The 72,089-nt window shown below is 44.1% G+C and overlaps 1 protein-coding gene and 2 long non-coding RNA genes across 5 annotated transcripts; 2 read left to right on the top strand and 1 right to left on the bottom strand.

Annotated features, from left to right (window-relative positions):
- The first annotated feature begins 11,585 nt into the window (after positions 1-11,585).
- LOC120644239 lies at positions 11,586-14,211 on the top strand. The gene is made up of 4 exons (XR_005663535.1): positions 11,586-11,600; positions 11,681-12,821; positions 12,918-13,001; positions 13,751-14,211. It is a non-coding gene; the product is annotated as an uncharacterized LOC120644239 (long non-coding RNA).
- A 9,865-nt stretch (positions 14,212-24,076) lies between these two features.
- On the bottom strand, positions 24,077-25,404 carry LOC120644240. Its single transcript, XR_005663536.1, has 4 exons — positions 25,272-25,404; positions 24,941-25,203; positions 24,433-24,867; positions 24,077-24,342 (listed from the first exon to the last, which is right to left on the bottom strand). It is a non-coding gene; the product is annotated as an uncharacterized LOC120644240 (long non-coding RNA).
- Positions 25,405-26,554: 1,150 nt separating this feature from the next.
- On the top strand, positions 26,555-43,026 carry LOC120644241 (achilleol B synthase-like). 3 transcript variants are annotated; one of them, XM_039920820.1, is made up of 19 exons: positions 29,634-29,675; positions 30,947-31,051; positions 31,730-31,915; positions 32,194-32,283; positions 32,397-32,585; positions 33,277-33,361; positions 34,922-35,088; positions 35,748-35,936; positions 36,389-36,502; positions 37,011-37,133; positions 37,222-37,341; positions 38,031-38,129; positions 39,577-39,633; positions 40,011-40,057; positions 40,156-40,299; positions 40,388-40,565; positions 41,565-41,639; positions 41,736-41,819; positions 42,555-43,026. In XM_039920820.1, exons 1-19 carry the CDS (start codon positions 29,649-29,651, stop codon positions 42,693-42,695), a joined length of 2,220 nt encoding a protein of 739 aa, XP_039776754.1. In that variant the 5' UTR covers positions 29,634-29,648; the 3' UTR covers positions 42,696-43,026. The 3 variants fall into 3 exon arrangements, with proteins under 3 accessions (XP_039776753.1, XP_039776755.1, XP_039776754.1); XM_039920819.1 differs by lacking the exons at positions 29,634-29,675; positions 30,947-31,051 and adding an exon at positions 26,555-26,851; XM_039920821.1 differs by lacking the exon at positions 30,947-31,051 and having other exon boundaries at positions 29,462-29,675.
- Positions 43,027-72,089: the final 29,063 nt, after the last annotated feature.

Consider the following 72,089-nt stretch of genomic DNA (forward strand, 5'->3'; position numbering starts at 1 on the left):
AACCTGAGCACCTGAGTCACTATATAAGGAGTGCCATGCCCCTCATCCATCCTGCACCAGAGCACTGAGGCAACTCGGCTCCTCTCTTCTCCCTCTCCAGTTGCAACAACTGAGTTCCCCAACGCTAATCTCTGCGCGCACAGAATTAGCGTGAGCAGGCCTCCGAAACCTTGCTCGCCTTGAGATCCTGCACGGGATAGGCGGGCAATCAGGTTTTTGGGTAACGCTTTAGCGTGACTGCTCAAAAATACTAAGGCTTTGCCCGATTGTACGACTACTTCCTGGTGGACGAGCCGAACGACTACGTCGACATTCTGGTGGCCGAACGACTACGTCGACTACATCTTGGTGACCGTTCGTGGGACTGCACTGCGAACTTCTTCCTGCACCGATTTAGTTCGACTACTTCGACTGAGGCCAACCGAGTAGATGTCTACTCCAGTTGGTAACAGCGCAGCCAATGCCTCCGGCAACGGCCCCGCTTTAGGGTACTCCCTGAAACTTTGGTTATTTATATTGTTTATGCTTATATGTGTGATAAGTATAAACATGTTCACATGTTTTCTTTTACTCCTTAAAGTCATAGAAATATTGCTAGTTTATACATTTAATTTTGGAATTAAAATATACCGAAAATTGCCTAGATTTCTAACAATCCAAAAACCTGATTGTGTTAATAGGCTTTCGGTATCTAGCTTTGCTGCATCAATCAAACCATCACCTTTTGATGGTTCAAATTACAAACGTTGGCAAGAGCGGCTTATACTGTGGTTAACACTATCGAGAGTGATCCATGTGAAAGAGGGTAAGCCTGAACAATTCTCTCCAGAGGAAGGGAGTGCGTTCGATGAGGCTGATATCCTCTTTCGAGGCTTGATCATTAGTGTTCTCGGTGATAACCTGGTGGATTCTTATATCCGGCTGCCAACTGGCAAAGCTTTGTGGGATGCTCTTGAGGCTCAATATGGAGTATCTGACGCCGGGAGTGAGTTGTATATCATGGAGCAGTTCCTTGAGTACAGGATGGTCGAAGACCGTTCTGTAGTGGAACAGGCTCATGAAATACATACTCTGGCAAAAGATCTCAAAAATTGCAGCAAAGAGTCCCCATGTGTGTTACCCAATAAGTTTGTGGCTGGAGGTATAATCTCTAAGCTGCCACCTTCTTGGAGGGACTTTGCTACTTCTCTAAAACATAAGAGACAGGAGTTCACAATAGATGGACTCATAGGGACTCTTGATGTTGAGGAGAAGGCGAGAGCAAAGGACATACGTGGGAAAGGAGTTGTTGGTGCTTCAAGTGCCAATCTTGTTCAGAAGAACAACTCAAACAAGAACAAGAAAAAGCCACCGCAGAACCAACCAAAGACTAAGAAGACAACCACTTTTAAGAAGAAGAAGAAGACGGGAGCTTGCTATGTGTGCGCTAGTACGGATCACTTTGCTGCAAAGTGTCCGAACCGCAAAGGCAACAACTCCGCTAACATGGTTATTAGCGAGCCTGGAGGAACTTCGGGGTACGGTAATTTATTACCTACTGTTCTTTCAGTCTTTGGTTCACCCGAGTGGTGGGTTGACACTGGTGCTAATATTCATGTTTGTGCTGATGCTTCTTTGTTCTCTTCTTACCAGACCGGCGGGACTTCCTCCTTGCTGATGGGGAACGGATCACATGCGCGTGTTCTTGGTGTTGGTACGGTAAATCTGAAGTTTACTTCGGGGAAGACCGTGCAGCTGAAGAACGTGCAGCATGTCCCCACCATCAAAAAGAATTTAGTCAGCGGCTCTCTACTGTGTAGAGATGGTTTCAAATTAGTCTTTGAGTCCAATAAATGTATCTTGTCTAAGTTTGGTACTTTTGTTGGAAAAGGTTATGAAAGCGGAGGTTTGTTCCGTCTTTCTTTGTCAGATGTTTGTAATAAAATTGCATACAATGTTACTAACGTTGATGAAACAAATGTTTGGCATTCGAGGCTTTGTCACGTTAATTTTGGTTGTATGATGCGCTTAGCTAATTTGAGCTTAATTCCAAAGTTCACTTTTGTCAAAAATTCTAAGTGTCATGTATGTGTTGAATCAAAACAAACTCGTAAGCCTCATAAGACCGCGGAGGCAAGGAGCTTGGCACCCTTAGAATTAATTCATTCCGATTTGTGCGAAATGAATGGAGTGTTGACAAAAGGTGGTAAAAAATATTTCATGACTTTGATTGATGATAGTACTAGATTTTGTTACATCTATTTGTTGAAGTCAAAAGATGAAGCTTTACACTACTTTAAAATCTATAAAGCTGAAGTAGAAAACCAACTTGAGAGAAAGATCAAAAGAGTTAGGTCAGATCGTGGTGGCGAGTATTTCTCAAATTTATTCACTTTATTTTGCGAGGAACATGGTATTATTCATGAGAGGACGCCTCCCTATTCACCTCAGTCAAATGGGGTTGCCGAAAGAAAGAACCGCACTCTAACGGATTTGGTTAACACCATGTTAGATACAGCGGGACTTTCCAAGGAATGGTGGGGTGAGGCTATATTGACTGCATGTCATGTCCTAAACCGTGTTCCTACAAAGAATAAAGAGATAACTCCTTTCGAGGAATGGGAGAAGAAAAGGCCAACACTGTCATACTTACGTACATGGGGTTGTTTGGCAAAAGTGAGTGTGCCAATAACCAAGAAACGTAAGCTTGGACCTAAAACTGTGGATTGTATCTTTCTAGGTTATGCTATTCACAGCGTTGGATATAGATTTTTAATAGTGAAATCTGGAGTACCTGACATGCATGTTGGTACTATAATGGAGTCCAGAGATGCTACATTTTTTGAAAACATTTTTCCCATGAGAGATGAAACAAGTTCATCTAGGCAAGAGTTCATCAAGGATGATGGCTCTGCTGAGCCGATAGAACACAATGAACATACACTTGTAGAAAATCCTGAGGAGGATAACAATGATGCTCCGAGAAAGAGCAAGAGACAAAGGACTGTAAAGTCTTTTGGTGATGATTTCATTGTATACCTCATAGATGATACACCCAGAACCATTGAAGAGGCATATTCATCTCCTGATGCTGACTATTGGAAGGAAGCAGTAAGGAGTGAGATGGATTCTATTATGTCTAATGGAACCTGGGAGGTCGTTGAACATCCTTATGGATGTAAACCGGTTGGATGCAAGTGGGTGTTCAAGAAAAAGCTTAGGCCAGATGGTACTATTGAAAAGTACAAGGCTAGGCTTGTGGCCAAGGGTTATACTCAAAAAGAAGGAGAAGATTTCTTTGACACTTATTCACCAGTTGCCCGATTGACCACAATTCGAGTGTTACTTTCCTTGGCAGCCTCTTATGGTCTTCTCGTTCATCAGATGGACGTTAAGACGGCTTTCCTCAATGGAGAGTTAGAAGAGGAGATCTATATGGATCAGCCGGATGGGTTTGTATCAAAGGGTCAAGAAGGAATGGTTTGTAAGTTGTTAAAATCTTTATATGGTCTCAAGCAAGCGCCTAAGCAGTGGCATGAAAAGTTTGATAGAACTTTGACCTCTGCCGGCTTTGTTGTGAACGAAGCTGACAGATGTGTGTACTATCGCTATGGTGGGGCTGAAGGAGTGATTTTGTGCTTGTATGTGGATGACATACTGATCTTTGGCACTAGCCTTAATGTGATTAAGGAAGTCAAAGAGTTTTTATCTCAAAATTTTGAGATGAAGGATCTGGGAGAAGCTGATGTTATCCTTAATATAAAGCTGGTAAAAGAGATCAATGGTGGGGTGATTCTTACACAGTCTCACTATGTGGAGAAGGTGTTAAGTCGCTTTGGTTATAGCGACTATAAACCTGTCTCAACACCATATGATGCCAGTTTAATTCTTAGAAAGAACAAAAGGATAATGCGAGATCAGCTGAGATATTCTCAGATCATTGGTTCATTAATGTATTTAGCGAGCGCTACAAGACCTGACATCTCGTTTGCTGTAAGCAAACTGAGCCGGTTTGTTTCAAACCCGGGAGATGATCATTGGAAGGGTCTTGAAAGAGTAATGCGCTATCTGAAGGGGACAATGAACTATGGAATTCACTACACCGGGTACCCAAGGGTACTAGAAGGGTATAGTGATTCAAATTGGATTTCTGATGCTGATGAGATAAAGGCCACAAGTGGATATGTGTTTACACTTGGTGGTGGAGCTGTTTCCTGGAAGTCTTGCAAGCAGACCATCTTAACGAGGTCAACTATGGAAGCAGAACTCACAGCATTAGATACCGCCACTGTTGAGGCTGAGTGGCTTCGTGAGCTCCTTATGGACTTGCCGATAGTTGAAAAACCGTTACCGGCAATCCTAATGAACTGTGACAATCAAACGGTAATTGTCAAGGTGAATAGTTCAAAGGATAACATGAAGTCATCTAGACATGTGAAAAGGCGGTTGAAATCTGTCAGAAAATTGAGAAACTCCGGAGTTATAGCCCTGGACTATGTTCAGACGGCTAAAAATCTGGCAGATCAGTTTACAAAGGGTCTTTCACGAAATGTGATAGACAATGCATCTATGGAATTGGGCTTGAGACCCACGTGAGTCATTCTATAGTGGAAACCTGTCCTATGTGATCGGAGATCCCGTGAATTAGGATGGTGAAACAAACTAAAGTCTGACTGTGAGAAGAGAACCTTTGTGAAAAGGGCTCATTCCGTGTATAAGGTGCATTTCTCTTCTAATCTGTATGGCAGGTTGGTCTATACCTTAATGTGTGCCAGGTGGTTTCTTTTAAACAAATGAGTTGTTTTCTTGAAACAAAGATGTTGTCCTACAGAACATCTGAAAGGAACACACCTATATGAGTTTGACCACTGGTCATGGTCTATGAGAATTGGGTATTCTCTAGAAACTCATGAAGGGCCTGGAGTATGACTCATAAGCTCCAAACCGCGGGGATGCTTTTGCAGCCTAGTACCAGTGTAGGGCTCTGGTCAAACTTGTTTGCACAAAACTGGCAATTCAAGGCATAGTCCATTACACAGTTGTGAATAAGTGTAGCCTTTGTCCTAGATGGAAGTTCAACTTAACAGTCTCTGTCGAATACTGGTATATCAAAGAGAGAATGAGGGTATTTCTAGTGTGGCTTGAATTTCTTGGTGGGGATTGTTGGAGTAATGGGCTTGGCCCATTTATTCTAAAGCAATAAAAGAATTTAAAGCCCACTATTAATGCTAGGGAATCAATGTTTAATTCCGTACCGGGAATTGAGGAGGATCTCAACCGACTTAAAAGGTGGACTTCTTGTACACCACTTGTGAAGCCGGTAAGAGGAGGACGGTGAACCACACGCGCGCGCGCGCTCGCTCGCCTCGCCGAGCCGGGCCGGGCCGGGCCGGGCCGGGCCGGGCCGTGGCCGTGGCCGTGGCCGTGGCCGTGGCCGTGGCCCGGCGCGGCGCGGCACGGCCGGCCGGACGGGCGGTGCGGTGCGGCGCGGCGCGGCGCGGCGCGGCGCGGCGCGGCGTGGCGCGGTGTGATGTGATGGCTATTTTGCCGTTGACAGCAATTAATCGTGCGATTAAACGTGCAATTAAATCTGTAATTAATGGCCATAACCGCATCACCTAAATGACTCTGATGGTGTCCAGGTTCAACGAACCTGAGCACCTGAGTCACTATATAAGGAGTGCCATGCCCCTCATCCATCCTGCACCAGAGCACTGAGGCAACTCGGCTCCTCTCTTCTCCCTCTCCAGTTGCAACAACTGAGTTCCCCAACGCTAATCTCTGCGCGCACAGAATTAGCGTGAGCAGGCCTCCGAAACCTTGCTCGCCTTGAGATCCTGCACGGGATAGGCGGGCAATCAGGTTTTTGGGTAACGCTTTAGCGTGACTGCTCAAAAATACTAAGGCTTTGCCCGATTGTACGACTACTTCCTGGTGGACGAGCCGAACGACTACGTCGACATTCTGGTGGCCGAACGACTACGTCGACTACATCTTGGTGACCGTTCGTGGGACTGCACTGCGAACTTCTTCCTGCACCGATTTAGTTCGACTACTTCGACTGAGGCCAACCGAGTAGATGTCTACTCCAGTTGGTAACAGCGCAGCCAATGCCTCCGGCAACGGCCCCGCTTTAGGGTACTCCCTGAAACTTTGGTTATTTATATTGTTTATGCTTATATGTGTGATAAGTATAAACATGTTCACATGTTTTCTTTTACTCCTTAAAGTCATAGAAATATTGCTAGTTTATACATTTAATTTTGGAATTAAAATATACCGAAAATTGCCTAGATTTCTAACAAAAACTAGTTGGAATAGAAGGAAACTAATGAGGACATCCCAACTGTGCATGCTAATTCAAGTGTCAATAATTCACCATCCAACATCAAAGATACAAATCAAGAGCCACTTACATGAAGTCGTGAGAAGAAACTACAAGAACAGGTATATTCATTCCTAACCGATTTTATTTTCATGGCTTCTAAGGATCTTATACTATCTAAATGTTCTACATTGGTTGTACTTAGGTCTACACATGAAGAAAATAGCACCAGATCGGACCGCTAGATCCGACCACCAGTTCGGACAACCAAAAGAAACAGCCATAACTCTTGATTCCCAAAAGATAGGAAGACCTATGAGTACTCGTTGGAAAGCGTATCAAGTCTACTTTCCAACCCAGCAAACCTCACGTCTATTGGTCTTTCCAATAAGGAGTTATTAACAAAACATTGAAAACTGGTCAGAATGTCAAGAACCTTCTCGGGAATTTATCTGAGTCCAACTTCCCGTGCAAAACTGTACCATTATATAGAGTTTCATGGTACATGCTGCACATGCCTGAAAAGATTATCAAGTCTAGTTTCACACCCAGTAAACGGCTTGTCATTTTGACTTTCGAGCAGGGAGTAATGGTCGTTTTACTAAGAATTGTACAGAAGACTAGGAGACGCGCGGGAATTGAAGACCATCTTGTGAATGCTTCACTAGTTGGCCTTCCACCTTCCAACATGGAGATTTCAGTTCATACCTATCTAGTAGGGTTATTCCTAGTATAAATATCCACTATGTGTACTCTAAAAATAACTTTTGATGATTTGATAAACTGATATGGTATTGCAGCCACGTTGCTGAGTGTCTTACACACCTTTATTCTTGCGAGTTCTTATTGGACTTGTGAGGAAGATATCTCTAATGTCTCCCACTTCATGCTCAATGGTTGTCAGTTCGGCTGCACCATTTTGTGTGGATTAGTCCTAGATTATTGTTCTGTGGTCGTTCGGAGATTGAGTCGAAGTCCACAAGATTTCAGTGCCTCTCTCCCCATCACTTGGTCGCATCCAGCCTTGGCAATTATAAAGCTATTTACCCACTGTTCGCAGTAAAGTCATCCTTGTTCTTGAACCTACTGTCATGAAGATCGGGCCATCCTTGTGTCGATCCATATCAGAACCTATCAGAAACCGCCCGAGTAGTACTCGGGATGGACTCCTAGGCTAGTACTGATCTAGGGTTTTGTGTAACTTTGCTCCTCCGGCCTATATAAGGGCGAGTAGGGACCCCTCCAAATCATTATGCTCCCATATTCAAATCTCAGGCAATACAAACCATCCAACAGGACGTAGGTATTACGCAATCTGTGACCCGAATGTGTCTAAACCCTCATGTTGCTTGCACCATCGTGTTCTTGATCTCGGTGACTTCCTACGATCAATCCTCTACCTCGGGGTATACCCGGGTAGACTTGCTGGTAAAACACTGACAGCGTCATCTGTCGCGCTCATTTGCTCTGCTGTCATCATGCATCTGAACCGGTCAGAGGCGTGTTTGACGAATCCGCAGGCCTCCAAGGGTCTACCCCGCGCCCGACCCCGTGCCAGATGCTTTTCCCCTGTCGATTCTTGTCGTGGCCAGGTTCACTCGAGTGGGATTCTGCTGACGCGAGCTGGCGTGGGACGACGTGGCGGTCATCCCCTATCAGAGGGCCATCCTATCCGCTTTGATGCTTCGTGTGCTGCACGCTGTGTGGCCTTGACCCCACTGGCGCCCGTTCGTGGCATCATGTCCTGTGCCACCCTGTGCCTTCCCATTGATCAGGCATGGTAGAGGAGTGGAGTGTGCGGACCTGTGCCCGGGTGCCTTCTCGGGTGGCCTTTGCCATTTTGGCGAGCCACTTGGTGCGTCTATAAATTGAGGGGTACAATCGTCGGCTCTCCAACAATGATTATAAATTGAGGGGTACAATCGTCGGCTCTCCAACAATGATTTGGAGAACTCGCATCCAAGAGCTCGAGTTCATTCTGCTGGGGCCGACCATTTGTCCCTTGCCAGCTGCTGCTAGAGGATTGACCACGAGTGTAGGAGGATGAAGAGGAATCTTCTTGTTCCCATGGTTGATGGTGATGCTGCGATGGGCGAGGGGTCGGGGGTCCAATCCCTGAATGTTGCCGTCGTGTTGTGGCTCTTCCGTGGGCGCCTGGAGGGGTGGCGGCTGTGCGGCAGTAGCCGTTTCTCTAGCATTCATGTGTTCCTTCTTGCTTGGAAGGTGCACATGAGCTCTACCGCACCCGGGCCGCTTCCGTGCTGTCAGCACCGTGCTGTTTTTCCCCGGGCACTTGTTCCCTGGCGGCCGTGGGCATCGTCATGCATCACCACTGCCTTCTTCTTTGTCCCTACGTCCTTGATGGCGGTGCGGTCATCTTCATTGTTAAACCGTGCTGTCAGCACCGTGCTGTTTTTCCCCGGGCAGCTTGTTCCCTGGCGGCCGTGGCCATCGTCATGCATCACCACAGCCTTCTTCTTTGTCCCTACGTCCTTGATGGCGGTGTGGTCATCTTCATTGTTAAAGGATCAACCATGACACGGTTGTCCGTGCTGGTCTCCCTTCACCAGGAAGACACTCTTCCTCGTCTTCCGGTGTTGCCCGTGCAGGCGACGCTTAAGTAGTGACTTCTTGTACACGGCCGCAGGCCGACCACCATGTAATTGTTTTCGCTTATAATGGATCGATGCTACTTTCTTTATGCTTGCCCCGTGGTTTGTGAGGCCGCGCGTTGGCCTCTTTGCAAGTTCTCTTTCCGAGCCTCCACACGTAGGGAAGGACTAGTTGGGTGGCGTGTTGTCTTTGTTTCGTCTCCCTCAAGCGTCTCATTCACTCGAGACAAAGGGGTTGAGCCGTGCCGCGCTTTCCCTCACTGGGCGCGCTTTCCCTCGCTGGCGAAGTGCAGTGCTTGTTGCTAATGGGTAAGTTCGAGTGAAACCCCGGTTCCCGTTCGCAGGATTCCGGTGTAGATCATCTTGTGATCGACTCCAGATTCTCGGGGCCCAATCCATATAGTTACTAGGTTCGTTCGGCCGGACCCGATAGCTCGTTGCTTTTCTTTGAGGAAAAACCATATACCGTATACAAACCGATACTCAAATGCGGGTCGGTGAAAGTGATCGGGTGCTCTAGCCTAAGAGGGGGAGGGGGTGAATTAGGCACTAATAAAAACTTAGACCTATGGCTCCAACTAGTTTGCACAAAACTTAAACTAAAACATGCTATCAATATGTGCAACTAGGTTGTTCTAGTGTAAAACCCCTATCCCAAAAGAGTTTAGCAACCTATAGCCTTTCCTATCAAGAAACTATTCTATGAAAGTAAAGGCATACAAATTACTAGAATGAAATGCGGAAGCTTAAAGAGCGGGATAGGAGATAGCAAACTCTTGACGCGGGTGTTTATCCCGTGGTTCGGTTAGCCACAAAGGCACACCTACATCCACGTTGTTGTAGCACTCACTAAGAGTATTGCTACTCGGCCACCAAGTCTCTTCCGTGAACACAATCACGGTCACCTTGGCCCCGGGTTCCACTAAGGAGCTTCTCCACAAAGGATGGGGGTCTCCACGTCCCCCGCACAAAGGTGTCGTCGCCGCTCCACACCAAGTCGGAGGGTCGATGACGTTGCCGGCGAGCTCCACGCTCCAAGGTGCCGGCGCACCAAGCTCTTGTTTTGGTTCACTAATGAACCACAGCACAAAGGCTCTAAGCCTTGCAAACTCACTCACTAAGAGCTAATCCTTTACACAACACTCTCAAAGTGTGCTAAGGGCTAAGGATATGATCTTGATGCTTTTGTATGGCTTGGAGATGTTCTTGGGTGTGTGTGGGATGTCCAGCAACTCCAGCAATCTTCAAATGGCCGGGGTGAGGCGTATATATAGGCCACCAAGTCTTGTAGCCGTTGCTCCAACGGTTAGCTGAAAATCTGCGTACCACCGGAAGAACCGATGCCTCTTGGCAGGGTAGCGTCGGTTCATCCGGTCACTCATAACACGAAGTAGCCGTTGGACTCCTGATGGCTGACGCAGAGACCACCGGTTGAACCGATGCTTTGCACCGATGCCTTACCGGTTCAACCGGTGCTGAAGGAATCTTCTCCTGGACGCTGACGTCATTACACCGGTGGTATGCACCGATGCACCGTCGGTTGAACCGGTGCTGAAGAAACTTCTTCTGGGCACTTGACATCGTCTCTGGTACAAAGGACGGCCATTGCACCGATGCCCTATTTTAGACCGTCGGTTCAACCGGTGCCTATAGGCTGACTTGGCTTCGATTCCCTTCTGCACCAAAGTATCAAGGCGTCGGTTCTTCCGACTACCATCGGATGCTCCGATGCCCTGGCGTCGGTTCTTCCGGTGCTCCTGAATCGAAGAGCTTTCAGGGCGCTGCCCTGAGACCCGCGAGGGGCGGCTCCCCCTCGACCCCCGTCCGCTAACCGGGTAGCGGAACCCCCGTAGGGGCTGCCCTTCGGGCCTTGCTACGCCTATTTTCTCTTTCTCTTTGTCATCACATGAACCTAAAAGCCTGAGAATGATCATCTTAACAATCATATTAGTCCGAGTGTTGTGTTGTCATTCGATCACCAAAATCACTCGAAATGGCATAAATGGTGCCATGTTCGTTACAGTCGGGATGCCCATGGAGCCCGTGCGCAAGGGTATTGGCCGCTAGCGGGCCCATGCGTTCTAGCCCCTCACTCTCATGGGTCGGCTCGGGGTGACTATCGAACCTATTGTCGAGCTAGCCTTTGAACCCTTTGTCTTAATGGACCGTGGGGGCGTATACAGCCCCATATCCAATTGGGCCCTTACCTGTCGTCTTGGCCCCAGAAGGCGGAGCATCATCGCGGTGGTGGGGTTGCATCGCGGGCGGGAGTTTTTCCTCTGTCTGCCATGGTGTTGTGTTCCCGCGATCTCTGCCATTGGCTCCTGGCTGTGGCGGTCCACCTTCCCTACCATAGCATGTTGCGAACGGGGAGGTCGGGCATTCGTATCTTTGGTAATAATTGTCACACATTTCCTATGAGCTCTAGCGAGGAGTGGAGAGAGGTTGTGTGGCATAGGAATCATGGGGCCACGAGTGGTGAAGCTATGAGAGGCTGAGCGGCTATAAATGTCCCTTCTCCTGGCCGGGCGTTCACGCGCGGTTCGTCCACCTGCGTTTGGGGAGGAGAAAAGAGGAGAAGGTTTTCCCGTCTATCGTTCTTCGTTCCCATGGCCAGCGAAAAGCATCCTACCAACAATGAGGCTTCCAGCGCTACGCCTCCGCGGTGTTCTTGGCTACCAGGGGTAGGTATTGCCGCCTACCCTCCTGGCTTCATTGCCATTGCTGCCATGGCTGAGGTCATGCTGCTTGTTCTCTTCGGTAGGGCCGTCACCGCGGGGTCTCCTGAGGCACTGGCGGTCCTGTCGGAATACCCTCCATCAACGGGATCAGACCAAGCCTAGTGTGAGAAGATGAGCAGGCTGGTGCGAGAAACATTCACAGCCAAGGGCTGGTACTCCGCTGTGATGCAGGAGGTGGAGCACCTGAAGTTCAACCTCGCTGTGATTCAGGCCACACTGTAGGCCGCCGAGGGGCAGACATCCACAGCCCACACGGTGGTTGGGGACACTCATGCCCGTGCTGCAAGTAAGTTGAGGCCCCGAAATCTCATTCCGTCCTCCTCCTACCCTAGCTTTTGGCGAGCGCATGCCTTCTCAATTTTAGGCCTGGAGAAGGAGTTGGCTGTGTCCCATGGTGAGACGGAGATGCTACGTCAGCACCTCAATGACTTGGAGGATTGCCATGATGTCCTGCCCTGGGCCGCGCTCGACGAGGTGGGGACTCTGGGCACTAGGGGAATGCTGCTGCCCGACCGTCTTCAGGGCCCCCACGCGTAGGTATAGCGTGCGGTGGAGCTCGGCATCCCTCGGGGTGCCATGCTAGCATTGGTTGCCACTCAGCTCCATTCTAGCCGCGACCTACGCCTGCCGGAACCCACACTTCTGGAGCGGGAGCAGCCAGCTGATGACTTCGCCGGGGATGCGGGCCTCATTGCTGCCGAATTTAGCATCACTAACTGGCAGAGGTAGACCTAGACTACTCTGCTCAGACTACCCAGCGAGCAGGCACTCGGCTGGACGACGGAAGGGTCCTCAGCGGATCAGGATGAAGGTTTAACATAGATGCCCGGATATCTAGGGATTTTAGCCAACCTGCGTCCTTGTAAACTACCAGAGTAGATCTTTTCTTACTTGTAACCCACAGCTCCTAGGCTATATAAAGGGGTCGTGGGGGGATCCATAGGCAAGATATCTCTCAAACCCTAATACATCAACCAACAGGATGCAATATTTGATGCTCGGAGCTGTACTATATCTCAACTATGCTTTGTTTGAAGGAAATATTGATTACTCCAAATCTTAATGAATTTTATCTCATTTATTTGGCAGTCATACGTGGGGACCAGAGGTCCTCATGCAGTAAACACTGCTTGGGCAATGTTAGCTTTAATTTACGGTGGTCAGGTACATATCTTGCACATTACAATCACCACAAATACATTACTTGTAAAACCGCCGTGATGGCTGCTTATTATTTCATATTATGGGCATACTATACAGGTGGAACGAGATCCAACACCTCTATATCAAGCTGCAAAAGAATTGATCAACATGCAACTAGAGTCAGGCGACTTTCCCCAACAAGTAATTTCTATTTATCTTTGGCTTATAGAAGAGCTATAAGTTTAGCATCATGATTTGGTTGTTTCTTTCTCCTTCCGCTAAATATTTCTTTATCATTACTGTTTTTATAAGGTCTCGAAGCTATAGAAACTGGACTATTACCTTTTTTACTTTAAAATCTTCTAATGAATTTATAAAATTATATATATATATACTTAAAGAGATAAAGCTAATATATAATCTTTGATATATCCGTTGTAGACAGTTCCAAACATATCTATGGTAAGCCCTTGTATGTTCGCTCATATTTTATAGTGTGAAACTAATGAACATCAATGTAACTATGTAACAACAGTTGAGGTACAAACCCAATAATTAGACTGGCGCAAAACCCAGTTTGGCCAGAACAAGACATATCCAGGCTCAGTGCAGTAAGGCCTATGCTCGGCTGCCCAGGCGCAGCCTGAAATTGCAAGCTGCCCAACTATTGTACCAATAATCCCACTCTACCATCTGTTTGCTATATACTTACAAGTTGTATATTCCATTTTCTATACAATCATGGATAGGTGAGTTTATGCATTCACGGAGTTGCGTTCGGGCCATACTGACTTGTGCATGCAAATAATGAACCCAGAATGTATACACCAATAATTTATTTTTTATGCGATTGACACATGCCATCCTGCCACATCTCAACACATATAGGTTCTAGTTAGACCTGATGGTTCAACTCCACTTACTTCCTGGTACCTGTCCTTTGATCGCAGGAACATGTTGGGAGCTTCAACAGCTCCCTATACTTCAATTACGGCAACTACCGCAACCTGTTCCCGATCTGGGCTCTTGGGGAGTTCCGCCGTCGGCTTCTTGCAAAAAAAGAACTTAGACCAACGTACTTGATGTCTTGATGATTCGCAATTAAGGGTAACGGAATCTGCAAAACAACACTTGACGGAATCTGCAAAACAACACTTGAAGCAATGTATAGAGGTTGGCATTTATGCTGAAGACAAGCTACTATGAAACAAAATCAGATCCTTAGTAAATGAAGTCTAGGATCTGCATACTTAACAAAAGAATAACAAAACGTTTGGAATTACAGTTAAATATATGTTAGTGTGCTCTGTATGGTTATTTTATGATAGCAAAAAATTGATGTACGTCCTGCGGCATGTGTCCTTCTGTATCCCCAAATAAAGCTGCGCCCTCTCATTTTTATGATTTCTAATCAATATTTCCTATGACTGAAACGGTTCTGGAAAAAAAATGGCGAACAATACGATGGCGCACAAACAGGTATGATGCATGCGCTCTTTTGTTTTCGAAAATGGAAGTTTTATTAATTTTAATTAAACTTACGTCGAAGCGATGTAACCGATCATGAAAGGCTTCCCACCTATGTCTGACATAAGAAAGAAAACATACTAATGACTATCAATCCACATATTAAATCGCCACCTTTGGGTAAAACATTTCTTGGCCATTTTGATGCTACTACAACTAAAATCCTAATGTAATAGGTTTTGGCGGATGGCCCATGTACGAAATCAATGTGAAATTTTGTAGTGCAAAAACACAATTATATGTTTTAAATATCAATGACCTAGAAGTAGCTGCTGCTCTCGGTAACACTAGGGATTTTAATTCATTGGTAAGCCCCGAAACCATTTGCCAAATATTCTTTTTCGAGATTACACAGTACAACACAGACACTTATAATGCACGCACTCACACCCCTATGAACATATTTGGATACTTGCTAGCTCAAAATAACCCTACCGCTATAACGCCATTTTGGCGGGAGTCAAGGGATATCAATAGACATCTACGTGTTACTAAAGACTCTCGACTCGTTATTGGATGGGTTGAACATGATCATAGTGGGTATGAAGCTACGGCCGAACTAATTTCCGTTAACATATGTCACAGACTGATGTCTTTGTGGTAGAGCTCTCACGAATTGGTCATAGAGTCTAATGATTATTCCACATAAACATTGGCAAATCTAACATATGCATGATTTCATTGAAGGATCATTCCGAAATCTAACATAAGATAAGGTTACTTGTATTGCTTGGATGCAAAAAGGTTATTTGGAAGCAATATTATACTATTGCTCACAAAATAGTTTATTTTCTTGTATTACAATACAGTCAAGAAATAAACATCTAGTAAATTAAATATGTGATTACTTTGCAAATCTATTCACAAAAATCTCTACTATATTTCACACTTACAAAGTGTTCATCGGATTATGTGCTAACTTTGAGGCCTGCAAAGTTCATGGGAATCTCATCGTGATTCTAACCTGTTAAGTATCATATTGTACTATTTTCTTTTTTGAGTTTCTTGTTAGTTTATTGGATCGAGTAGGGCATAGATCGAGAGGTTACTTTCTTTTCAGAGCCACCGTAGGTTCGTCGGTGAAGTTCTGCGCTAGGCAGCGACGCGCAGCGCAGTGGCATCGTGGTGGCGGTGCCGGAGTCGGAGAGGACGACGGTGGCTTGATGCAGAGGCGGCAAAGGCGCGGTGCAGTGACGGTGGCGTGGTCGGTGGCTGTGCAGTGGCGACGCCGAGCCGGTGGCGCTTCCCGTCGCTCTCAGCCCCTCTCTCTGATCGGTCTAGGTTTTGGACGGTGGGAACTCTGGCTGCAGCGGCGAACCTCGTGCCTTGTGCCGCTGGTCCTCACCTCCTTTTATGGGGCTGCACGACGGGGGCCCACCAGCCTTCCATGGGCTGAGCGCCCCCGATCAGGGCGCGAGTCAGGGTCCATTTGGTCCGTTGGGCCCAAATGGTGGAGATCAATACTAACATTCTCCCCCTTGATCTCATCTTGTCTTTTAACTTATCTCAATCTTTACTTTCAATATTCTTTATTCTTTGTTTACCTACTCCATCACGGATTAGTGCATATGAGCATGCCTCATCGTCACGGTCAATAACCGATAGACTTAACAGCTACAACACACCTCTCGGTTCTGAAATAGGTACTTTAACTTTGGGCCCTTTATCGTCCGGAAAACATAGGCTATACCATGAACCCATGTCGACTGTGTGTTCTCTGTACACACTGGGCGGCAAGCCTTTAGCAAGCGGATCCGCAGACGCTTTCTGTCACTTATACTCACAATGCATTTCATCATGATTCCGGACTTTCTCCTTTACAACGTATAACTTTGTGTCAATGTGTTTGGCACCACACTTGACACGTTGTCATAGGAGCAAACCACTTTAATGGTTATTGCTGTTGTCAACCATTATCAACTCCGGGTACAGGTTCACTTAAGCATTTTGCCTGTCCCTTGGCCTCGTATCATGCTATACTATATCATTGCATCACATTAATCATAATTGCTTTGTTTTGGAGCTTTTCCACACAAAACCTCCAAATGTGAAAGTTAGCGACAATTGTGGATTTCGCTACATATTTCACAAGTTCTACTTTTGTACTCACAACCTTTTGAGAGTACTTGATCTTTCCAACTTAGCATGAGGCCAATTTTCTCAATTTCAATTCCAGTGATCTATCTCTGGATTGTACTTTTGCCAAAATAACCCGGATACACAAAACTATGTCAGGGTAAGTTCTTTACTTGCGCGCTTATAAAGCTTCCAACAGCTGAAGCATATGGGACTATTTCTGTTTCACATTGATTCCTGTAACATTAAGGTTCCCAAAACCATTACCCTTGACGATAGGAACAGGCGTAGGTTTACTCATATGCATACTTTATTTCTTTAAAATCTTTTCCAAGTATGCCTTTGTTGTAACCAAAATACCCCTTCCTTTTATCTCGATGAGTTTCAATTCGTAGAATGAAAAAAACCCATCACTGATATCAAAATTTGAGGACAAGAGTTCTTTATTTATAATAACATATTAACACCACCACTAGAAAGTAGGATGTTATCTTTATTTAAGATGTGGAAATCAAATTCCCCATTCTTTAACTTTTCTTAAAAGCTATTGTCCTCCTCAATCTGTTGGAAACCCAAAATTTCATACTGTTTCATTTAAGCTTTAGATACCACCATCTCGTGGCTTTCTTCAATCCATAAATGAATTTACTATTGTGGTATCCCGTATGTTCTTTCTTCTCTTTGACTAAAACTTTTGTCACAAATTTTGCTTTATATCTTTCAACATTCCTTCTGGAAACACATTGCGTTTTATAGGTCCATCATAACATACTGTGATGGCTCTTTTAGGAATCATTTTTTTTTCCATGTTCTTAACCCATGGAATTCTTGTGACTTCCTCAAATGAGGTGAACAACCTCCATTTGATTTTCTTTACTTTGTATAGGGTTGATGTTACTCCTTTTGCCAAATGGCAACAGAACATCAGTAGGCATGAGAAAATTTTTGTTCTTGAATCATCGAAGTGGGCATGCATTCCCGCTTCTCTTCAAGTCTTAGGTATCTACATACCATGCTCCCCCAGATTTTGCCATCTTTTGTAAATATGGCATATCAGTAAATCTCTTTATTTGGGTTCCATCTGTTAAAAATTATATATATGCTCTGTAAGCACCATCTTACTATCTTTGAGGGTCGTCCAGCATAAATACTGGAATTTAGCCATTTCTTTACATAGGGGTATTAGTATAGTGACCGTTGTACTCCCCCTGACGGTCACATTCATTATTTAATAGATCATCTCTTGCTTTCAATACACATTACAAGGGAGTATCTTTCTTGACTGTCTCATATTTCTCCCCCTCGAAATGTGGCTTGAACTTTTCTGCCACAATTTCGAAAAACTTTTCACAACTTTTGTGGATGAGGAAATTTTTATTACTTCATCCACATGGTTGCATCATGCAGAACAAAGTAATTTTAATTCGTATGGGAGTACCTTTTACTCATTTCACTTTAAGAACTCAACAAAGTCCTTTATTTCATATGACAGTTCTTGTTCCTCATTTCACTTTAAGGACTCAACATAGTCCTTTATTTAAGACCTTTTGCAAGTCACGCTCGCATATCATTCTTATCTTGAGGTTCGTATGTAATTTTTCATTCTTTTTAAACTCATTGAGTGCTTAATCATTGTGACACAATATAAGTGCCCGATAAATTGAATAGCAAAACTACTTCAAACTTTTCATGCAGTGTGGGATAAACCAGCACATGAGTCATCACAACTTTCTCCCGCCATGCAGGATTAGTACTATGCCAACTTTACCCCGTCATGTGGGTTATTTCATACTTTTCCAAACAAAAATGTCAGGATCGGTTCATATCAAATTCAGAAATAAATCTGAATATTCCATGACACACATGCTTAATCCGACGTTGGTCAAATTAAACATGTATTGACTTATCACAACTTTGACTGAACTCAAAATGAATTCTTCTTGATAGAGAGTACATAAGAGACATTTCTCAAAATGAACTCTTATTGCTTTATCTACTCTTCTTGGATAAATATCCTGAGTACTTTTCCTGTCAAGCCGTTCTTTACAGAGAATATATTCTCTTATGTAATGACCTTCTTTCTTTCTGAGTCACAAGTACCCAGTTCATTGTCTTTCGTTCTTCAAGGACAACATAGGACTCTTTGTCTGAAAAGTCAATAATCAATACTTTAAGTTCTATTCTATATCACCGTTGGACAGAAATAGAATAATCTTTTACATTAATTCTGTATCACCGTTGGGCAGAAAAGAATTAATGTATGGAAAACTCAATAAACTTTAAAACCATATATTTGCTCCTCAAAATTAAATTCTCCCGTTGGTTCGAATTTAATTAGAGGATAATCAACTTTATTGCAGCGCAAACTAGAAAAATACATTTCTCTAGTTTGAGAGCAGTTCTTTAGCTATTCTCTGAAATGGTCACTTTGATGCAACATTTTCTAGAGACCTTAAACTTCAAGGTATGGTTCATGAAAAAAAAATTATAATAATGCTATCATCAACGTTGGTCAGAAAATAACAATACCATAATTAACTTTAAATTTCTCTTCCATGAGAAATATCTTTGTGATTCCAGTAATGCTCAACTTTGAGACTTCAAATGACAGAATAATGCCAAAACTCAACTTTTACTTTAAACAGCGGAAGCTTTTCTGTCTTTTACCCACAGACAAAACATTTAAGACTTTTCGACTATTCTTCCAATTAAATCTTTTCGTTGGTTCCAACTTAATTGAAAGATAGCAATAGTATAACAGCGGAAATCTTTTCCAATCTTTTATGACAGCAGAAATTTTTTCTTTCTTTTCAGAAACAATACTTTGTACTCATTTTCTCTCTAAACAATTTATCTCGTTGGTTCAAAATTGAATAGAGATAAAACTGTACAAACTTACTCAAACTAAGTTCTTTAATCATGCTCTTAAAAATAATTCTCCCGTTGGTGAATTAAAACTAAGAGCAACAACTTTGAAACTTTACAGCGGAAACATGAAATTTCTATATTCAGAAGCATTACTGTACACTTTAATTCTTTAAACAATATATATATGTTGGTGCAATATTGAATAGAGAACAAATTCTAATCAACATATCTGTCAACGTTCTTTACTGTGCAAGAGGCCCAGCCGCCAAACCGGCCCATGGCCCGCTCGCGCGCCTGCGAGTGCGCTACCGCGACCCAGCAGCCTAGCGGCGGCGGCCCAGCTCGGCGCTCCCTACCCATGCGTGCGCCCGCTGGTGGAAACGGTCCGCGGCCCACTTCAGCACCCACCTGGGCCGGCCACGGCCCGATTAGCGCCGATCGCCCTTGGCCGTCGGATCGAATCCGACGGCCGAGCGCCCTTCTCGCGGATCAAAACCACCTGCCGACCGCATCCCCTGGAAACCCTAACATCCAGTCTTTCTCTTCCCTTTCTCTCTCATGCCGAGCGGCGGCGGCCACTGGCGGCTCACCGGAGGAGCGTGGCGGCGCCGCCGCGTGCCTTCTTTGCCGCGCGTGCGCGCCCACTGCTCGGGAAGCTCGGAGCTGTGCCGCTCCACCGAACTTCTTTCCCTTTTCCTCCATTTCCCTTTCCCGAAACAAAAAGGGCGGCCGTCCATGGCAACTCGCCGAAGGAGGTGGCTGGCGCCGCCGTCGGCCCCTTCGCCGGCGTGCGCGTTCTCCCTTGCGGGGTTGCGCCGCCGTCGAACGGCCTGTCGTCGGTGCCCTTTGCCCCGAGTGCGCCCACGCAGAGGCGGTGCCCCATTGTCAGACCGGTGACTCGTGGTGACGATTCCGCGCGGTGGTGGCACTGCAGGTGAGACCCGCGGCCCTTTCTTTCTAGGGTTAGGGTTTGTATTTTTTTTTTTTTGTTCGATTCGAGATCGAATTTCCTCCTTTCTTTTGTGTCTGTCTCTTTCGATTCGTGACCGAATCCAACCCATCTCTATCTACACACTAGATCAAGGCTCTGGTACCATTGTTAGTTTATTGGATCGAGTAGGGCATAGATCGAGAGGTTACTTTCTTTTCAGAGCCACCGTAGGTTCGTCGGTGAAGTTCTGCGCTAGGCAGCGACGCGCAGCGCAGTGGCATCGTGGTGGCGGTGCCGGAGTCGGAGAGGACGACGGTGGCTTGATGCAGAGGCGGCAAAGGCGCGGTGCAGTGACGGTGGCGTGGTCGGTGGCTGTGCAGTGGCGACGCCGAGCCGGTGGCGCTTCCCGTCGCTCTCAGCCCCTCTCTCTGATCGGTCTAGGTTTTGGACGGTGGGAACTCTGGCTGCAGCGGCGAACCTCGTGCCTTGTGCCGCTGGTCCTCACCTCCTTTTATGGGGCTGCACGACGGGGGCCCACCAGCCTTCCATGGGCTGAGCGCCCCCGATCAGGGCGCGAGTCAGGGTCCATTTGGTCCGTTGGGCCCAAATGGTGGAGATCAATACTAACATTTCTACCTTGGAGCTTCTTGTATAAAAACTTTTAATGAGGCATATCGAGACAAGGATATAGTGGTATCTTCTATTTTCACGGTAGGTGTTTTTAAGGGAGATATCTAAGACATATCATATCATATCATATCTTATCAAATCATATCATATCATATCTTATGGCCGCAGAACGGTACAGACAGGAGGCGGTTTTGGAAAATATGATTGCAGCACCATAGCAAAAATGTTGGCCACCCAGGGAGGATTAAAATCGACCTTTAGCCTCCTCTGAAGGAAGCCCATGAAGCTGGAAGGTTGTTACCTGAGTGGAAGGTCGTCCACAAGGGAAGAGAGCCACTGTCCACAAGCAAATTATTGCTCACGAATGTAGCGAACTTTCTGAGTAATAAAATTTTTCTCTTCCCCTCGCAAAAAAAAAACTTCTTTAGGCATCAATTGAGCTGTATGGGAGCATCATAATTTTTTCTAATAAAAATTTCTGTACCTAGTGGAACTTTTGCTGTCCACTGAAGGATGTTCCATTATTAACACACTACTTGTATGTTTGAAGTGAGGTTAGATGTTTGTTTCGATACCCGCAATAAAAAAAGACGTTTGTTTCAATACTAGCTAGATCTTTATTCATTGAGCAGCGCCAAGCTATTGTGTACTTAGAGCACGGCCAATAATAGAGCCAAGCTCTTGTCTACGAGATAAGACATCTCAACAACAAGTGCTATTACTATATAGACAAGCCATACAATAAATAGTCTTTTACCTTATCTACTTAAAATTTTCATCAATATTAATTTGATATGTAAACTCTACCTCCGCATGCTGTTAAGGCCAGTCCCAATGAGAGTGTTATAAAAGTTTCATGGATATTAAATTTGCTGACATGGCAGCTTCGTTATGAAGAGAGAGGAGAGTAAGTGTCAGTGAGAGGAGTGTTATCACCATCACCATTACACTCCTCCGACTCGGTTACCTAATTTACAGTCTTGATAACTGTGTCGATGACATTCCCACTATAACTAGCCTAGATGCTGCTGTTCTTAGCTCCTGTGTTCAGCTGGTAGCCACGTCTAGCGCCAAGCTAAGCTCCTTTTCGTTTCCTCTCTCCTCCACGGCAGTGTGCTGGATGAGCTGGCAATCCATTTGACCATTACTGCTCTTAAATTTTGCACTGTTTTTTATTTATTGGGACTTGAAATGGGGGATATAGACAGCTAAGATGGATCCTATGGATACGGCAAGGTAGACTAGATGGCTCCCATGTTCGGCATTTATGTTTTGTGGTAGTGAGTATTTTTTGAATATTTGCTTTTATGGCACGCGCAAAGAAAAAATTGTCTGGAAAGCCATGCCTCGATAACCTTTGGGCATAATCATGGTGTGCGGGCATCCACTCCACCTCGCGTCCTCTTCTCCATATTTTGGGAGCATTAATAGTAGGCGTGACTATGTCTTCAACAGTATAGATAGGGAAGCCCGGTAGCATGGGACCGCGGATTTTGATGACTATATTTTTCTTGCCACTTGATTATAATTCCTTCTCTCCTTACCATCAATAACGAGAATAGATTTCTGAAAAAAAAACAGTTTTTGTGATCTAGAAACCAACAGAAGTTCAGTTTCAAAAGCTGAACATGGAATTACATATTAAAATTAAAGATAGTCTCCGTTTAACTTCCCAAAAAGGGTGATGTTCTGGTTAGTATGATAAGATCACACAACATAATGGAGATAAAGACATATACAAAAATTAAAACAAAATAAAAGTAGTCAACCTAGTTCGTTGCAACTTATGTATCATTTCATCCAATTCCAATAATGGGACAGGAACAAAGCAACACAGTTATTAAACAAAAATAAAAGCAGTCAACCACGTTTGGTTGTACGTACGTATCATGCAGCATATTTCTACATCAATCGTTTTCAACTAGCTAGTGTAGGTCTTTCTTTATTGCTATATATATATATATATATATATATATATATATATATATATATATATATATATATATATATATATATATATATATATATATATATATATACACACACACACGGTAGTATGGTAGTGTGCCTCCAATTTGAAGTTGCTTCAGAAGCAATCTATATACATTAAGCCAAATATTGAACTGGTCGACCATGTGGAGGCTAAAAAAACGTCTTTAGGCATCAATTGAGCTGTATGGGAGCATCATAATTTTTTCTAATAAAAATTTCTGTACCTAGTGGAACTTTTGCTGTCCACTAAAGGATGTTCTATTATTAACACACTACTTGTATGTTTGAAGTGAGGTTAGATGTTTGTTTCAATACCCGCAAAGAAAAAGAGAGGAGGGGAAGTGTCAGTGAGAGGAGTGCATCACCATCACTATAACACCCCACCAGTTTGGCTACCTAATTTACAGTCTTAATAACTGTGTTGATAACACTCCCACTGAGACTGACCTAAATATGTTGTTCTTAGCTCCTGTGTTCAGCTGGTAGCCAGGTCTAGCACCAAGCGGAGCTCCTTTTCGTTTCATCTCTACTCCACGGCAGCGTGCTGGATGAGCTGGCAGTCCATTCGACCATTCCTGCTCTTATATTTTGCACTGTTTTTCGTTTATTAGGACTTGAAATGGGGGATCTAGACAGCTGAGATGGATCCTATGCATACGGCAAGGTAGATTAGATGGCTCCCATGTTCAATATTTATGTTTTGTTGTAGTGATTATTTCTTGAATATTTGCTTTCATGGCACGCGCAAAAAAATATTGTCGGGAAACACTACAGGATTCCTAGAAACTTTTGGCGGCCAAAAACCACCGAAAATAAAGGATTGCCGGCGACAATTAGCTATTTTCGACGGCTTTAACCTAATTTTGGGTGGCAATGAGCAGCCGAAAGAACTTAGCCGAGGATTAGGCTAATTTTTGGCGGCCGCCGCCGAAAGTACGTAATTTTTGGCGGCCAGGGCAAAGCCGCCGAAAATTGCCCAGCGCCTCTTAACGTTCGGTGGTTTATGTAACCACCGAAAATTATTCGTTAATTTTCGGCGGCTAAAATGTAGCCGCCAAAAAGGCCGCCAAATTATTCAGGTTAATTTTCGGCGGCCTCATTTAGGCCGCCGAAAATTAGCGGTTTCCAGGTTAAATGTGAGCCTAGTTTTGTTAATATTATCAGCACATAACAATCCATATTACATTCACATCAACACGTTAATATTATCAGCACATAACAATCCATATTACATTCACATCAACACATAAACAGTCCAATAACAGTGGAAGACAATAATCAAATCTCAGCACACATCATTCATATATAGCAAATACAGGCTCCAAAGCGTGTTCCAAATCTCAGTACAAGCTCCATACCACATTCACATGACTTGGAGAAAATCTCAATACAAGAAAGTTTTAGCAAAAGGAAGTCCAGCAAAGAAAGCATATCTCACAGCATCTGAGGGTCGTTCGAGTTGTGTCCACTACCTCCGGAAGCGAATATGTTTCTGGCCCAGATGGTAGCCCGGTCATCCTGTTAATAGGTGTAAAGTCTGGCATTAGAGAAAAATTAGGAGTTATCCATTATAACTAACCAATAGTTATTGAGAACTAACAAACTAACCTCCTCTCTAGGTGCATTTGCTGGCTGTGCTAGAGGGGTTTGGCAGGTGTCTATCACATTTACTCCTGATCCCTGGTGTATAGAAGATGAAATAGATTTACTGATTTAGACAAGAAGTATAGATTTACTACTGATCCCTAGTGTATAGATTTACTGAAATAGAACAAGTGTACAGAATCTACTAAATTTGGATAAGTGAAGCTACAATTTACTGATTCAACTATACTGACTGCATGTGTTTAGAATCTACTAAGTTCAACAGCATTGGATAAATTGAACTGAATTTAAGCCAGTTAATCGAACCCCGGCTGCAGGAGGTCTCAGAGGATAGAACTGAGGCAACATTGGCGGTGGTGGCGGTGGAGGTGGCATTGGTGGTGGCGGCCGCCACGGTGGCAAGATATATTTATGGCCATGCTGCTGCTGCAACACTGACTGTAAATGCAACCTATTAGTAACACAAAGTGAGAAATAGTCGAGATGCTAACTGTGCAAGAATCATACTTACGGCAAAACCAATCTTGTTGTTGTACGGTGTAGTTAGCAAAGTACTCTTGCTGTTTTCTGTAGTACTCTTGTTGCTGTAAGTTGTACTCTTGCTGCTGTAAGTTGTACTCGTTTTGCGCCCTTAGCGCCTCTTGCAGATTCTCGATTACAAGATCTTGCTCCGTGCGGCGATATCAGCTAGAAGTACAACCCAAACTCTAAGAGGAAGATCCCCTGCGTGATCGAACATCTCTCGAGTCGACCACCCCGGTAAACATGGAGTACCTTCAAAATTCAAAGTATGAAAATTTTAATTGCAGGTAACAACATAATTTAAGAAATATTGATCTCACCATCCATGCTCCTTTCCACCACCGCTAGCATGCAACGCCTCCGGATCAATAGGTCCCTTCCGCCATTCGAAGTTTTCACCATGGCGTCTAACCATCTCTTGCCCATATTGCTCCTGCAATTAGAAAATAAATTTCTTTAACTTAGAGTTTGAATGTTTCACAACTAATTGCAAATTGTGAACAACTGATCAATCGGTCTGACGCTTGCTGACTACATAGGACCTCCAGATGTGCCGGGTCCAGTCCCCTATGCCCCCGGAGATACACATCGATGGGTGACGGCTCAACACCAGTTTGAGCTTCCTGCTTGTAGCAATTAATTAGTAGCATATAACTATATATATGTTTATGAAAGAACTCCATGATATCTTACCATTCGTTTAGCCGTACGAATGTATCCATCGCCTCCATTCGTACATTAATAGATCTCATGTTTATAACTATTTCAGAATACATAAATGCATGAACCACTCCTATAAAGTTATTTTTTAGGGGCGGCTGAGGGAGCGAGCCGCCGCTAAAAATACAGCCCATTTATAGGGGCGGCTGAGACGGTGAGCCGTCCCAACAAATAGATTTTCAGAGGCGGCTCTATTACAACAGTATCCGAGCCCCATTTTTAAAAACGGTTGACATTTTGGTCCACTCCTAAAAAATTAGGGTATTGCTATAAATTATTTTTTAATAGTGTGGCTCTTCGCACATCCGAGGGTCCTCGCCCCCTCGATGGTCGGCCTTCGGCTCTGAGGGCCTTTGGTGTGAAACCGAAGCTGGCATCCCCGCCCAGGTCTTCGTCCAGTGAGTCAACGATCCCCGGGAGCGAGGGTCTTCGGCCAGGGTGCAAAGGGGGTGTCCTTTCAACAAAACTCCTCCCACCCGAGGCAAAAATAGTGAGAACAAAGAAGTTGAATGGCACGGATAGGAGGAAGAGGGGATAAAGGACCAGAGGTATTTAGCCCCGGTTGGAGTCCGGTTAGTGGAAACAACCAAGACAAATGTGCAGGATGCAGACAAGTTCTGTATTAGTGTTAATCCGGTAGTACTAGGTCGATGATACATTGTTTCGTCTGATGGTCGAAATCTCAAATTTGGTTGACCAATTTGGTTTGGCCAAAGCGTGAAACTACGTACTGCTAGTCCACAGTGGAGCGAGACGCACAAATAAATGCGGGCATGCAGGTCTCTTAACGCTGGTCAAGAATACCGTTAGTTGGCCAGTAGTGTATCCCCCATCAGTGCATGTGGATGGACCTGCCCCTCTATAAGAGAAGCGTCGCGGGAGCCAAGCTTTCCTACTGATCTCTCTCACCTACATAGTCTGTGTAGTCATCACTTAGCTTACGGCAGGCCAGGTGCTCTCTATTTTGTTGTTGTTGGCCAGCATGTGGAGGCTCAAGGTTGCCGAGGGGGCCAGCCCACCGCTGAAGACGTCCAACAACTTCCTCGGCAGGGCGGTGTGGGAGTTCGACCCCGACCTTGGCACGCCGGAGGAGCGCGCCGAGGTGGGGAGGCTCCGCCGGGAGTTCACCGACCGCCGCTTCGAGAAGAGAGAGGCCTCTGACCTCCTCTTACGCATGCAGGTACATACTAACCATGAACCTCCGATCCTGCCATGCTATATATATAGTTCATGGAGCAAGTTGTTCGTCGAGCATATATATTCCTGGGTTTTTGATCGGAAACCCGCACGCTGGCCATGCGCTTTGCTTCTGCACGACTCACGTGTTTGGATTGGTGCCCATGATTGCCAGGCCAAATTTTGGGCTTTGACCAGCAGCGACGAGCGTGCAGTGTTTAGATAGCAGCCAAAATTTGGCTCGCCCATGCCCAGACACGCGCCTGCAGTTCATTTTCGAGCCCGCGCGCGGCCAATTCTTGGGCGGCCGTTTTGTCCGCCAAGATTTGGCCGGCCAACGGTATGGCGGGGCTTGGCAGGGTCATCATCCAAACGCACCCTAACCAATGTCCAATGGTGAACTTATAACCTTTTTTTTAGATTGGTGAACTTATAACCTTGATAAAAGAGGGACAGGTGGGGCCATGTTAGCTCTCTCCACTAACAAAATAAATACGGGCAACGCCTTTTCGAAAAATATAGAGGAAACAATAACGTCAATGTATCAGCTGCAAACCAATCTCTCTATGCGCAGAGGGAGTGGGAAGGGAGATTTGCAAAAGTGTGATTAGAGGCTGGCAGTTAAGTCTAAAATTACTCAATCTCCCATGCCCTTTGGATGTTGATCCTGTGACCTAGATTATAAATTTGCACGGTTGCACGAAGAAGTTGGTTTGCACCTGACACGTTGCCAACAATAAGTTACCCTATATAAGCCAACTTTTCAAACTTCGGTTGCATATTACTTTTAATGTGTCGAGTATTGAGACATATGAAGATGCTACGAGAAGATATATACATACGTCTAAAAATATAGTTTCATAAAGGCACGTTTAGCTATATATATGTTATTTGAATAATTTTGTAATAAAAAGTAGTGGGTAAACACAAGTGTCCTTGCAAGGCCACTTTATTACAAAACATATGTTTCATTGTTCTAACGGTATCTCACTCCTATGTTTTGCTTCAAGGCCACTCTTCCTTTGGGGAATTTCGACATTAGAACAATGCAAGGATATCCGGCCGTGCTACGGAGTACTAATAATGAAGGGGGAAGAGAGATGAATTTATGGGCATAATAAATAGCTATGACCCATTTGTTAGCTTGCGTACATGCTTTGTGCATTTCTATATGGCCACCATCATCATGTACTTGCATCCACACCACACGTATGCACCGTTGGCCGCCTAAGCTACCGTACGGCAACATCACATCCAGAACACGCCGCTAACAACACACGTACAGCCAACATGCACGCCCAAGCACCTTCTTCGCGGAGCGGAGAGCATTTACAAGCAAAGTGCCAAAAAAATAAAGTCCAAAATTATGGTTATGGAACCTTAACAAAAGTTATTGGGAGTAAAAAAAACACCTCTTTCAAATTCCTAGAAGTACTTTTAGAGGGAGCTCCTGGAGCGTATATGCACACCGAAGGGTCATACACTCGTACAAATAAGTTGACGCTCTCTCTATACATGAGTTGCCGCAAATTTAAGATATAGTAAGTTACAAAAAATAAAATTAATTATACACTCATACACATAAGTTGACATAAAATAAAAGTTGTTATATTCATAAGTTGTCACCACAATAAGCCGGTATACATATAAGTTGCTATGGAAAAGAGCAAGTCGTCCATAAGTTGTTACTAGTGCAAACATATGCAAATGAGATCTAGTTTTATTGGTCTTGTTGAGTAGAATCGGTTCACGAAATGCTGGTAATAATTAGAAAATAAAATATTTTTTATAAACAAACTTAATGCTAAAAAGAGCAACGCAAGAGAGATAGAAACAGCAGAATGTGTGCAGGGATGGAGGAGAGCAGGAGAGATTTTATGAGAGAGAGCGCGGTCCTTGACTTTCGAAAACAACTTGATTGTGGTCCTTTTGTGATTAGAAAACAACTTGATTGTGGTCCTTTTGTGATTAGAAAAATAAAAGAGACAGAGGATGAAAGGTGTAGCGCGATTGCTTTAACCTGCCACCTGTCCCGAGTTATCTCAGTCCTATTAGAAACCACACCTCCACATATAAAGTATACTGCAAAGTATAGCAGGGACGGCGTCGATGTAGTGAAAATAGTTCGTCAGCAGTTACGACAGGGGATTGTTTCACTTACATGTGGGGGCGTTTACAAGTGGGGCTACATATCAGCCACGTCGGGACGGAACATGAGATGCACGTTCATTTAACCATACAACTATACAGTGCATGGATACACAGCGGAAATGGCAAGTGTCGCTACAGTGCTCCATCTGTTGTACTCGCCGGTACTTCCTCCGTCGCAGAAAAAATATAACTCTCAGTTTCATGAGATACCCAACAATTTTAATTTTTTATTAAATATATACAAAAAATTACTAATATTTATATCTTTAAATAAATTTACTATAAAATATATTATATAATTAATTTAAAAATATTTATTTTATAATATAAATATTAATACTATTTTATATAAATTTGATCAAACTTAAAAGTATTTAACTTCTAGAAAAACAAGAGTTGAATTTTTTGGAATGGAGGGAGCACTCGATGGAAAATGGAGTCTGATTGGCCACGCTCCCTAGGCATGGAGAAGTTAACGGATTAACTGGTCCAGCGCCGTACCAAATTAATATCATGGTCCCACACTGTAGCAATATTCGTGACATCGATAGTTGTTGACGTGTCCTGCTACTTCTGGTCCGTTTTAATTTCTTCAAGAATCAACAACGACGACCTTCAGTGTTTGGACATTTTTGGCTCTGTTCTTCCTGATGAAGCCGAAGCGTATATGGAAAAAGGTAATTTGTAAGTATTATTTCCAAAATCAATCCTAGTGTATAAGGAAAGGGTGTACGGCTACTAGCACCTAATTACATAGTATTCAAATAATAGCTATAAAACAGTCCATCTCAAAACTAGCCCTCCAAATGGACTATATACCTCTACCGCAGAAAGTCTTGCACCGCCGCCACCATCGAAGACTAGAGGACAGTGCCACCGCCGACGTCCCGGCACACCGAAGAAGTACCTCTTATTCGCTAGAGAAAGGGCGCCAACGCAGCCACCCCACCCGGACACAGAAGCTCTGCCGCCAAACTTGATGCCGAGCAAAACCTAAGCTTAGATCTAAACAAACCTAGCCAATACATGCCCGCACGTCAATCCCCCAGTTCTCCTTCCTCGCCGGCGCCGGACTGGCTGCCGGAGAGGAAGGAACCAGTGGAATCTCCGCCAGGTTTTCCGATCGCCCTTGGCTCACCCTTTTGCCCTGTGTCGACTGTAGCAAGGGGAAAAGGAGACCAACTCTTTTTTAATTGTACGTAAGAATTTAGATTTTTCTCAAGGTTAGCTATTTGTTTGAGTTCCTTTTGCATCTTAACCCGATTTTGGGTCTTTTTAAGAAAATTTAGAGGCTTCTTGGCATTTTCATAAGTTGTTTAAATTATTTCTCCAATAAAAATCTATTTCCAGAAATAAATAAAACCCTAAACTTCTTTATTGAGCCAAGCGCGGATTCTGCGGTAGCACGAGCGTATATGCACTTGAGGCCGATATGAAAGGGTATGGATCTATAGGTTCGTAGCGGAAAATTCAAGATAACTTTCCATAGTTTACGGAGCTTGATGAGAATACGTAATAAGTTTAGAGAACACAGATTAAATTCTCTCCAAACACAAAGAAATCGATGACTGAGGCTAGATCATTACTATTCGAACTCTAGATCAAGCATTTGCAAGCTAAAATTCACTATCTACAAGTTAAAATGAGCGGTGCAAAATCATATATAAACTTAATACTCTGATAGAAAACCCTAGAGTTTGTATCCGAAATAGCCACATTTGAGAATGAGTTTTTGTTTAAAAGTGGACTTAACCCAAAACATTTTTTAAAAAAAGACCGTGGCAAAATAAAAAGAGAGGCCCAAATACGAATCATGAGTAGTGACCAAACAAACAGTGTCGTGGACTCGTGGTAGCCACTGGCCCAATTGGCCAATCTCTTCCTTTCATTTCCTCGATGCCGCCGCCGTCGTTTGACTCGTGTTCCCTGCCGCGCACTCTAACGCCAGCGCTCGTGCCGGTGGGGTCCTCATGGTTGCCATCCGCGGCATGGAGTATTCAGGTTGGACACGCCTTTCCGATGCGGAGAAGACGCCGCCACTTGCTGTGATTCCGTGAGTTGGTCCTAGACCCCTTCTCTCTCCTGCCCCCTTTGCTCCTAGTGTGAGAGAAGTTAGGACCCTGGCATGAACTAGTGAATATGAGCGAATAATTGCTCAATTTTACCTGAGTTTCGATACCGGATCTTCAGATATGGTTTGTTGTTTCCTGTACATTCCTGCTGCATCTTGTTGAGCAGTAATCTGTATCAGTCAAGAGAGGCTAATCGTGCACATGCAGAAATCAATGCTGGTGTTTAGTGGGCACTCCTGATTTCTCACGGGCAAGGAGCAGGAAGGCGAACTGAAAGTGTGAAACTAGTATTAGGTGCTGTTGTGAACGATAGAAAATTTCTCAATGCAACCCTTTCAATCATGCTCTGATATCAGGAGTTTGCTGGGTTCAGAGATTAATTAAAGCCTAAAGGAACTCACTCACTTAGCATTGTTTTGAATCGTATAAATTTCAGATGAAATCCTTAACTGAAATTCTTATGGCGGAAATGCTGCTTCCTTTCAAATAGCAAGCACCATTACTAAATAAATGATTGTCAATGTGGCATAATAGTCGCTAAAGGTTCTAAAGATACTAGTTTGCTTTCCTATGTTTATGTTGTATAGTGTGTGCACTTCATTTAAATATTTCTTGAATTAACCATAAAATTCTTTGCACTGTACTATACTCTATTGCAGTATGCAAAACAAAAACATCTTCAGTTGGATCCTCTACCAGCAAAGCTTGCAGAGAATGTACAAGTCACAGAAGAGAACATACTAACATCATTGAGGCGAGCCCTTGCTCAACATTCTAGTCTGCAAGCAGATGACGGGCACTGGCCTGTAGATTTCAGTGGCATTTTGTTCATCATGCCTCTCTTGGTATGCATTTTATTTTGAATTGACACCATCAGTTGACCTTCTTGCCCAACGTAATATATATCATAGACAACATTTGTTTCAAATTATTCATGTTTTATGGCATGTCTACCAGTTTAGCATTATAGATTAACTTATGTCAAATGCCATCTAGAGCCACCATGAAATCTGATAAATAAATTGTTATTGTTCGTGTCATAGTTTGCAAGCTTCAATAAACAGTGACAGTAGTATTTTAGTTGAACTGCGCACAGCATTATGAGCTTTCTATATTCTTGCAGGTATTTGCTCTATACATCACTGGATCACTCAATACTGTCCTATCGGAAGAACATCGACGTGAGATATGTCGCTATATTTATAACCAACAGGCATGTAGATGGCATTCCAGCTACTTTCTAGTAATATCATCTGTTCAGCTGTCAGTTACTTTTCTGAAGGTGGCATATTATAAGAAAGTTTGTATGTAATGGGATCCTTGTAGAATGAAGATGGTGGTTGGGGTAAACAAATGCTGGGACCAAGCACCATGTTTGGCTCATGCTTAAACTATGTTACCTTAAGACTTCTTGGTGAGGAGAAGACACATGATGCGTTGAGCAAAGGACGTGAGTGGATTTTGTCTCATGGAAGCGCAGCTGCAATACCACAATGGGGAAAGATATGGCTCTCGGTATGCTATCTAAGTTTTAAAAAAATGAAATATTTGTTATATGTGCATGTAGAAGCCACTGGGGTTCCATGTTGCCTGGGTTCCATATATAAAATTTTCCCATATGTATTATGCACTATTTTCTTTAAGAAAAATTCAGACAGGTTTGATGAAATAGTAGATAAAGTTCAAATTATGAAATGCTCGTTAAGATACACAGATGTATGAGTGTTCTAGCTTGTGACTTTATATCAGTAAACAATCCTAAAGTTTTTATTAAATTGATATTGGATATTAACTTACCTCATTGCTGTCAATTTCAATTATCATGCAAGAGTACTTCAAACTTCCATTTTGTAGAAAAAGGTAACTTGAGTTAGAACTTAATGTGTCCATTTTGACATGATGGGGCTTGTGCTCCCTGATCCCCAAATTTTGTATTACCTAAGGTATTCTGAATTAATACAAATGGAATTCTACAGCTATTTAGTTACTATTGGAGTACACATATTTATTTAAATTATCATAAACATTAAACTTTTACCATTTACTGCTTCCTTGTGTGTGTGTGTGTGTGTGTTTGGGGGGGGGGGGGGGGGGTTCTTGTTTGTGACAAGTTCTTACAATGCCAACTATAGTTATGTTTCTATGTAAATTATAATTTATTGACTTAGAAGTGACTAATTCGTGGTCCTCATCTTTTCTAATGAAGATGATAGGTCTGTATGATTGGTCTGGAAATAATCCTATAATTCCTGAATTATGGCTTGTCCCTCATTTTCTTCCAATACATCCAGGTACGTATCTCGTCTCATGATAACTATTGTTGGTGCTTTGTTATATGTATTGTCCAGCATAACACTGAATCCTGCAAGGAAGAATTATGGCTCTAATTTAATTGACAGGAACCCTAGCTATAGGCTCTATGTCCTGGTCCAATAGTTTCCACTCCACTCCTGGGCTTATAGGGGTCACTGACCATAAGAAACTCAAAAATGCATGTTGAATGCCTGTTTTTTTTTGTATTATTATTGCTCTTGTGGCTGCTATCACCAATATGGTGTTATTCGATGTGCTGTTTGGAATTGATATGGTTTAGTAGATGGAAAGGTAGCAAAGAGGTGAAGGCGAATTTATCCTCTCAAAGAGGCTATGAGCTGCCAAATATGTGGTTTAGGGATTATTCTTTGCTTGATCTCAAATGAACGTGGTCTCCATAAATAGATCTGACCCTAATAAACATGGTTAACAATCTCAAGCTAGGCAGCTAGCAACCTGCTATCAGCTGAATCCTATCTCAAGTTCTCAACCAAATAAATAAAAATTAAAAGAACTCGAGTAATTCATCTCAGGCTGTGGAGTTGGTTGCATCTGTAGCCAAGGTCACAACCTTATTCCTCCTTTGTCCTATACTTCCTGAAGTATTTCTTATGTTTTTGCATCATGATGCTTCGGTACTAAGAAACTATTGGTCAAGTTTTAAGGCAGAACTTCTTTTGGCTGTTGCGGCATTTCACTTACTTAGGATATACTTACTAAATTAATCAGATAATGGGTCAATACATTGTTTTTCATTCTAAGAGAGAGATTTGTTAATTGTTTTCTTATTGGTTTCAGTCCATCTTTCACTGCGAACCCAAATACAGAAATTAATCGAATAGAGAGATCTGATATGATAACATTCTATCTTTCACCTTCACCCCTGTTTGAGTGCTGCAATACACCTCTCATGGAGCTTGTCACCTGTGCACTATGAGCTGGTTGAAGTCGTCCACTAGCTCGATTCAACCTCCTAGCACATAGGATGCTTGTGCTTGAATGTTGCTGGCCACCTGTTAGCTTTGAAGCTTTCTGTGAGTGAAGGGTGAACTATGCCAGCTAGACTGCTAGAGCCGCAGTATCTAGTGCTTTGCCGCATCGTGCTAACCTTATGGCCATCCTGAGCTGTGTTGTGGCCTCTCCATCCTGCTCGGCATACCTTGTTGGAGCTCAAGGATGATTGTGTTCTGCTGCTATTGGGATTTTAACTTGACTTCTAGAAGGGATTTTTGACACATTGAGATTTAGGAGGAACAAGAAAGTGGACATGTCTATGTATGTCTTTTAGTGTCTCAGTTGTCAGCTATTTTAAAGTAGTGATGAGGAGGGAAATGAATTTGAACTGTTTGCATTGCATTGGTGGAAACACCAAAATTTTTTTGTTGCAAATGCGGGAAAACAGATACCTAATTGCTCACAGAATAAAATGTGTCACTTTAAATAATCTTGCTCAACTCGGACATTGTGAACCTCTATTTATTTCTTGCTCTCAGAATCCTCTATTTTTCTGATTAAAAAGTAAATTTTTGCTACCACAGGACGATTTTGGGTGTATACCCGTATGGTTTATCTGCCTATGGCTTATCTCTTTGGTAAGAAGTTTGTTGGACCAATTACACCAACTATATTGGCATTGAGAGATGAGCTCTATAGTGTACCATACAATGAGATTGATTGGAACAAAGCTCGTGATACTTGTGCCAAGGTTCGTTTTTATTGTGTTTTTGTTACATCCACATACAACTTTTTAGTTATTGAAACAGAACATATTGGATAAGCTGTTCGATCTTAAATCACTGAAAGCAATCTATCCTATTGGAAATGGTTCAACAGTATAGTAATCATTGATAGATGGTTCAAAACTTCTCCAAACACAATCTCAGCTATAGGTTGGTATGCAAAACTTTTTTGAGTAATATGTTCAAATAAATTTCATATATGGTACTGAAGAAAACAATACATTGGGGCAGTAAAAATAAGAAAAAATTAGAAATTTCAGCCTATTTGGTTTAGTTTATTTGGTAGGCTGCTGTTGTTAATTGGTTCGGATCATATGAACACTCAAAAATGTTAATCCGAAGATATTTGCTGCAGCGTATCAACACTTGAAAATGATGTTCATATCTTAGCTTCGGTTCTATATTCCGCCATAAAATGTTGATCATTTTGATAAAAAAAAGTTATGTTCATTTCCTTCTTTTTTCGAGTGATTATGTTCATGCCTTAGCTTCAGTATCTTGACTATATATAGGAAGCTAGAATGCTTGATATATTGTGTGCTGTCTAGTATGCTTAACGATAAAAATTTTTATTCATACAGTTTCAACTGCCTGATTCTCTGTTATTTCCTTTTTGTACATGCAGGTGGACCTTATCTATCCACGGACAATGGCACAAAATCTTGTATGGACTTGCCTTAATAAAGTTGTGGAGCCAATGCTGAATTGCTGGCCAGTAAACAAGTTAAGAGATATAGCATTGAAAAATATAATGAAGCATATCCACTATGAAGATGAAATTAGTAAATACATCTGTGTATGTCCGATAAACAAGGTATATTCATAAAATATTGGAGTGTTCTGAGTGGCTGATCTTACAAAAAAAGGGGCACCCTTTTGCTGCTATATGACAAGACCTTCATTTCGGCAAATGCAAAACTTTTTGTTTGGACCTGGACATATGCTGAATTTGCCAGAATTGGTAAATAGTATAATATCAACCATAATCTTTGAGGCTCAGCCTATTGCCCTGACCGTAGATTATCTTCTTGATTTTCTTTGACTAGATAACAGAATGATGCATTGGTTCTTAAAATTTTGGAGTTCTACAAAATATATCTGTAATGGCCAAATGCAATTTGGTTAGCATAATATTACACACGCTCAACTGGACTTCTTTCAAAGTTTAAACGGTCAAAAGAGAACCAATTCTTGCCCATGACTGAAATGATTTGAACAAAAATATTCATTTTAATTTGTAGCTACTTCTCAACTCTTTGCTTGTAGGCACTAGATATGATTTGTTGTTGGGCAGAAAATCCAAATTCAGATGCATTTAAGCAGCATCTTCCAAGGATATATGATTTTTTATGGATTGCGGAGGATGGTATGAAAGCACAGGTACTACCTTGTCATGCTTCGTGCAGCAGTTGTACTATTCGCCATTTTCTCATTGTTGACAATCACTTATAATTACTATTGAAAATTTTTTGTTACCAAAATTAGATACCTTTCTGGTTAAGAATTTATCAATATAAACGTAGCTAATTGACTAATTTACTACTTAAGAATTCATAATGTTGATCATACAATGACTAATTGACTACTACCATAGGACCACAAATTTGAACATTACCATTCTTAATAGAATATTACCAAAACATTCACAGCAAAAGTCATGTTCAAGTCTATGGAATGTTTGGACAGTAGTCACCTTTTTTTACACAAAATCCTAACTAGGCAGTCTAATTTGTTAAATCATTAAATTACCATGGCTATTTCCAATCACAATGATTTATAGGAAAGATTATGTCCGATGGCCACTTACATGTTCGTTCTATTTCTGCAGAGCAACATGTTCTGTTTAAGACTTAATAATCATTGTACAAACTTTTTATCTCTATAATAGGTGTATGATGGTTGTTCAGCATGGGAGACCGCTTTCATTGTCCAAGCCTATTGCTCGACAGATCTTGTTAATGAGTTTGGTCCAACACTCCGTAAAGCTCATGAATTCATTAAAAGTTCACAGGTTCAAGTTACTCCATCAAATACTTTTATATTAATGTAAATTAAGCAATGTTTGCAAAGAAAATCTTGATGTGCATATCTTTATACAGATCCGTGAAAACCATCCTGACTACGAAGCTTACTACCGACATAGATCGAAAGGTTCATGGACGCTTTCGACAGCAGATAATGGGTGGAGTGTATCTGATTGTACTGCAGAAGCACTCAAGGTCAAGACAAGTTACTTATGATATTCTCATTTGCTAAAAACCTTGACTACGTTCTTTCCTGGTAAAAGTATCTACTATGACATAGTAACATAGTACTTTTTCAGCCATTATCAGAAAAAAAGTAGTTTTGTTACTGTTTGCATACTCTAGTGATTCTAAAGCACTACCTCTATCCCGGAATATAGCTTTTTTAGGTTTTCTCCTAGTCAAACCTTTTAAATTTTGACCATAGATGGTAAAAAAAAATATAAAGATTGTCAACATAAAAGTGATATTGGTTTATCCTAATGAAATCAACTATCGTATCATGTAACCTTTTCTATTTAAAAGTAATTATTTTTTTAAATATTATTGGTCAAAGATGAAAATGTTTGACTTTGACCAAGTCTAAAAGTTGTTATATTTTTGGACGGAGATAGTAGTAAACTACTGTTGGATAAATAAGACGCCTGCACTAGAGATACACACACGCATAACAAACACTGTTGGTCTTGATTTTCTTCTTCATACAGTATATACTGTCATTGCTTTTTTCAATCAAATTTACGGATGCACACACATATGCAGGTTTATAATTATTCATGATCACATGGAATCTTTTTAAGTGCCCTTGTGCAAGTATTTGCGTCATGTCACTCAGTACTCATTTAAATTTTCTTCCATTAACACTCAGGTTTTCGTTTCTTTAGGCTCTTTTGTTGTTGTCAAAGATCTCTCCAGGTCTCGTGGGGGATCCCATAAAAGGAGAAAGTTTGTATGATGCTGTGGATTGCATTCTTTCTTATGTGGTATGACTCTGCTTTAGATCATTTATCGTGTTATAGAATTTGTGTAAGCAAAAATATGGCACGGGAAAATAGTAGATTGATTATAGGGTGCAGCATACACACATATATATGCAAGGATGTCGTGGATTTTGGTTTATGAGGCAGAACCAATCAATGGAGACCCTTTTATAAAACCACGCACGGCCACAAGGCTTGGTGCCGCAGGTCAACCACGCCTGAAAAGGCCAACCGAACAGGACCCAAATATCCTTCTAACATTTTGACTGTCACGTCTAAAACTGACATAGTCTGGCTTGCTACTAGCTCCATATTTGCATCCTCTTCTCCCATCTGAACTCGTTGAAACAGTTTTAATTGTTTCAGTATCACTATTTCTACATTTTAAAATTGAGAAGATTTCATCCACAAATGCCACCCCACTGTGGGCGGGGTCTGCACTCATTGAAACAGTTTGAATTGAGTCAGTATCACTATTTCTACTTTTTAAAATTGACAAAATTTCATCCACAAATACCAACCCACCGTGTACGGGGACTCGATCCCATTTGGTGTAATCCCTGAGCATGGATTAAATCATCCTGCCATCTGAAAAGAAAAATAAAAATAAAAAACAAACAAAAAAAGCGAGCTATGGCGCATTCAAGATAAATTTACACATAACTTGGCAATTTTCTGAAAGGTGCACGAATTTGGTGGTGAATGTTATGATGTGTGCTGATTTAGAAGTTCTAAAATCTTTCGTCCGAACCGGATCATATTCTTCCATGTATATTATTGGTTTCCTGCTGAACATCTTGTGGACTAAAAGGTGGCGGTGTCAGCATAATATCAGCTTCTTTTAAATTTAGCATTATATTTTAATAACTTGTGTATTAAAGAGATAACTGAGACTATAATTTAAGCCTGTCCACAAGGTAATTTGAGCATTGGAAAGGCTTACTGTGCTGTATCATGGCAGGGGATAATTTTCGGTCTGAGTGGAGACTAACATGTCATTCTTGCTTGATTGATTATGAAGATTCCCCTTTCATTAGTTCAACATGATAAAACTCACGAGAAAGCATAGACAAGTAACACAGGTTATCTCCAACAATGGAAAACATCAATACTGAAACAATCCCAAGGAATAAGTCCATGGATGATTCTTCGATATTGAAACAACCCAAGGAATAAGTACATGGATAATTCTTACATCTGACTCACAAGTAATACTGCACTAACTGATTTCTCGTGAAGAGCGTGTGGCTGCTTCATTATCACTCATACAGTAAAAGAAAAATGCTGCTGCGTTGTCTGCTACACAACACAATTTCTTGTTTTTTATATATTCTAAGATTTAATGAAATTGTTGTTTTCTCATTGCATAATTCTTTGACCCAGTTTATGAACAATTTAGTGTTGTACTTGACACCGAAAGTAATTGAGCATGCTTTTTTGTCTATTGAAGAATGATGATGGTACCTTTTCTACATATGAGCGTAAAAGAACCACACCTTTGTTGGAGGTGAGTATTTTAAACTGCTCTTTTGTTTCCTGGACAAACAAGTTGTGTAACTTCCATGTTCGAGTTGAGTCAAATATAGAATTCAAACCATTCTTAATTAACTCACTGAAGCGTTTGACATTGGAAGATTACTACTCTCTTTCTAGACCTCATATATAATCTTCTAGATCTTTCCATAAATAAGACAGCCCACTCCTAGCTGATTGTATATACAAATTATTTGTTAGGGCAGACAAATATAAACTGCAAAATGAAGTTTGGCTTTCAGGGTTGTGCATGGGTGTGCATTTTTTGTAACTTTTTTCATAATTACCCAAATGTTTTCTCAATAAAAAATTCATGCCGGACTGTGCTAACTTGGAATTTCTTGGCAATAGGTTCTCAACCCTTCAGAGAGCTTTATCAACATTGTTGTTGACTATCCGTAAGAAATGAAATATCTGCATAATTTTAAAAAATACATTTGATTCCAATTATTTTTTATACATGGGATCTGATTCATTGTCTTTAACCAACTGATAGATCTGTTGAATGCACGTCATCAGTGCTCCAAGCTCTGATTATGTTCAGAGAGCTGGATCCAGGGTACCGCAAAGAAGAAATAGGAAATTGCATTAAAAGCACATCCAAGTTTATTGTGAAGCAACAAGGAAAAGATGGCTCCTGGTCTCTGAAATTATCTTGTTTGTTATCTGTAATTTATTCATACTTTTAAATTATGAAATAAATAATTAGATTAATTATGACCTAACAGGTTTGGCAGTTGGGGTGTATGTTTCACTTACGGATCATTCTTTGCTGTAAAAGGATTAGCTGCTGCTGGAAGAACTTATGAAAATAGTTCCTCCATCAGGAAAGCATGCAGCTTTCTGTTGTCAAAGCAGCTATGCACAGGTGGATGGGGTGAAACTTATCTTTCTAGTGAGACAGAGGTAACTATTAATTTTCATTATTTAACTATAACCATGTGGAGGGCTTGGTCAGGTTATGGTATATTTCTATATTTGTTAACTTTACATGCATGGTATTGCCTCGTAGCAATGTATTAATCTCAGTATGAGTGACAACGACCAATATGATCCAATTCTAAGGTGCTTGTTTTCATTAGTCTTTGTTTTCCAGCAATAACGTGTTTAGTTGCCTCTAGGAAGACTGAAGAAATTTGAATCAGTGGTTGAAAAGTAATTTGTCATGAGTAGTATCTTATATCTCAATTGTATTGATTTAATCTTGGCTGTTGAATAACAATTGACTACTGCTCGTGGTAAGTTGGTAACGGTTGTATCCAAAAGTATGTTGAATCAGATAATCCTTGGACACGACCCTGGGAACGGACAACATACATTTAGATACAACCGTTACCAACATACATTCATGTCAGATTCTATCAGCATATATGTGATACCATGCAACTGAGAAAGAATATCTATTTTGTTATCTTTTTTGCTTTTTTTTCTTTGAAATCCTAACTTCTGTATGATATGCAAGTTGTCAGATACTTCTGATCCAAGCATCTTGTTTTGGTTTTGCATAAAAAATGGAAGCAACTGGATGATTACTGCTTGTTCTCCTAACATATTTAGTTGCCTCATCATGGGTGTACATTAAGTACCTTTAGTTCCTGTATTATAATGCATTATACATACTCTTAGTAATTCAAATGTTGATGTCTAATTTTTATATATATTTTGTACTGATGATCTGAAAGAATTAATTGGTCAGGTTTGTGAATCCTTTAATATTTACCAACTTATTGGATAATTCCTTATCTGCATCATAACTGTCCAGAATTGCTTGAAAAAAATAACTGTCCAGAATAACATCATGAAATATTTGATGCTCGGAGCTGTACTATATCTCAACCATGCTTTGTTTGAAGGAAATATTGATTACTCCAAATCTTAATGAATTTTATCTCATTTATTTGGCAGTCATACGTGGGGACCAGAGGTCCTCATGCAGTAAACACTGCTTGGGCAATGTTAGCTTTAATTTACGGTGGTCAGGTACATATTTTGCACATTACAATCACCACAAATACATTACTTGTAAAACCGCCGTGATGGCTGCTTATTATTTCATATTATGGGCATACTATACAGGTGGAACGAGATCCAACACCTCTATATCAAGCTGCAAAAGAATTGATCAACATGCAACTAGAGTCAGGCGACTTTCCCCAACAAGTAATTTCTATTTATCTTTGGCTTATAGAAGAGCTATAAGTTTAGCATCATGATTTGGTTGTTTCTTTCTCTTTCCGCTAAATATTTCTTTATCATTACTGTTTTTATAAGATCTCGAAACTATAGAAACTGGACTATTACCTTTTTTACTTTAAAATCTTCTAATGAAGTTATAAAATTATATATATACGTAAAGAGATAAAGCTAATATATAATCTTTGATATATCCGTTGTAGACAGTTCCAAACATATCTATGGTAAGCCCTTGTATGTTCGCTCATATTTTAATGAACATCACTGTAACTATGTAACAACAGTTGAGGTACAAACCCAATAATTAGACTGGCGCAAAACCCAGTTTGGCCAGAACAAGACATATCCAGGCTCAGTGCAGTAAGGCCTATGCTCGGCTGCCCAGGCGCAGCCTGAAATTGCAAGCTGCCCAACTATTGTACCAATAATCCCACTCTACCATCTGTTTGCTATATACTTACAAGTTGTATATTCCATTTTCTATACAATCATGGATAGGTGAGTTTATGCATTCACGAAGGAGTTGCGTTCGGGCCATACTGACTTGTGCATGCAAATAATGAACCCAGAATGTATACACCAATAATTTATTTTTTATGCGATTGACACATGCCATCCTGCCACATCTCAACACATATAGGTTCTAGTTAGACCTGATGGTTCAACTCCACTTACTTCCTGGTACCTGTCCTTTGATCGCAGGAACATGTTGGGTGCTTCAACAGCTCCCTATACTTCAATTACGGCAACTACCGCAACCTGTTCCCGATCTGGGCTCTTGGGGAGTTCCGCCGTCGGCTTCTTGCAAAAAAAGAACTTAGACCAACGTACTTGATGTCTTGATGATTCGTAACATCCCTGCAATTAAGGGTAACGGAATCTGCAAAACAACACTTGACGGAATCTGCAAAACAACACTTGAAGCAATGTATCGAGGTTGGCATTTATGCTGAAGACAAGCTACTATGAAACAAAATCAGATCCTTAGTAAATGAAATCTAGGATCTGCATACTTAACAAAAGAATAACAAAACGTTTGGAATTACAGTTAAATATATGTTAGTGTGCTCTGTATGGTTATTTTATGATAGCAAAAAATTGATGTACGTCCTGCGGCATGTGTCCTTCTGTATCCCCAAATAAAGCTGCGCCCTCTCATTTTTATGATTTCTAATCAATATTTCCTATGACTGAAACGGTTCTGGAAAAAAAATGGCGAACAATACGATGGCGCACAAACAGGTATGATGCATGCGCTCTTTTGTTTTCGAAAATGGAAGTTTTATTAATTTTAATTAAACTTACGTCGAAGCGATGTAACCGATCATGAAAGGCTTCCCACCTATGTCTGACATAAGAAAAAAAACATACTTGTGACTATCAATCCACATATTAAATCGCCACCTTTGTGTAAAACATTTCTTGGCCATTTTGATGCTACTACAACTAAAATCCTAATGTAATAGGTTTTGGCGGATGGCCCATATACGAAATCAATGTGAAATTTTGTAGTGCAAAAACACAATTATATGTTTTAAATATCAATGACCTAGAAGTAGCTGCTGCTCTCAGTAACACTAGGGATTTTAATTCATTGGTAAGCCCCGAAACCATTGGCCAAATATTCTTTTTCGAGATTACACAGTACAACGCAGACACTTATAATGCACGCACTCTCACACCCCTATGAACATATTTGGATACTTGCTAGCTCAAAATAACCCTACCGCTATAACGCCATTTTGGCGGGAGTCAAGGGATATCAATAGACATCTACGTGTTACTAAAGAGTCTCGACTCGTTATTGGTTGGGTTGAACATGATCATAGTGGGTATGAAGCTACGGCCGAACTAATTTCCGTTAACGTATGTCACAGACTGATGTCTTTGTGGTAGAGCTCTCACGAATTGGTCATAGAGTCTAATGATTATTCCACATAAACATTGGCAAATCTAACATATGCATGATTTCATTGAAGGATCATTCCGAAATCTAACATAAGATAAGGTTACTTGTATTGCTTGGATGCAAAAAGGTTACGTGGAAGCAATATTATACTATTGCTCACAAAATAGTTTATTTTCTTGTATTACAATACAGTCAAGAAATAAACATCTAGTAAATTAAATATGTGATTACTTTGCAAATCTATTCACAAAAATCTCTACTATATTTCACACTTACAAAGTGTTCATCGGATTATGTGTTAACTTTGAGGCCTGCAAAGTTCATGGGAATCTCATCGTGATTCTAACCTGTTAAGTATCATATTGTACTATTTTCTTTTTTGAGTTTCTACCTTGGAGCTTCTTGTATAAAAACTTTTAATGAGGTATATCGAGACAAGGATATAGTGGTATCTTCTATTTTCACGGCAGGTGTTTTTAAGGGATATAGTGGTATCTTCTATTTTCACGGCAGGTGTTTTTAAGTATCATATTGAAAATTATTTTTAGGGGCGGGTGAGGGGGTGACCCGCCCCTACAAATGGCATTTGTAGGGGCATTTGTAGGGGCGGGTCACCCTCTCACCCCGCCCCTAAAAACCGATTTGTAGGGGCGTTTGAGCCCCCCACCCGTCCCGACAAATATTTTTTAAAATTTAGTAGAAACATCAGTTAATTCATTAAAAATAGTAAAGTACATCAAAAAATTGTGATGTTTTTATTATAAGCATATTGTGATATGTTGAACATAAAAAAATATCAAAATCACATTGCAGTGTATGTAATGAATAAAAATATTGAAACCACAATAAGTACCTAAGTCACACTACTATCTCAGGCAACTCAAGTCTAACTTTGTGTTTTCGACACTATTAATGACTAAACATGTTGAATTGTATTTTTTGTATTTCCAATAGTTATATATGTCATTACATGCTTATGTTAAAAATTTCACCTTTTCTGATATGTTTTGCTATTTTATTTGAATTAAATAAATTTTCCGAATAAATTTGAAAAATATTTATAGGAGCTGGTGGGGGATCGCCCGCCTCTAAAAATATAATTCTCAAACACTAATTTGTTTGTGAAGGGTATCAGGCGGCGAGACATTCGGTCATCCGAATTCGGACGTCCAAACGTCGGCGAGAGGGGGGTTGGGCTGAAGACATTCGAACGTCCGAACGTCTCGGGCCGGGAGGGCGCTGGTTCGGTGGGCCCAGCCTAGCTAGTGTTTGTAGAGGCTTTTGAGGCCTCCACCCGCCCCTATAAATTCTTTTCCAAAGTCAAAATTTCATTTAATTCATAAAAATAGTAAAACACATTAAAAATAACAAAATACTTCAAAAAATGTGATTTTTTTACCATAAGGATATTGCGATATGTAAAACATAAGAAAAATATTAAAATTATATTTCAGTAAGATGTGATAAAATACAAACACTTTCGCAGATTAATAGATCTCATGTTTATAACTATTTCAGAATACATAAATGCATGAACCACTCCTACAAAGTTATTTTTTAGGGGCGGCTGAGGGAGTGAGCCGCCCCTAAAAATACCGCCCATTTGTAGGGGCGGCTGAGACGGTGAGCCGTCCCTACAGTATCCGGGCCCCATTTTCAAAAACGGTTGACATTTTGGTCTACTCCTAAAAAATTAGGGTATTGCTACAAATTATTTTTAATAGTATGGCTCTTCGCACATCCGAGGGTCCTCGCCCCATCGATGGTCGGCCTTCGGCTCTGAGGGCCTTTGGTGTCAAACCGAAGCTGGCATCCCCGCCCAGGTCTTCGTCCAGTGAGTCAACGATCCCCGGGGGCGAGGGTCTTCGGCCAGGGTCCAAAAGTGGTGTCCTTTCAACAAAACTCCTCCCACCCGAGGTAAAAATAGTAAGAACAAAGAAGTTGAATGGCACGGACAGGAGGAGAAAGAGGGGATAAAGGACCATATGTATTTAGCCCCAGCTGGAGTCCGGTCAGTGGATCCAACCGGGATCAATGTGCCCGAGAGCCTTTAAAGACAAACGAGAGACTAAAGCCCCCACACCTCCCGGCCACTTAGCTAGCCGGGACACAGGGACAAATGTGCAGGATGCAGACAAGTTCTGTATTAGTGTTAATCCGGTAGTACTAGGTCGATGATACATTGTTTCGTCTGATGGTCGAAATCTCAAATTTGGTTGACCAATTTGGTTGGGCCAAAGCGTGAAACTACGTACTGCTAGTCCACAGTGGAGCGAGACGCACAAATAAATGCGGGCATGCAGGTCTCTTAACGCTGGTCAAGAATACCGTTAGTTGGCCAGTAGTGTATCCCCCATCAGTGCATGTGCATGGACCTGCCCCTCTATAGGAGGACCGTCGCGGGAGCCAAGCTTTCCTACTGATCTCTCTCACCTACATAGTCTGTGTAGTCATCACTTAGCTTACGGCAGGCCAGGTGCTATCTATTTTGTTGTTGTTGGCACACCCTCACCAAGCTGTTGAGCTAATTTAATGGCTGCTATAAAATATGGGTTATCTGCTTTCCTACCAGGAATATCATCAGAATGGAACCACTTGGCCAAAGCTTTTCCAAGTCTTGCTTCATCCCCCCCTTGCAGCATAGTGTCCACCCTAAGCTGTGTGGGTGCATTGCTACGTGCCAAATCTATATCAAATGGAGCTTGTGAAACACTTGGACTCCGATAAAACCTATCCATTCTTGTATGAGTACCCGAGCAACTTGCTCTACCCAAAGGCGGGGTGCTGCTACTTGCCCTACCTAAAGGAGGGGTACTGCTACCTACCCTACCAAAAGGAGGGCTGCTACCGCTTCCCCTAGTTTCCCTCAATGATTCTTTTATTGCCCAATCAATCTGCCCCGCTTCATCACGAGGAATGTTAGCCCTTCTATGCTTCATCCTGAATTGCTTTTTGCACATAGAGACGATGTTCTTTCGTATCAGCCCTCCTTTTTCTTCCTTCTGCATCTTTATCCAGCATTATCCTCCTCACAAATCTTGGCACATAAGGGCATGGCACAACATCCCCTTGTAAACCAGCTAGATGATTTCTGAGACGAGTTACACCTCCACTTCTCTTTCTAGCATTACAGTAACTACAGCTCCATCCAGTTTGTTTCCACTTCTCACCATGGCTCCATGGATCCTCAACAGGTCCTCGCAGCTTTACTTGAGCTCCTGAAATTTAAAAAAAAAGAAATTTATGTTCACAGCTCCATCCATTGTAGTCCAACACATACCGTTTATGTGTATTATGTTACAAACTAATTATATTCTACATATGGCTATCATCATGCATAATAATAATTATTCTACACAGCAATAAAACCATATTTTCCACTAGAGAACGTACAGAGGCTTACCATTTTTAGCAGTCACAATGTCGCCAGCTCCACTAGCTGAGCCAACATCACCATCGCTAATAGGTACCTCCCTCCCCGTCCCATTGTCTTGGCGCTGCACCCTCTCCCTGTCCATGGCAGTGATGGTTCACTGGCACAGCCGGCCACATATAAGAATAAGATTAGCCTTGGCAGTAAAATTTTTTATCGTATTCCTAACTAGAAAGATGAATCTATGGATAAAAGTTGCTCGGTTAAATTAGTAGGGCACTACATGGAAAGGAAGTGCTACATCGATCTGTCAATTTAAAATATAGCTCATAGATGTAGGTATGCAGCTTCTAGTTCTAGCTAACACAAGAACAAATCAAATCATTTAGATGTACTTGCCTGGGTCTGGGTGAAGCCGTCCTGGACGAGCGAAAGAGCAACAGAGGAACTAGGGACTAGGCCGCCGAGTGCCGCCGAGCGCCGCTGCCAAGAGCCTAGCAGCCTGCGCGGCCGCCGGAGCCAACGCCGAGGGAGGGAGGAGGCGCACGAGATGAAGGCGAGAAGGAGAATGGAGGCCCAGCCAAGCTGGCGCGGGCGCCGGGTAAATGCACGCCGCCGCCCGCCACTTGCGTTGGAGGCTGCGAGCCGCCGCCACAGGAGATGCAGAGGGGGCAATTGAAAATTTGGGGGCGATTTTAGGGTTTGGGGGGGGGGTATAGGGAACATCGGGCCGGATTGGCGCGGTTCCAGGGCGGGAGCCGAATTTGCGTGAAATTTTTTGGCCGATACGTTTTTTTATCGGGACCCACCGATAGAAGCAATATATCGGGTATATCGGCGAAATTTCACCGAGAATGAAAACCTTGGGTGGGGGTGCCTTGGGCGCGAGGAATCGAGGCGTGGCGCGGTGTGGCCGACGGATTTGGCTGGGAACCGGAGGCTTTGCTCCAGCGTACATGCTCTGTCCAGAGGAAGAGGAAGAAAGGACCGAGTGCGAGAGAGAGGAGGAGACGCTGGCAGCTCGGTTGAGGATAAGGGTGAGGACAGCATGGGCACGGTATGGGCGGGCAGCAGCGTGGCGGCCAGGCAGAGGACGGACGGCGCGTTGCCATGCCGTGCTCTGTTTTGAGCACAGGAGAAGGCATGGGGAGGAGGGAGAGAGAGAGAGGGAATGACAGGTGGTGCCAGTGAACAGTGACCTCAAGTAAATATCTCCCAAGTGAACCTACTCCATATTTCAAATTTAAATTCCACATCTTCCAATTTTGGTAGATTTTTGCAGCTGCAAGAAAATTTCAAAATCAAACCGAAACTCAAACTTTCATTATTTGAAAATTGAAACACAATTTTTACCCATACTTGAACTCATCATTTCTTGTGTTTGGTCATTTAAACTAGAAATTGGAATTGTTTTCTTTGTATGACTTGCTCGAGGATCATAAATGAGTCATTTGGAATTCAAAACAATATTTTTGTGATAAATTTACTATTTTCATAATTATACATTTCTAGTATTACTTAATTCAAATATGATATGAGCTCTTATTGGAAAGCATTGTTGGGGAAGCCTCCTTCTGTCCCGCAACCGAAGGGCCTTCGGCGCCGCCGCTGGGAAATCATTCAGCCAAGGACCCGCTAGTTCTGGAGAAACAAGGAATGGAGGCTTCATCAAAAGCCGAAGCCCCCCGAAGGATCAAGCGCCTTCGTCAGGAGCGAATAGCACGAAGCGAAGAGTCCCGAGGAAGGTGCTGCCAAGAGGCGGGAAGACCGGGGCTTCGGGGATGAGGCGAAGCCACGGATAGACGACGGGCGAAGACCATGGAGTCCCATGGTGGGCCTGGAGCAGATGCTTAGCTGTAAACCACGATCCCGATGTAACACAACATAAATGCCCGTGGAATATTCTGGGAATCTAGTCATTCAGGGGTATTAGGGTGTAATTTGGCAGGCGGGTAGGTGAACCGCCGCCTATAAATACCTGTGTAATAGTCATTGATGGGACATTGAATACAGAGTGAGTGAAAACCGGACACTTGTTCGAAGGCAACCGCTTTCTCTACTGTTCAACTATTTAATCGTCGCGCACTTTTCGAAGCTGTTGTAGCATTCGTCCTTCCCGGAGGCACTCTCCACCAACAGTTTTTGGCACCCACCCGTGGTTTGTTCCAACACTCCATATAGCAGCGAAGAGGAAGGACAACGGCACCACTACAGTGGATGCTCTGATGGCCGACGCTCCGACGTCTCCGGAACTCGCCGTCGTGCCGCAAGGCAATGACAACTCCAACAGCGAAGAGGTCTCCTTCCAGCTTGTGGCGGACGACGAGTTCGATGTCAACCTTGCCGACCTCGGCATCCCTCCCAAAGACTTGGCGGCAATGTGAAGAAATGACGCTTGCATCACCGCACACGCTGAGAAGACACGCCAGCAAGCTGCAGCGGAGGGCCCTTCAACCGTCCAGATGGTCACGAGGGCGAAGGGGAAGGAGCAGGTACTATCGCAAGCTGAAGCCGAAGAGCAGTACAGAATGCTGAAGGAAGAAGAGCTGAGATATCAGATGTTACAAAGGCAGATCCAAGAGAAGAGAGCGCTAGAGCACATGCAAGCTACCTTCGGCGCACAGCCCGAAGGGGCAACCACACAAAGGGCCGAAGCGATCCCCAAACAGCGACCCCAAGCAATCACCGAGGAGGATTCGCACCACGATGACTCCAAAGAGGAAGAAGAAGGGGAGTATCAGTGAAGGCAGCATCACCGAGGGCAATACTGCGGCGGCCCCAAATCCCCACTTTCAGAAGAGCTGGAAGAGCTCCTGTGGCCTCGGCGTTTCAACCCAGCAGTTTTGCCATAGTTCGATAGGGAGTATGACCTGAAGGAATTTCTCCTCAAATACGAAGCAACAGTTGAAGCAATCAGGGGGGTGTCAGCGTGCAAGGTGAAGGTGCTCATTCTCGGCGTCAAGGGTCTGACCCAGCATTGGTATACAAACCTTCAGAATGGCTAAATCTACTCGTGGGATCAGCTTCGGGCGGAGCTATCCACCTGTTTCCGGGCAGTGAAGCCCGACGAAGTCACTTCATGTGACTTTCATAACATCAAGCAGGAGAGCTTGAGTTTGTAGGAGTATCTGCAGTGCATTGTCAAGCTTTCCGCAAGAGCGCCGGCAGTGTCCGAGCAAAGCATCATCAACGCAGCTGTTCGGGGATTGAACTTGGGTCCATGCGGAGAGTACCTTGAGCGGTGCAAGCCGAAGACCGTGAACAAACTCTTCGAAATCATGCAAGAGTACTGCAAATTAGACCATGGCAAGTGGCGAAGAATTGAGGAGATGAACGAGCAGAAGAAGGCCAAGGTGCCGGATCAGAGATGTTGAGTATGCTCGATTGTTTTTCCGAGTATCACCAAATATTCATGAACAAGGCGGATGAAGAGAAGACTAGCTTCACAACCCCTTCAGCATGTATTGTTATGTCAGAATGCTAAAAGGCATTCGGAATGCAGGATGCACTTTCAACAGAACAATCAAGGCAGTGATAGGCTCTCAGCTGGACAGAAACGTCTCCACGTACGTTGATGATGTCATCATTCATAGCAAAAACCGCGAAGACCACATATAAAGACCTTCACGAAACCTCTGCCAACCTTCGGCAACATGGCCTCAAGTTGAACCCAGAAAAGTGCGTCTTCGGTGTCCGCAAGGGCAAATTGTTGGGGTACATGATCATAGAAAGGGGGCATCGAAGCGAACCCAGAGAAGATCAAAGCCATCAAGCGAATGAGGGCACCAAACACCCGAAGAGGTGTATAGAAGTTGACAGGCAGGCTGGCTTCACTAAACAAATTCATCTCAAAGTCTACTGAAAGGTGTCTCCCATTCTTCGGAGTGTTGAAATGCTCCGACAACTTCCGGTGGGGCCTGAAGCAAGAAAAGGCTTTCGAAGACCTCAAAACCCACATAGAAAACTTGGCCATCATGTCTAGCCCATCTCTGAAGGCGGAACTTCTATTATACATTGCTTCATCTGGTTCAGTAGTCAGCATAGTGCTAGTCGAGGAGCGCATGCATGAGGGGGCACTTCGACAGGTCACCATCTACTTTGTATCCGAAGCCCTCAACGGCTCAAAGTTATTGTATTCAGAAATAGAGAAAATGGCGTATGCGGTGGTCATGGCAGCTCGGAAGCTCTGGCACTTTTTCCAAAGCTACAAAATCAAGGTCCCAACATCTTTCCCTCTTTGGGACATGTTCGAAAACAGAGAGGCCTCTAGCAGAATTAGCAAATGGGCAGCCCAGCTAACGGAACACACGATAGACTTCACCTCCCGAAGCGCAATCAAGTCCCAAGTCCTGGCAGACTTCATAGTAAAATGGACACCAACCACGCCTTCACAGGAGCACCCGACTATCGAAGCCATCTGTAACCTAGAATGCGATGGGGCATATTGTTCAGAGAGAGCAGTGGCGTCACCAGTCTTGACTGCGCCTTCGGGCATAAAGTTGAAGTATGCGGTCAGGATGAATTTTGAGGGATGCACGAACAATGTGGCAGAATACGAAGGCCTCCTACTAGGCCTTCAGAAGGCCAGGGCTTTGGGAGCCCGAAGGCTCTCCGTAAGGTCAGATTTGGAGCTGATCATAGGACACATTGGCAAATCATATAGAGTGCTCAAGCCGGAGCTCGCCAATTACTTAGCCGCTGTCAGGGGGATGGAGAAATACTTCCTCGGGTTCAGTGTCCGAAGCTCCAAGTATTCCTTCGTGATCTTGAACAAGCCCTATCGCGTGGGCTCATCCAAATCCTCAAATTTTACATTGATTCCAACTCTTTGCCGGGTGACTAATCCACAGATCAATCGCCACCATTTCAGACCAGCATCATTTGTTGGGAACCCTTCACCATCGATGCCCTCGACTTTTACGACGTAATTTGGCCACTTTATCTGTGTTCTTGGCTTCCTACGTTGAGACGTACTACATGCAGTTGTCTGTCCAGACATTTCTTGATTGCCCTTTTGGTCACGGTGTGCACTTGAAGTGTTAGAGAATCTAGTTTCAGACATGGCTGCTTGCAGTGATCCTGCAAAAATAGGTAGCAAATCACTATTTGCATTGCTTTCCATTCAGACAAAATTTGCATTCCCATCCATAAAAAAATATATCTATATTTCAACATGAACAACAAGTATATATATATGACAGCAAGTATCCATGAATCCATCAATATTTAACTATCAATATTTAACTAATTCATGAAGCCAAACAGATATACACTTGCGCTAAAATAGTTTTCAAGTAACTAATTCATGTAGCCATCTACGGAAGCAAGAACAATATTTAGCATTTCAAAAAAGGCATCAGAACTGGGAGAGATATGTTTGGATTATATAACAATCTATGAAGACCTCAACCTCGAAAGGTATAAGCTACTGTGTACTTGCCATGAACACCTCATCCTCACTAGATAGTGTGGCATGTGCTTCATGCCTTTTGTCATGTGCAAGTACACAATAGTTCGTATCGATCTCTCAATCTATCCTGGTGAACACTGAGGTGGAGGTTGAGATGGATGTTATTTGGCAAAGGTGGCAATGAGTGTTTCACTCTCCCATATCATCATTTGTCAAAAAAGGTCACGAATGAACACAAAAATATCTAGATCTACCTAGAAATAATACAAATACCGAGAGCGGCAGAGAGGAACGGTGGCGGCAAAAAATCTGAGGAGGTGGAGGTCGGGGCTAGGGATAATGGGCGCGACGTGGAGGTGCAACGGCGTGCCCGGCTCTCAATCTTGCCTGCAGGCGGCGGCTCGGTGCCGGTGGGTGGGCGCATGGTGTGCGACGAGGAGGCGTGATGGCATGCCTGGTTCTCCTCCTTGCCTGTGGGTTGGCGCCTGGTGGCGCGAGGAGGAGGCGCAAAGGCGTGACCGAAGACCGGGGAGGAGGCGGCGAAGAGGGCAGTGCGACCGGAGGAGGGGAGGCGGTGAGCGTGGCCGGAGAAAGGGAGCAGGCGAGCGCAAGAGCAGCAGGGGAGGAGGTGGCGCAGCGGATGAGGGTTTGACATGGGAGACGAAAACAACAAGTCAAGGGATGCCGAGATCTAGATTTGGTTTCTGTTAGGTAGCGTACTGTCCGCGCCTTTGCGGACGGTCTGCAGTAAAAATTGTTTGGACATCCGAACCGTCAGCATGATTTTTGCCATTGGACCAGCGATGGACAGCTAGCGGCAGTTGGGCTGTATGGTGGTGGACTGTTCGCGCCCTATTGGCAGACAGTCTGCAGTACAAATTGTTCGGTCATCCGAACTGTCAGCATAATTTTAGCCATTGGATCGACGATGGAGGGCCAGTGGTAGTTGGGCCGTTTGGTAGAGGGCGGTGGCACTAACCTAGGGTTCCGAAGTGTTTCCAGTGTGGCTTGTCACCTTTCTCTTAGGTGACGGGCAAGGTGTGTGGCCCATCACCTATGTCTGATAGGTGACGGGCAACACATGTGTGGCCCGTCACCTATGTCGGAATGTTTGGATGTCCGAATGTCATGCGGGCAGCACCAGCGGCGCCATTGTTCGGACGTCCGAATGTATTTGCCCGTCACCTTTGTCATAGAGGTGACAGGCCACAAACATTACCCGTCACCTTTGTCTTAGAGGTGACGGGACTCAAACGTCGCCTGCCACCTTTGTCTTAGAGGTGACAGGCTACTCATGTGTGGCTCGTCACCTTTGAGAGTGTACACTGGGCTCGAGTGCAATTCCAGACTACACATGCACTTCCAGACTTGCACTTGCACTTGCAATATATTACATCATAATTCAGACAACAATTAATGTACATTACACTAGAAATATATTACATCAAAATTCATGGTTTGGCCCTCACTTCAATTCAATGCACATCCAATTTGGGACATCAAATTTCAGACAACAATTAATTAATGTACATTACACTAGAAATATATATATTACATCAAAAGACATTGTCATACATTATCATTTAGATAGGTTTCTTTACATCTACGTCCACGTCCGTGTCTATGGCCACGCCCATGGCCTGACTTTGACCTCACACGGATTTTTTCGTTATGGTCGGTGCGCAGGTACAGAGTCTTGTCGTTGGCAGTTAGGCGGGAAAGTTCACAAGTTGCGAAAGGAGGGATTTCATGAAACTGATTAAACTCCTCCTCATCCACTGTATTTTGCACCCCAACGATCCTTCTCTTGCTAGGAAGGACAATATGTCGCATCGTCCTCACTATATCAGACACATAAAATACTTGTTGCACATCTTTTGCCAAAACAAAGGGTTCTGTTTTGTACCCAACGTTGCGAAGATCAACGCTGACAAACACATTCTTGTCACGTGTCACTCCCTGTGGCCCTTGAACCCATCGACATTTGAATAGGGCAACATTGAATCCCAGGTAGTTGAGCTCCCATATCTCCTCTATTTGACCATAGTATGGGGCCTTTTGCATGTTGTTATCATAAGCATTAATGCGGACCCCACTATTCTAGTAGATGTTTTTTTCCTGCTTTACTGTGTAAAATGTGTATTCATTGATATCATAAGCCTGATATGTCATCATAGTGAATATAGGGCGTGAAGCTAGCTTCTTAATCTCATCAATTGATACATCACTTGCTGTCACACGGTCTTTGAACTAATTGTTGAACTCTTTCATGTGCTTCTTGGCAACCCAAGCATCACCTCTTTTAGGATTTTGCTGCACTACAAGCTGTTTGTGCTCGAGTACATATAGCTCCACCACCTCCATGTGTTCTGGGACAAGAAAATGGGCTTAATCGTACGATTTCCATTCCGAATTCGTAGTCTTCTTCCCCAAAATCCCAACCCCATCCAACCTCCCTTTGTGTCTTGAAAAAGGCACTCCAATTGGGTTATTTGGATCCAAGTAACTCATCGACCACTCGACAGCCACCTCGGTCCCGTATTGGCTGATGATGTTTCCCTCTGGATATGTACGGCTATTTACAAATGACTTCAGGATACCCATGTATCTCTCGTAAGGAAACATCTGTTGGAGGTAAGAGGGGCCAAGGTAGTGTATCTCCTTTACAAGGTGAATCATGAGGTGAACCATAATATCAAAAAATGTCGGAGGGAAGAAGGCCTCCATCAGATAAAGTGTCTCCTGTAACCGTCTCTCTAGAGCTGCTAGCGAGTCATCATCAATGACCTTTTGCTCTATGGCATTGAAGAAGAAGCAGAGGCTCATGACTGTCTCACGAACCTTCACAGGGAGCACATTCCTGATTGCTATTGGTAGTAATGATGTCATAAGCACGTGACAGTCATGAGACTTCATCATGGCGAAATTCAGCTTCAGTTCTTTCATGTTGACAAGCCTGGCAAAGTTGGAACTGTATCCTGAGGGAAATTTTATACTATGCAAGAGTTTGCATAATTCTTTCTTCTCCTTTGTTGACATTGTGGTGGCGGCTACAGGAAGGTCTTTTCCATTTTCTGCTTCTTCGACGTAAAGCTTAGGACAAATGCCCATCTCTTCCAGATCAGCTCTCACATTCTCGTGGTCCTTTTCTTTACCCTTCGTGTTCATGATTGTGCCGACAAGGCTCTCACAAATGTTTTTCGTATCAATTGAATGTCGTACTACTAAGATGTGCCAATACTTTAACTCCCATAGTATGGATTTCTTATTCCAAATCCCTTCGTCATCTTCATGAACTCCACGTTTCCGCTTGCCGAGAACTGGAGTGACATCCTTAATCCTGACTGTACACATCACTCCCTGAGAAATGTGCTAGAGGAGGTCGTGACTCTCTTGTACCATCAAACTGTCTATCAATGCTTCGGTACGGGTGATTCGTCGGAAGCCATCGTCTGTGGCCCATGTATGCAAATTTGTTCGAGTTCTGCAGCCACAAGGAACATGTGTCTGACAAGCAGTGGGAGCAACCTTGACCCTTCCTTTTGCTCTGTCTGGATAAATTACGATGAACCGTATTATCACTGATGGTGGTCATCAGCATAGCATGCAAAGTGAAGTGCTGACTGATGACAGCATCCCTAACGACCACACCTTTCCAAAGGAGCTGAAGATCATCTACGAGGGGCCGGAGGAACACATCAATTCTATCGCCAGACTGTTTTGGTCCAGAGACCAATGTTGGCAACATGATATACTTGCATTTATTGCAAAGCCATGGCAGGAGATTCGTGATTGACATTAGAACAGGCCATGTGCTATGTGAGGTACTCATATTTCTATAGGGATTCATTCCATCTGTGCTCAAAGCAAACATGATATTTCTAGGATCATCCCCGAACCAGCCATAGGTGTTATCAATATGTCTCCATTGAGCACAATCTGCAGGGTGACGTAGCATTGTGTCTTTATTACAACCCTCCTCATGCCAATGCAACAACTTTGCCTCCTTGTTTGCGAACATCCGCTGCAGTCTGGAAATCACAGGAAAGTACCATGCAACTTTCCTAGGAGTCCCCTTCTTCCTCGCATTGATGCTGTCCTCTCCATCATCACCACCATCCTTTCGATGCTTGTACCTCGATGTTTCACATTCAGGACAATGGTCCAGATCTTCATTCTCTCCACAAAACAGGACACAAATATGATAGCATGCATGAATTTTTTCAATTTTCAATCCCACGGGACACACAATCTACTTGGCCTCGTACACAGTATCCGGGAGCAAGTTTCCCTCTGGCAACATATCCTTCAGGAGAAGAAGCAATGCTTTGAAACTCTTGTCCGTCCAACCATGAGTAGCCTTCAGTTGCAAAAGCTTCAGGTCTCTGGTTACCCGCGAGTACTTCTCACAATGGGGAGAAAGATGTTTTTTTAGAATCTTCAACAAATTGCTTGTATTTACGCAGCTCAGCTTCCATCATCTCATCTTCTCCCCTTACATCCCGGATCATGTCTTCAACATTGTCAACCAAGACATCAAACTGGTCATTGTTGCACTCCAAAATGCACTCATTGATGTCATCATAAGCTTGATTGTCATCATCATTGCCTTCTTCTCCATTCTGACAACCATCCTGCCTTTCCCTGCGGTTGGACCCTTCTTCATCGGCGACCCATTCTGCCCTTTCGTTAGGGCCTTCCTCTCCGTGCTTGTTCCAACAAGTGTAATTTGGTACCAATCCATGGAGGATCAAGTGCGCATAGACAATATCCAAGTTTGAGTATTTCTTCTCATTTTTGCAATCGGGGCACGGACAATACATTGTTGCTTCACCCCTCGCTTCCATATCGGCTGTGGCAATCGCCATGAAAGACTTCAACCCTCTCAAGTACTGTGGACAACAATGGCTAGGAAGGCTCATCCAACTTTTATCCTCCATCTACATCCATAAGAACATAAGATTTGTCAAGAACTAATTGAGACAAAAAAAAATGAAGAGGAGGCTTGCTAGTACCAACAAAGGGAAGGGAAGAGGGGGAGGAGGCGAATGGGAGGCTTGCTATCCTAGTAGCAATAAATCAAGGAAGAGATCTAGCCTTGGATGAGAGGAAGGGGAGGAGGCCAAGTGGCAAAAGTATCATTGTGATGCTTTGTAATCCAGGTTTTAGACTTTAAAGGGTACTTGGTTCGCACCATCTGCTTGTGCTCCTCCATATACGGAGCCACCAATGCAGATTGTTGCAGAACTGTGAGATGTGCTTTGCTCAATGTAGCATGGTCATTGGCATTTATTGATTTCCTTCCAAGTGTGCCCTTTCCAATCAGCCGCCCCTCATGCCGTGAAATTGGAACCCTAATCGGGCAAAGTTCATCCACATGGTCAACACAAAACTCAATGACCTCCTCTGTCACATAACCCTTCGCAATGCGTCCTTCCGGACGAGCATGATTACGAACGTTTTTCTTTAGGACCACAAAGAATCGTTCGGAAGGGAACATATTATGGAGGAAGAAAGGACCGAGAATACCAATATCTTTGACTAGGTGAACCAGGAGATGCGTCATGATATTGAAAAATGATGGAGGAAATATCATCTCAAGGCTAACTATACTTTGGACGACATCCTCTTGTAGCCTGATTAGACTTGTTGGATTGATTGCCTTCTGAGAAATTGCGTTGAGAAATGCACATAGCTTTATGATTGTTGCTCGAACATTAGCTGGTAGAATACCTCTACGTACAACTGGAAGTAATTGCATCATCAGCATGTGACAGTCATGGGATTTTACGTGTGCGAATTTCTTCTCATTCATGTTTAGTAGCCTCTTTATATTGGAAGAGTATCCTGACGGGACCTTGATACTGTTCAAATATTGAAATATACTTTACTTCTCTTCCTTGCTTAAAGTGTAGCAGGCAGGACCTAAGTAATGGCATCCTTTATCCCTCTTTTTTGGATGTAGGGCGGCCCGTTGCTTCATACGTTGAAGGTCTTTCCGCGCTTCCAGTGTATCCTTCGGCTTACCGTACACACCAAGGAAGCCTAGCAGGTTAACGCAAAGATTCTTTGTGAGGTGCATCATGTCAATTGTGTTGCAGATCTCTAAGACTTTCCAATAAGATAAATCCTAAAATATACTCTTCTTCTTCCACATAGGTGCACGTCCGTCATCACTCTGCATTGATCTGCTGCCAGATCCTTTCTGAAGACTACTTTTATATCTTTGACCATTTCAAATACCATTTTACCACAACGGTGCCTAGGTTTCATACGATGATCTGCCTTTCCACCGTAGTGAGCATGCTTCTTCCTTAATGGGTGCTTGATAGGAAGAAATCGACAACGGCCCATGTACACAATCTTCCTACAGTGCTTCAGATACATGCTGTCGGTTTCATCTAAACAATGGGTACATGCCCTCCAACCCTTATTGGACTGTCCAGACAGGTTGCTTAGTGCAGACCAGTCATTGATGGTCACGAAAAGCAATGCACGTAGGTTAAAATGTTCCACTACGTGTGGATCCCACACACGAACACCCTCCTCTTTCCACAGCAATAGAGGATCATCAACCAGTGGTTTCAGGTACACATCAATATCATTACCAGGTTGCTTCGAGCCGGGGATAAGCATCGGCGTCATAATTGTTGGTGCCTACCAACGTCACCACCGGGAAAGCAGCGATGACGCCCGCAGACGCCAATTTTGGGTGGCAGTATTTCATGAACCATGAATAAATCCGTAAGAGCACAGAATACCGCTATGGCATTTTACCCGAGAGTATACCGGGGTGTCATTTATATTTCCGTAGGGATGGCGGTGAGTGAAGAGATATAGACTAGATGATGAACTTTATCTAGATTGGATATTCTCGTGCATAAACAGGGGTAAGATATATAACATGGTAGGAGGTAGTGTGACACACACACAAACTACCCTCTTGGATATATAAATAAAAGAAAGATAAAAGATGCTCTAGGCCAGGAGCAAGGCAGAAGTTAGAGATCAAGTCAACTGTGCTACGCTAGCTATATCTATACTATCTCATTGGTTAGATCATCAGAGATTAAACTACACAACAGGGAGACTGCTATCAAAGCAACGGGAGGAGCCCGTACACCCCGACGGCTTTATGTACCTCCTACCTCCCATACTGAACGTGGAGGATTACTCGGGCTCGGACAGGGCTGTCACCACCTGCCGGCTACCTCTAGAAACTGTGGGTATAGTTGACATCCAGCAACTCTTAGCTAATCTAGACACCATGTCTACACTAGTAAGGGATACTCTAGTGTCCCGCGCGGAGCCCCCACCCTCCGAATGGACAGACATCACACTAGAGCAAGCATATGATACTGGAGCAGTTGATAGAGTTCTAAGCACAAAATACTAACCATCTCAAGCATAGGGCGATCATGCAATGCAAGCATTGAATAATAACACAACCATATCAAGAAGTATATATCCGATAACTCAGAACATACTTCGAGCAGATATCAGTAACCATAGTCTAATTCTATTACAAACAACCGAATATTACAAGAGAGAGCTAGAGATGAACCCATACCAGACTCTCGAGCAGATCCGGCGACTTGAAGACTCTTAGACTTCTCCTAAACTCCACTAAGCCTAAAGACTATGCAAGATGAGCAAGAGAGGAGAGGAAGTGTGGGGTGTGTGTGTGTGTGTGTGTCCTCATTCTCTACCCCCCTTGTATTTATAGTAGGGAACCACGGGTGAGAAGCAGCCATTCCTTGGTGAACCACCATTAGGAGCCAATGGGGCATCGTCACGTGTTTGGATTTAGGCGGTGGGGCCCACGGGCCGGTCGGCCGGCCTGCCAGTGGCGCCAACCGTCCCCAACCTCCTTTGGTGGGCTGTCCTGGGCTGCCTTGTCTTGTCCACATTGGTATTGGCTAGTCTTGGCTTGTCCGAATTGGGGTCTTGCATCACTTTGGTCCATCTAAGCCTGAATCGGTGCTGTGATAATTTCTGTAATTTTATGTGGGTCCATAGTATGCTTGTAACCTGCATATTAGCTCCAAAACACAACTTGCATTTTCTAAAAGGTAAAGTGTGGTTTAGGGACTTTATTGGATAAAGATGCGTGTAAGAAATGCAAACTCTCATGATTTTTTGATCAAGTTGACGCCTGGAAATGATCGTTAGTGAGCGTCAACAATAATGAACTTCCGTTTCATACACAGCCAAGGAGGAATGTTGTATATACAAAGTATCACAGGCCAGGTACTATGGCCACTACTCTGCTCACCAAAGGATTCATGTCATCCGTACTTAAGCCAAATCTTATATTCCTAGCATCATCTGCGAATGTTGGGAATGTTCTATCCACCTTTCTCCACTGGGACCCATCAGCGGGGTGTCTCAACATATTGTCTTGTTTACGATCTTCTTTGTGCCATCGCATCAACTTAGCATTCGTTTTATTCGTGAACAAACGTTTTAGACGTGGTATTAGAGGGAAATACAACATCACCTTGGCAGACACTCTCTTCTTGATACGCACCCCCTCAACGTCGCCTGGATCATCTCGAGGGATCTTATACCGACATGCTTTGCATACCGGATACACATCAAATTCTCTTACTCCTCACCACGATAGAGGATGCAGTCATTAGGACATGCATGTATCTTCTGTGCTTTCAATCCTAGAGGGCAAACAACCTTTCTTGCATCGTATGTTGTTTCGGGCAATGTGTTACCCTCAGGGAGAAGGGTTTTCATAAGTTTCAGCAACTCCTCGAATCCCTTGTCAGATAAACCATTTGATGCCTTACATTGCAACAATTCTAATGTGGTACCCAACTTCTTGTGCCCTTGTTTGCAATCTGGGTACAACTAATGTTCTGTAGTTGAAACAAACCGGGTTTCCGAAAGGGGAACCCGACTCTCTATATCATCGTGATAGTCCCTGGATCGGTAGCTATCACGTACATAACTCATTTTCAATTACATATCATAGACATATCTCACGTTAAAGTCATTACATGGGTCTATTTATTGCAAAATCCAAAGGGTTGTAATACAAAATTCTGTGTACAAGACCCTTGGGCTAAAGCAACAAACAAAAAGTGAAAACGGTAGCTAGTCTTCTGGGCATCTTTCATCTTCTCAACTCTTCTCCACAGGCAGTTTGGAGTGTAGCTCGGGCCATCCTTAACTTCATCCTTCGTCGTCTTGGTTGATCCGCCGCTTGGATCCAGCATCTATCAGGCTATCCCCACGGACGGGATAGGTTCACGTCACCATCCGAATGCAAGCTTATGTGGAAGCAAACGGTATAAAAGTATTGCCAAAGGATAAGGCAGGGGTTTCCTATGCAAACAGCAAGCAAATATATATATATATATATATATATATATATATATATATATATATATATATATATATATATATATATATATATATATGTCATCCATAACTCCTCGATGCGGGCCATTCCGGCATCCCAAACTCCCGGTCATATCTATCTTCCACTATGAAACAACCCATCTCTAGTTCGGTGCGGGAACTTCCTCTCCCCGCACCTCAGCTGCTATCCGAGCAGGAAAAGTAGACTAGAGGGAGGTACAAAAGATATGTGGCACTACCTAGAATGTGAAGCCAAATTCAGAGTTGTACATAACCGAGTATGCAGCTATACATATAGTTTTCACTCTGCAGGGGTTGTACACCTCTACCCACTCGCCCCAACGCTAGCCGGGGATCAGCTAACTAACCCCGAGGCACGATCTACTGTCACAAAACTAACGGCTATGGCACCAACCTGCTCCCGGTTTGGGGTGCGTCCTCCCGCGAGAGGTCGCCCGGGGCTGTGAAGCAATCTAGAATGGGATCCAAACGAATTCTGCTGATCGAGAGCCATAGAGTCCTGCTCTCTCCTTCTAACACTAATTTCCTATCCTCCTACGAGTATGGTGCCACGCATAGCTAGCTCGTACCGGGTCCATCATCATAATGGACAAGTGATGTGCATGTTTGACATAGCTCCATTTCCAGGTCCACAAGCTCAAGTCCTTAATCTGGCCGGAGCGAGGATCTTCATCCAAAGAGCGTCCCGTCAACACGGTCCGTGGTCGGCACCCATTACAGGTATTGCCCGCCTAACACCGCTATAGTTCCCGAAGGAACAGTCCCGCACCCGCCACAGGTGCTCATCACCCATCACATGTGCTTAGCAGGATTATGCCCAACACACAACCCCTAGCTCCCAATCCGAAGATCGGGTATGTCCCCGCTAAAGTCCTAGTCACCAACTCCTGTATGTGGCAAAATCTTCATGCAAGCTAGGAATATCATATCATGAATTCCCATCCCCAAACACTATCATGGTAGCCAAAGCATTCAAGAATCAATCAAGGTATCATAAGAATGCAAGGAATACGGTAAGAAAATAGGCCATGCAGAATCTCACATAACTGGGAAGTAAAGCATAGCATTCTAGCAAGCAATACCTAATAGGTATTCAAATCGCGAATGGGCGTGAACCTGATAAGTCTTCGTGGTCTTTCTCGGTCCTTGGCATCTTTTGGTCGTCTGGTACGTCCTTTTGGATTCTCCGAGCGTCGAGGAAGTCCTTTGAGATCCTCTGGTTGCTCAGAATGTCGATCAACTCCTTCTCGTCTAGACCTAGTCGTAATTACGCATAAGTACAGGGGCCAAAGTGTAAGAATGCACAAAATAGCTCAAATAAGATCCAACTCACAACCCAAACCTACTCTAACGGGTAGTTCATGATTTTAGAAGAATTATGAAATTAGTTTCATAATTTTCGGAGGTCCGGTTAATTTATAATGAATTTTCTAAGATTAAAGCATTTTCTGAAATTATTAAATGACTATCAAAAAAGGAAAAACATAGGGGTGACACATGGCAGCACCAGAGCATGCCACGTGGCATGATGACATCTGCATGATGTCACCGGGTGGTCAGTCCTGCTGACGTCGGCAGTGGGCCCTGCTGACGTCAGTGTTGACCGAGTCAATGTTGACCGTTGACTGGTCAATGGGTCGGCGGGGGGCCACGTGTCAGTGGGTCCCACTGGTCAGTCTCTCACCAGAGACTTACAGGTGGGGCCTGCAGGTCAGGCGTTAAAAGAAAAAGAAAAAGAAAAAGGAAGGGCGGCTGGTAACTGGGCTCAAAGCGGAATTGGGCCGGCTTAGCAGCCCATCTTGGCTCGGCTAGGGAAGACGAGTCGGCTTGGTTCGTGGCTCGTAGGCCGGCTCGAACTGGCGGCCTGGGTGGCAAAAGGGGCCGGCTCGGGTTCAGGTTTTCAGGGCCGAAAGCGGCTCGGTAACTCTCCTCCCTCTCCCTTCCCTCTCTTGGTCCTGGGGCGTCGATGCGCCACTGCCGCTGGCAAGCGAGGCCCGTGCATCAGCCTCTCATGGATCTAGTGTTGTGGCCAGATCCGGTGCATGGCGGCCGTGTGTGGGCGTGCGTGCGCGAGCGGTGTAGGGCAGATCCGCAGCGTTGCTGGGCGGCGGGGCACGGCGAAACACGGTGGTCAGCTAGGTGACAGCGGAGCAGAGTAGCGGTAGAGCGGCGGGGCACGGCGAGATGGCAAAGAGGTCTGGCGGCGCATCCATGTCTTCTTGGCGAAGCCCGGCTCCCCTTCCGATTGACGGCGTAGCGACGGCAGAACGAGGGCCAAGGCAGCAGGTCGGGTCGCCGGCAGGGCAAGAAGAGGTCCGAGGTGGAGTCAAGGTTTGGGCTCGATTCTAAATGTGTCTGCGCGTGAGTCCAGGCAGCTCTGGAGCACGATGGGGCTCAAGGTGGCGGCGGGGCTTCTCGGCTCGCCGGGTCGGAGCGCATGCGTGTAGGCCATGGTGCGCGTGCACACTCGCCATGCCACGACATCGCCCAAGGCGGCAATGATGAGGCATGACGTTCACCGGGGTTCACAGGGTTTGCTGACATGTAGCTAAAAGGCATGGCCTTTAGGGCCCCTTGGCCGGAGTGTGGGCTCGTGCACGCGGCGCTTGGAATGCCAAGGCAGTGGCGTGGCCGGCGTTAAGAGGTAGGGTCTTGGCAGGTCGACGGCAGCAGTCCGGCCATGGCATGTTGGCGGCCAGGATCGCGTGCGCGCGCGGCATGACCGGGACACGTTGCGAATGTGACGACGTTGCACGGCGCGGCGTGGCGTGGCCACGACACGTAGGCGGTGGTGAGGTCGGGACCTGGCAGAGTGGAGGTGCGGCCACAGACAAGCATGGCCCCAGGATGCGGCTCGGTGTACGCGTACCGAGCGGAGGGGCGTGTGCAGTAGGACCCCCAACACTTCAGGGCACGGCGCATCCGCAGCGTCACGGCATGGACATGGCCACGGCATGACGGCGGCAGCGATGGGGTTTGTTTACCTCGCCCTGGCCCAAAGGCTTGGCCTTTGCCCCCACCACGCGGTCCTTCGTGTGCGTGCAGACCTGGCAAGACAGGTTCGAGGCAGTGGTGACACGCTGCTTGCTGTGGTGTTGCTTGATTGCCCAAGGGCTTGGCGGCTCAGCGCGCGCGGCATCATGCGCTGGCACAAAGAGGACACGCGCGGCAAGATGCCCTACGCGTGGGCGGCCAGAAAGGCGCGGCCTTCACGTGCGGGGGCGACAACTGCGTTCCCGCGACGTGGTGCCCAGGGGGTCGTGGAGCGGCGGGGCCGTGGGGTGTTCGGGTGCACGCGTGTGTGCGAGCGCCGGGCATGACCAAGGCGGCGGCGCTCGTCATGCTCCTGCAGAAGATCGGGGATGGGCTATCCTACGGGCTCAGCTAGGAAGGCTTATTGGCACTTAGGCTGACAGCACAGGGGAGGCATGTTGGGCCGGTGGCGCCTACTGGCGGCGTGGGGAAGATGAGGGCGGCGCCGAGTCGAGGTGCAGCCGTGACGAGCTGCAGCAGAGCAGGGCCAAGCGGGGGCGTCGATTTGTCGATTGGGGTGCCGGCTCGACGGTGATTCCTCCGGAGATGACGCTAGACCTCTTCCTCAGCTCCTTCTCCTTCTCCCTCCTTGCGCTTCCCCTCCTTGATATCGTGGCTGGCGGCAGCGGCTTAGGGAAAAGAACCCGTGGCTAGGGTCCGATTGGTGGCTATGGCAGGTTTTATAGGGGTCCACTAGGGTTTGGGGGCGTCGACACGGCACGGACGCCGAGGATGGGTGCCGGGGGCTTGGCCACGGCTTGGGTACATGCGGCACGCATCGCACGGTGCTAGGGTTGGGCGAGCGCGGGCAGTCAAAAGCGAGTGGAAAAAGGGAGCGTGGCGGCCTTCGCACGTTGTCGCGGAGCGGCGCTGGAGCCGGTGAGACGAGCGCGGCAGGCAGCGTCGGCGCCAGATGCGGAGGGCAGAGCAGAAATCCTACTTAATTTACCATACCTTCTTTTCATGGTCGTTATGATGCAGAGGAATACTTAGATTGGGAGATGACTGTTGAACAAAAATTTGCTTGCCATCTTGTTCCTGACCAAGACAGGGTTAGACAAGCCACTAGTGAATATACAACCTGATTCATGGGACGCGCTTAAGATAGCAATGCGTGATCGTTTTGTTCCTGCATCTTATAAGCGTGATATGCGTAAGAAATTACAATGTTTAGATCAGGGTGATATGTCTGTTCAGGAGTATTATGCAGAGCTTCAAAAGGGCATGGTTCGATGTGGTGTAGTTGAGGATGCTGAGGATAAAGTGTGTTGCTTTTATGGTGGGTTGAAACGTGAAATTCAGGACATTGTTGACTATAAATCTTTTACTACCACCAACCAATTGTTCCAGCTTGCTATGCTTGCAGAAAAAGATTGCAGGGACGACAACAAACAGCAGCAACCACCTCAGAGCAGGAGCACCTCCAACAGATCCAACATGCCCAAGTCTTTTACTCCCAAAGGTGCTTCCACAGTTGTGTCACCAGCTCCAGCGACCACGCCCGCCGATGGTAAGTCTCGTGTGCAAGAACCGACCAAGAGTGCCTCACCAGCAGCGCGCTCTTCCTCTGGCATTCAGTGCCATCATTGTCAGGGCTTTGGCCATGTGATTCGAAAATACCCAAGCAAGCAGACATACATTGCCACTGATGATGGTGGCTACATCAGTACTTCGGATGCTGAGGCCGACACTGAGGATGACCCACCTTCTAATGAGGGTCTTTCGTTGAGTGCGGGTGATGCGGGCTCTCAGCGGATTTGTATTGTCCACCGTGTCCTCAGTACACAATTGGGACAAGCAGACAAGATGCAACGCCATAATTTGTTCCAGATTTTATTTGTGATCAATGATCGGCGTGCACGTGTCATCATTGATGGAGGCAGCTGCAACAACCTGGTTAGTGCTTATTTGGTCCAGAAGTTGGGTTTAGCCACACATCCTCATAAACATCCTGACCATGTTCAGTGGCTAAACGACTCGGGTAAGGTTAAGGTAAATCAAACTGCACGGGTGCATTTTTCTCTTGGTCCATATTCTAATTATGCAGATTGTGATGTGGTACCCATGGACGCATGTTCGCTTTTGTTGGGTCGTTCGTGGGAATTTGATAATGATGTTGTCCACCATGGTAGAAGTAACACATACACACTTTTGTTTAAGGGCCAGAAAATCACTTTGCACCCAATGACCCCTGCTGAAATTGTACAAGCTGATAAAGAACGACTTGCTTCACCTAATGTTGCTGCCCCAGTTGCAACCCAGCCCGCTATTAAATTGAAAAATCATAATATGCTTGTAACCAAATCTAATCTATATGATATGGATGTTTCTACTGTGTGCTATGCTTTGATATATAAGAATGCTTTATTTCCTATTCGTGATATAGCTAGCACTTTGCCTCCTGCGGTCGCTGACATTTTGCAGGCGTATGAGGATGTGTTTCCAAATGAACTCCCACCGGGGTTGCCACCTTTGAGAGGTATTGAGCACCAAATTGATTTGATTCCGGGAGCGTCTTTGCCCAACCGAGCAGCATTCAGGACCAATCCCGAGGAGACTAAAGGGATTCAGTGACAAGTCCAAGAGCTTTTGGACCGTGGGTATGTGCGTGAGAGCCTTAGTCCTTGTTCTGTACCTGTGCTTTTGGTTCCTAAGAAAATGGTACATGGCGCATGTGTGTAGATTGTAGAGCCATTAACAACATAACTATTCGATACCGTCATCCTATACCTCGGTTAGATGATATGCTTGATGAGTTAAGTGGCGCTATAATTTTTACAAAGATTGATTTGCGTAGTGGATACCACCAGATTCGCATGAAGTTGGGTGATGAATGGAAAACTGCTTTTATGGCAAAATTTGGTTTATATGAGTGGTTAGTGATGCCTTTTGGTTTAACTAATGCACCTAGCACTTTCATGCGTTTGATGAATCAGGTTTTACATGCTTTTATTGGTAAATTTGTGGTGGTTTATTTTGATGATATCTTGATATATAGCAAGTCACATGAGGAACATTTGGATCATCTACGTGCTGTTTTTGACGCCTTGAGAGCGGCGAGCTTGTATGCTAACCTTGAGAAGTGCATTTTTTGCACCGATCGAATTGCTTTTCTTGGCTATGTTGTGACTCCTCAGGGCATTGAAGTGGATGGTGCAAAGATTGATGCCATTAGGAGCTGGCCTACCCCTCAGACTATTACACAGGTGCGAAGTTTTCTTGGTCTTGCAGGGTTCTATCGGCGTTTTGTGAGAGATTTCAGAACCATTGCCACTCCACTACATGAGTTGACAAAGAAAGGTGTTTCTTTCCATTGGGGCCCAGCACAAGATCAAGCTTTTGATACTTTGAAAGCGCGGCTTACTTCGGCGCCTTTGCTGCAACTTCCTAACTTTGGTAAGACTTTTGAACTTGAATGTGATGCCAGTGGCGTTGGCATTGGTGGCTTGTTGATGCAAGGAGATAAACCTGTTGCTTATTTTAGTGAGAAATTGAATGGGCCTACTCTGAATTATTCCACGTATGATAAAGAATTTTATGCTCTTGTTCGTTCTCTAGAGACGTGGCAACATTATTTATGGCCTAACGAATTCATTATTCATTCTGATCATGAATCACTTAAGTACCTTCGCATGCAAAATAAACTGAACCATAGACATGCCAAGTGGGTTGAATTTATTGAATCTTTTCCATACATCATTAAACACAAGAAAGGGAAAGATAATGTTATTGCTGATGCCTTGTCTCGTCGTTACACCATGTTGTCTTAACTTGATTGTCGCATTTTTGGACTTGGGTCGATTAAGGGACAGTATGAACTTGATGCTCCTGTTGTCAGTCGAAACCCACCGGCGAGCAGCGACAGGCAACACGAAGAGCCGGGAGGTCACCGGGGCACTGGCAGGCACTGCTCCCTCGTCGATGGCCCGCAATTCCGTCACGCGCCCGGAGGTTCCGTGGAAAACCGGGCGTGCCACCTGACCTATACCCGATCAGGAGGGTGCGAACGTGCTCCAAACAGTTTCCTGCGTACAAAGACACGTGTAAACATAAGTCCGAGCCGTGTTCGGCTCCCAGGGAGGACTCTTGCATCGGCTTTAAAGAGCCGATCGAGTCCCGGTGTCAGATTGGATCTGCACTTTATCCAGATATTGATGAATAAAGCAAATAACTGTAAAGCTGCTTCAATTAAATCTAGTCAATCCAACCCACGATGGTAAAAGCTTCGCTGCTAGATTGGAACATCCTACACGTGACTGGGCGTAATGAACGTAATAGATAACTAAACCAAAACCCAAAACAGAGGCCTAAGAACTAGCAAGAGCCGATCCCCGGAACAATCCCTATTAAGGCTAAGATAAAGCATCTACTACACCACCGGATCATCCAACCCGTTTGCAAGGCCTAACCTAGCAGATATTACGCCAACTCTTAGAGATAAGAGCAAACCATAACAGATCAGATCTACTAAACAGAAAAGAAGTAGAACGTTGTCTCTGTGCAGCTAATTCTATGCGACAAGAACTAGCATAAGATTGAAACGTGACTGCATAGAGACAACATGATATTCGTAGATGATAAGCAACGAAGCACAACGGATCTACTAAAAGCCATGCTACGAACATCAGGATAACTAGCATTACTCGCCATCAAAAATACTTCAGTACGATTAATACCAAGGTAAAAGCAAGAACAAGGCGTTTAGTAGATCAGGGCAGCATGGCTCTTACTTGGATGAAACCCTAGGATTAGGGGTGGCGATGCGCCGAGATTGTTGTTTGTGAGACGTGATGACGTTCTCTCTTTTCATGAATAACATAGGGTACATATTTATAGTCCGAAGACTTGGGAAACAATCTAAACTAATCTTGTCCCGATCGGACTCTATCTATAATCTTGAACTAAATCTCAGATACATGGCCCATGTGACCCAAATGCTCACGCAGGAGCCGATTTACAAGCCTTCTTAATCTTCTGCTTTAAACCCATCTTGCTTTCGGTCCATAAATTAATGCTGTTAATTTATGGCGATAACACATGCCCCCCTGGTTTTGGCAATGATAGTTCCAAAACCACTCCGTCGCTTCATCTTCCCGTTAATGCTCATTAAAACTGCTGCAACCACCAAGGAAGACACAACGTCTCTGCAACTGGCTCCTCGTAGAACGTGAAACTGTCGATCCGACTCCCATCTTTTCACTATTTAATCTCACCCCGAATCGGCTCTTCTTCACAGTAAGACTCCTTCTTCCTCCCAAAGCCAGTAGCGCAGAAACCCCAATCCTCCAACAATGGCAATCTCTTCTTCCTCTGGCTCCAACTCCTTTGCAGATTCTTCTTCTTCCTCTTCCCCCTCTTCTTCTTCTTCCCTTTCCGCCTCCTCCATCGATCCTATTTCAGAGAGCCGAGAGCCGACTCCCGAATGTGACCCAACAGCAGCCTACGAGGCACTGGCTCCTCTGCACTGGGATGCAGAGGAGTTTGACTACGGGGTCGTCTCTGAGGAGGACTAGCCCATGACTGAAGGAGAAGACCTCCGGCTCCTGTTCCAGGAGGAGTTGGAGAGCGGCAAGGAAGAAGACCCCTCTTTGGACGGAGTCGACTCCTCCTCGGAAGAGGAGATCGACTCCCCCTCCGACGACGACGAGCCAATGGGCGGAAAGCCCTTCCGGTTCCTCGGGTCCTCCGAGGAGGACAGCGAGGAAGAGAACAGCGGCGACGGCGACGGCTGGAGCGACTCCGGGTCTGAAGGCGGAAGCAGCGCCTTCAGCAGCGATGACGACGACGACGATGACAGCGACGACGATGGCAGCGGGGATGTGCCGGCCCGAAGCCCCAAGCGTCGTAGGTACTAGGTACCTATGAGCAGTAGATAGCATCGTAGCGGTAGGATCACAAAGCCGAAGGATTAATTCCTTTGTAAAATTCGGCTTTCCTTGTAATGAACTTTCCTTTAATGAAATCGAATTTCCTTCAATTCCGTACATCTATTTACTTTCCAAAAAGCCGATGGCAACGCATCAGGCTTTTATAAATATCCAAGAGCCGATGAAATTCAAACTAGAAGCAACCCGCACAAGAGTAGAGTATCACTTCCAGCTTGAACCGAACTCGATGAACTCTCAAATTCGAGCGTAATTTGAAAACCAAGCTCTACAAATCCGAGCAAGAACTCTCCAATCATCCGGAATTCGAATCAGAGCCTACAACAATCAAACCCTAAGTCAACAGATCTGAACCATGGCAGATTCTGCAGCTCAGACGACAAGCTCTGCAATCGATGATATGGCAATCTGCGGCCTGAAGGTAATATTCGGCCTAATCCTTTAGTTTTCTTCAGCTTACTAAGCTTCTGAAACTAAAACTCTAAAACATGACACCATACGCATACTTCTGAATTTCTAAACTTCAGGTGTCAGACATCCTTCTGCCGCATCCCTCCAATCCAAAATCTTTCTGTCTTGGCCACAAACCCATGAAAACCCCACAGATTTGATCTCTTGTGAAGCAAATAGGATCCCTTTTGTGAGTCAAAACATCGATCTGGACCTCTGGGCCGACTGCTTGAGGGCCTGGCCTAATCCCCCTGAGAGCTGGATTACATGGTACAACAGAGTAGCAAAAGCTCATATGCCCTTATGGCAGGATTTGAACATAGCCGATGCACTTAGTTTATCACTGTCACCCCTTGACAAAGATGAAAATCTTCTGAAAACCATCGGCTATTTCTGGTCTGATGCTCTGAATTGTTTCCTCTTTGGTCATGGACCCATGACCCCTACTCTGCTGGATGTCACCATGATCACTGGCCTAGACATTAGCTCTCCTAATTCTGCTGCTCACAAAATGGCAGAAGTCCCCTTCAAACTTTCTTCCAAGGTTAACTGCACAAACTGGGGCACTTACATGAGTCAGCATATGAAAACAAAAGGTCTAGTGACTGAGAAGGAACACACAACCTTCTTAAATTTTTGGCTAGAACACTTCATCTTCTGTGGTCCTTCTTTAGCTCCAACTAAGAACTATCTCCCCTTGGCCTATCACCTGGCCCATGGCAATCACACCGCCCTAGGCAAACTCTTCCTTGGAGAAACCTACAGATATCTCCATTTGATG

The sequence above is a fragment of the Panicum virgatum genome, chromosome 8K, assembly GCF_016808335.1.
Source record: "Panicum virgatum strain AP13 chromosome 8K, P.virgatum_v5, whole genome shotgun sequence".
Taxonomy (NCBI): domain Eukaryota; kingdom Viridiplantae; phylum Streptophyta; class Magnoliopsida; order Poales; family Poaceae; genus Panicum; species Panicum virgatum.

Bases quoted from the DNA above. Each gene is read 5' to 3' on its own strand.
- LOC120644241 (XM_039920819.1), top strand. From the start codon at position 26,654: ATGTGGAGGCTCAAGGTTGCCGAGGGGGCCAGCCCACCGCTGAAGACG. The intron at 26,852-31,729 runs GTACATACTAAC...ACTCTATTGCAG, and splicing joins ACCTCCTCTTACGCATGCAG to TATGCAAAACAAAAACATCT. The intron at 41,820-42,554 runs GTAATTTCTATT...CTTTGATCGCAG, and splicing joins CAGGCGACTTTCCCCAACAA to GAACATGTTGGGTGCTTCAA.